This window comes from Ipomoea triloba, chromosome 2, assembly GCF_003576645.1.
Source record: "Ipomoea triloba cultivar NCNSP0323 chromosome 2, ASM357664v1".
Classification (NCBI taxonomy): Eukaryota; Viridiplantae; Streptophyta; class Magnoliopsida; order Solanales; family Convolvulaceae; genus Ipomoea; species Ipomoea triloba.
In genome coordinates this window covers 18025758-18097846 of record NC_044917.1, presented here as the reverse complement: position 1 = coordinate 18097846, position 72089 = coordinate 18025758, and the positions used below count along the sequence as shown (strand labels likewise).

At 35.0% G+C, this 72089-nt stretch overlaps 1 protein-coding gene across 1 annotated transcript; it reads left to right on the top strand.

Moving 5' to 3' along the window:
- The first annotated feature begins 24671 nt into the window (after positions 1-24671).
- Positions 24672-28204, top strand: LOC116010855 (protein FAR1-RELATED SEQUENCE 5-like). The gene is made up of 6 exons (XM_031250354.1): positions 24672-24792; positions 24893-24926; positions 25254-26372; positions 26779-27347; positions 27444-27811; positions 28004-28204. The coding sequence occupies exons 1-6, from the start codon at positions 24672-24674 to the stop codon at positions 28202-28204; spliced, it is 2412 nt and encodes an 803-aa protein (XP_031106214.1).
- Positions 28205-72089: the final 43885 nt, after the last annotated feature.

Below are 72089 nucleotides of genomic sequence, written 5' to 3'. Positions count from 1 at the left end.
AAAATAATTTACGTGACATAAACGTGAATGCCATAAAGATGATGAACGCACTGTGTAAATACAACCATCAACTTTACTAATATTATGTTTGAACATATTACAACACAGAAATCCTTGGCCTACAAACGTACCGGCCTTGGACAAAATGAAACGATCTGCTTCAAATACAAGTTTAAAACCACACTTGTTCAATACAATGCCAGAAATTAAATTTTTTCTAACATCTGGGGCATGATACACATCCGTGAGAGTCAGCTTCTTTCCAGACGTGAGAAGCAACTCCACTTGTCCAATCCCTTTCACCTTCACCATGGAATCATTTCCCATGTATAGGCTTGGACCATCTTCCAGATTTTTATAAATCTTGTAAAGATTTATATCCTTACAGACATGCCTGGTAACCCAGTGTCAACCCACCACGAGTCATCAGTCTGCATGACATAAACTTCAGATATCATAGCAATGAAATTTTCAGTGCTATCAGAAACGAGATTAACGATTTTACCTTGTTTCCATTGGCCAGTTCCTTGGCCATGATTACCAGAAGATATGCCTTCCATCTTTTCCTTCCAAACTTCACAGTCCTTTTTGAAGTGTGGACTGTTGCACACCCAGCATTTAACCCATGCCTTTCCTTTCCCTTTTCCATTCTTCTTAAACTTAGAAGATTTTGAGGTTTTTCCCGGTTTCCCTTTCCCTTTGTGGTTCCCATATGGTTTGCCTTCATCAACAATGTTGATGGTAGAACCTGAGGCCCCGATTAACCTCCCACCGCCTTTTTCTTACTCTCTTTCTGTCTGATCCCTTCCTCCACATACAGGTGGGAACCTAGTTGCTCCATGGTAAGTTCTTCCTTCCTTTGCATCAAGGCACGATGTACCTTATTCCATGAAGGTGGCAACTTGTCTATGATACTGGCAATGGCAACAGAGTCATCCATATTCATGCCATGGTGCCTTATCTGTCCAAGGATTCTGACAATCTCATGGAATTGTTCCATGACTGAGCGATTGTCCACCATTCTGAATTCACTGAATTCACTTACCAGGAATTTCTTGCTAGAGGCATCCTCAGATATATATTTTGCCTCATGCACATCCCACAGATCCTTAGAGGATTCCTCATATTGATAAATATCAAAGAGGGTGTCAGACATACCGTTTAGAATATGGCCACGGCAGGCGATATCATCATTCTCCCATTTGAGCCGGCGACGGGTGGCTTCAAGCGTCTCATTCTCTTGCTCCACTGGCTTCGGGGTGCTCAACACATATGCCACATTCAGGGCCGCAAGGAGGAACTTCATCTTCTTTTGCCATCTGCGAAAACCCACGCCTTCAAAGTGTTCCAGCTTCGGGATGTTGACAGCAAAGTCAAGGAACCCAGAGTTCGTCATTTCTCAGAAACTGGAAATTAAAAGCTTATAGATTGTTGGTTTTTGAGAGGAATATGAGGAATAACAGAAACGAGGAAATGAGATCTTCAGGCGTGATATCACTTTCCTATAAGCTTTTAATCTTCCCTCTCACAAAGCAACGAGGTTTCAAGACTAAATCTTATGGGATACAAGAAGATGAAACAAAGTTCTTTGTTGCTTGAAAAGAAACTTTAGGAGAGATTTGAACCGTGAAATAACTTGATAGAATGCAAAACTTGCTATATTTCATCACATGACACTCCCTAGAATATATAGAGAAAATTCTAACCGTTGGGAGCAGTTACTGGAAGTTTATGGCTGTTGGTAAACCACCTTCAACCATATATTTGAAATTCCAACCGATTTTGGATAGGATAATCCGGTTTACGTAAGTTACGTACCCATGCATGATAAACGTGTTAAAACACATTCTAGTCTGAATATCCCTAATGCAATATACTTGTTGTAAAACAAGAGATACTAAAACATGTGTACAATACTTACCCTTACATATATCAGATCAGCATTCGACTCATAGAACGCTTTACAGATTCGCATCTCTCGAGAGTTGGAAGTTTACAAAAAGACTATCGAGACATCTGTCGATCGAACTGATATCTCGATGTATCTCTCGAACATTCCTATCTCTCGAGACACCGATGTTCCGCGAACTGATCTTTCGAATAAACTGACCTCTCGAGGTAACTCTCGATTATCCAAAATCAACTCCACCAAACTAAATAATACTTATAACTCCACAACCCCAAATATTATTTAAGCTTGCATGGTAGACATCCGAACCATTAATTTCCATTACTATATAAATATCCAACATGAAGTCGTTTAAAACCAAGTCCGCCACATTGCTTCAGCATGCACATACGAGTCCACAAAAGCCAGTGAACACCTCTCCCACCCCTCTCTAATAGATTTCGACTCCCACCAAAATTTGTTCATAATGCTTTCCAAAGTCAAACAAAATGTCGCAGGCAGGTAATATATAGTCATAGTATATGTAGGTAATGTTTGGGCCACACTCCTTAGCGAAATTTCCTTCCCGGCACGAGAGAGGATTCACTGTTTGAGTTTTGTCTCAATAAATCCAAGAACTTCCTTCTTATTCTTCCCCACACCAAGTGGTAAACCCAGATATTTGCCATTAGAAACACATACTATTCCAAGTTCAGCTGCAACCAAATTAGCATCTTGAGGCCCAACATTTCTACTGAAGACCATACATCACTTATTAAAATTCATCACCTGCCCAGACATCTCTTCATAAGTAACAAGACACCTCCAAATTACCTGCGCCTCCATACAAGTAGCTCTGAAAAAAATCAGGCTGTCATTAGCAAAGAATAGATGTGACACACTGGGTGCCGAAAGGGACTTATTTTGGACACACCTAGCAAGCAGATATGAGAGTCTCTCCGCACAAAGTATAAAATTTTAAAAGATATGATGATAGGGGATCACCTTGCCTAAGACCTCTTGTGGGAATGATAACATCAGACAGTTCACTATTATCAACTTCCCGGTATCTAACCGTAGAGACACACATCATAATCAATTTAATCCATTCATCCGCAAAACCCATGTATCTCATAATTTCCTTAAGACAGATAGTCTCATTCCATTCGGTCATAAGCATTCGCCATGTCAAATTTCAACGCACCCCAACCACACTTGCCTCTCTGTTTTCACTTAAGAAAGTGAAGAACCTCAGATGCAACCAACACTTTGAGTTTCGGAAACAATGTCCCCCATAACATTCTTGAGCTGATTAGCAAGCATCTTGGCAAGAATTTTGTAGGCCACGTTGGTAACTATTATTTTCCATAGTAACTCTATGCTGCAAATCAGCCAACTCACCCCCCAAACAAACTCCATTCGTCGTAACAATATCTGTAAAATAATTCCTCGCCAAACCAGGTAATCCTTCCTGTTCAACCCATGAACCTGTAGCAACCCTCAATATTTTGAGATAATTTCTTTTCTTACGACCAGAGGCATATGCATGAAAGAATTTGGTTTCGATCACCTACACTTAACCAAAACTACTTGGCCCGCTGACGCCAAAACACTACATTCTGCTGCTCCAAGAGAGTATTAAGCTCGATATCAATCTACCTAACTTCTTTGATAAGACTCCGAGATACCCTTATTTCAGGCACATTTTAGGGTGTTTTATCGCGTCTATAGCATCCTTATTTGGTAAATTATGTGCGTAAATGCTTGAAAATCACTAACTGATGCACGGGAGCTACTTTTAGCTTAAAAGAAGTAAAACAGGAGCCCCAGGAGCGAATAAGACCAAAAGATGAGCTTTAAGAGCAAACCAGGCAAGAGCGGAGTCCCGGAGGACCAATCTGGAAGGCCACACGCGTGTGAGCAAGCGTGGAAACTTTCCAGAAGCTCCCCACGCAAGCTCACACGCGTGTGAGAGGCGTGGAGACTGCAATGCGCGAATTTCAGCTAGGGTTGTCATTTCGGAGACTATTTAAACCCCTTTGATGAATTTTCAGAGGAGGATTCCAGAATTTTAGTTTTTCCTTTTCTTAGTTTTTCCTTTAGAGAACTTTCTCCATTTTTCTTAGTTTTTAGATTAGATCAATCTCCATTGTAGAAGACAACAAGCTTGGATTAAAGATCTTCTTCTCTCTAGGTGATCTCTATTTCATTTCTATAATTTTAGCTATCTTGTTCTTGGATTAAATTAGCTTTTGCTTGCATTTCATATCATGAGTAGCTAATTTAGTCTAGGGATTTGGATTGTGTGATTGAATATTGCTTTTGTGATGATCTTATTTCTATATCTTGGATCTATGAGTTTGTGTTGATGGATTATCTATTCTTGTCTTTTGATTGTTGTTTTGATGAGATCTTATTTGGATTTGGCCAATCTAGATGAGAGATTGAGCTCTTGACTCTTTCATGTCTTTGATTAGAGTTAGGATTTGAAGCTTTACACAATCAAAGTTCCTATGGACTTCTTAAGAATAGTAGGATAGTGTGTAGCTTAAGTGTTTGATAAAATTCCTCTTAGAACTTTGGATGCTTGAAGGCACTCCTAAGTCAAAGAAACCTTAGTACACAAGGTGGAAAAGGACTAAGACAACACACTCTTGAATAGACAATATCCTAGCAATCCTAATTCATGACCTTAGACTCTCACTATGCAATATTCATGAACACTATCCAATCCCTAACCCTTTTACATATTCACAAAATCACTTTTACTTTACTACTCTCTTGGACTCAAACCAACCAATGAACTACTCTCACTCACAAATCACTCTTCACCACACTCGAGTCCTATGCATGATCCAATCAAGTAAACTCCCGAATGTTTGACACACCTCCACGTCCCTCGTTCGAGACCGACACTCGGGAAGTCACAGACTTTCCGTTTTAACATAAATATCTTTTGACATTTCACCCTATGCACGCAAGTTGTTGTCAGAATGGCACCGTTGCCGGGGAGAGCAATAGGTTGTCATATGTTTTTGTTTACTTTGATTGAATGAATGCTAGATTTGAGAAATGTTAATCCATTCCATTTAATTTTATTTCTTTTTTACTTGTTTTCGCTACTAACCCAATTGACTACTTCTAGTCAATTGTGGAAATTTTTGTTTCATTGATAATTTTACTAGGTGAATGCACACGAGAGCAAAAGGAAACCAAGGTTTACTACCCTACATTCCTGAAATTAATAGAGCAACTAGAAGGAAAAATACCCAAGGATCACTAATGGCTTCATCAAGCGCAACAAGAAATCCACAAGGAAGAGGCACAACAGTACCAAATCCACCCCCAGTTCCAATTAATCCACAAGTACCGATTAACCATGAAGAACCGATCATTGAAGAACCACAAGCTAACAGAGCAAATAATCAAGAAGACATTCGTGAAGAGGAATATTATGGAAATCCTCAAGAACAACAAAGATCAATTGTAGATTACATGACTCCGGATTTTAACATGCACAACTCAATCTATGTACCTCCAATGGAGAACGTCAACTTTCACGTGCATCCAACTATTCTCACACTGGTTCAAAATAGTCAATACTCGGGATTACCATCTGAAGATCCCACAGCACACATCACAAGGTTTATACGAGAATGTGGGTTTAGGAAGAACCAAACTCAAGGTTTGAACATATTTCTTACTTTTTACCTTCAAGGAAAATCAAAACATCGACATCAAGGTAATTTTTCATCTTTTTAACTCTTTATCCTTGAATATTCATGAGTTTGGAAGAGATTGAATATGAAATTTATTCTACATTGCCTAGCATGATTTTGAATGATTTTGAATGATTAAATTGGTTATAATGCTTCATAGAACTATCCTTTGATGTTTTCTTTCATTATTGATGGTTACATTGATGGATTGTTATATATTCTTGAACTTCAAGTGTGAACACCATTGATGAACAAATGGGTTTGTTAGATTTCTTGTTGAAATTATGAAATTGATGTTTGAATTGATGAGTAAACTTGTTATAGAACTATTATACACCATCAATTTGATTTTTCACATGCTACATTGCCCAAATTAAATTTTCAATTTCAAACCCTAATTTTGAATTTGGGGAAGAAGATGAAGTTGACTTTTTGAAATTCTTGACTTTTGTAGTTGACTTCTTATTTGACTATCAAATTGATATATCTTATGATGATTTTATGCATGTGTGTGATAATGGAATGATATTGTTGATATTCTTATGATATAATTGTCCAAAATATATGGGAAACTATGGCAAAATTTCAAAAATTCTTAGCCCTATATGTTTGAAATCCATTATTTTGACAAGGAATTTTGCACTATTATGATGGTGACTTGTTTAAAGCCAATTACCATGAATAATAAATTATATAATTTGTAGGATGGGACGCTCGAAAGAAATTGCAAAGAAATCAAAACATGATGTAGGAGAATCGAGTCGATCTAGGACACGGCAACAAGCTACTGCTCAACAGGCTATACAAGAGCCAGGGTCAAGGTCATTGCGACACTTGACACCTATTCAACTTGCAACGGTAGATAACTATAAAGGGAAGCAGCTTTCTGTTGGTCGTCACTTTGAGGACAATGTTTTAAGAGAATTTGGTTGTTTGGAAGAAGTGAATATGCTCCTTAGGCACCCACAGCTTCGCTATCTGTTTCAGTGGAGAGGACCCACCTATGCGCCTGTCACCTATGAGTTCTTAGCGACCCTAGAGATTAGAAGAGAAGTCAACGATGCAAGGGAATCTATTTGATTCACTCTTTTCGACAACCACTACAGCATGTCTGTCAACACTTTAGGTGTTACACTCGGTTTTCATGATGCAGTAAGCGTATCCATGCCATATTTCAGAGATTTCAAGGAAGATTTTGATACTGACGAAGTTGCTAGACAGTATTGGAGCAGAATCACCAACAATGCCCCATATAACTCTTCAAATTTGAAAGCAAAGCTCATCACCCGGAATGCTCTGAAAGCTATCAAACTAGCCTTCGCCATAAATCTCTCAGGCAGAACCACAAACCGCAACAAGGTATACAAGCAGGATCTATTCTACATGTGGTGCATGGAGAATGATGTTCGCATCAACATGGGCGTTCAAGCTAGGAAGTGGCTCCAGACCCAGCTAAAGCCTAAGGTTCAGACTGTGTTTATTGGACCTTTTGTTACTAAACTGTGCATTGGGTTGGGCCTACTGAACCGGTTGATGGGAGAGAGATCCGATGGTTGTACAATTTCTTTCTTCGTGGGTGAGTTCTTTGCTGTAGAATTAAGGCTTGGAGGTGATGATGCACCTGATCTAGAGGCTTCTGATGATGACAACGAGGACGAGGAAGAGAATGAGGAGGAGGATGCTGCACAAGAGCAAGGCCCTACTCCAATGGAGTGGACCGCGTCACAGAATTTTCATAGACAGCTCCATGAGGAACAAATGAACTATTGGCGTGAGGAGCATACTTGGCAGCAAGGCCACTTCACATCCATCTTCGCAAGACAGGATGTTCACACCGAGGACCTCAACCGCATGAGACAGGCGGTGGAGGATAATGATTGAAGAATTGCCGCTCTTGAAGCTAGATTCGACAGGCAATTTCGTCCCTTCGGTGATGAGTGATGCCTTCCTTCAATTTTTCTCGGTCCTGACTGATTGACACTTGATTCTGAGTTCTGTGACTTTGGTTACTATGGTTGATGGCCCCACCTGAACATTAGGATCCCTATGCGCGGGGTTCCGACTTTTATTTCTTTTATCTCTTTACTTTGCTTTATTTATCTTTATCGCTTTATGTTATTTAATTTCCAACTGCTTTACTTTTCTGCATTTCTATTCGAATATTTCTACTTATTTTATGCTTTATTATCTAAGTTTTTGTTATTTTTATCGCTTTTATATTTCTATCAGCTTATAATAATTGAATAGTACTCCGAAAACCCTTTTTGTATGTTATGTCTCCATTTCTTATAAAGCATCTATAACGGGAGCGAGCCTATGCTGGAAGCTAAAGTGTGGAAAGAGGGATGCATACTTGGTTTATCCTCTTATCCCTTTTCTAATTTTAAGCCTCGTTTTGATCTTTAAAGTGTGGAAATATTTTCTTTATAGCTTTGTGTATGAGTATATTTAAGTTTACCATGATTAATAGGATAGTTTGATGCAGACCCTTTATCCCAGAGCAATTTCCAAAGTGTGGAAAGGGATTTTTATTTGTCTATCCTTAGAATCCCTATTTCGTTCTTTTACCTTGTACGTATAGAAACATCGAGGACGATGTTTACTTTAAAGTGTGGAAAGGACGCACTTCATGCTTTACATGTTTACATGCTTACATGCTTAGTTTTAGAAGTTGAAGCTCTTGGGAATGATAAGCGGGTGCATTTGTAGTTTTGAAAAGAGAGTTATTATTTGTGTTATCTAGGGAGAATTTTGACTAGATGCCCAAAATTTTTTTACTCTCGAAATATCTTTGAGGAAGTTACTTGTCGCACCCATGAGAGTGTTTAGAGCCAAATAAGTTTATATTCTTGCCTGCTTGCATGATGTTCACCTCTTATTTACGTAGGACCTTAGTCAAGGATCTCTCGAAGTGGGAGTGTGAACTCTTTAATTTTAAAAAGATAAAACTAGCGAGGCCCGGAGTTGAACCAACCTTGGTAGGGCATGGGGCAAAAGGTGAGCCTAATGGTGAGCTTAATGAGAAAACAAAACCCTTGAACATTAAATAGAAAAAGGCATGAGGGGTTGCCACGGGGAGAAGTTGAAAAGGCAAAAGGCCAATCACCAAAGAGTTTAAAACTGAGGGAAGCCAATTCGTTGGGTTGTGTCCAAACCATAGTCTTCGGTAAGCAAAAAGCTTTATCTGGAGTCGGTTGTTGACATAAAAAGATCCCAAGAATTGAGAAAATAGAGCTGAGGTGAGCCGCTTTGCTAGGATTCGAGTACCCATTGCACTAACCTTCGAAAAAGCATGGATCTCCATGTGAAGTCGGGTGGCTCGATGACGTTATCCTAGGAAGTGAGAAGAAAGAGGGACCGCGCTAAGCCAAAAGCGGTGAGTGGTCCATGCCCCTACCCTCATTTACATTTACGTTGGGCTTTGGCGTATAAGGATGGAAAGTTGATTAGCTAGTGCACATCGTTCCCACTAGTAGGATCGACTAGAGGCCCTATTTAAATAGAAGGTGAACCAAAACTTTGGAAATGCATGCTTGCGTATGGTGCGAGAAGTGTGATCCCTTGTTTTATTTGTTTTATCTACGAAAGGTTTTTATTTCCCGAAAATATTTCTTGAGTTGCTGACATCTTACCAAAATCCTTTATAGATAACACAAATGATTTCCCCCGTTTCAACAGTCTTAGACACCCATTATTTTGACTTGCCAAAAGCTTTATTTTGCATGGGAGAGTATCTCGGAAACTTATATGCTTAGAGAGTAAAATGTCTTGCTTAAGGACAAGCAAGAAGCAAACTGTGGAAAATTTGATAAGACTCCGAGATACCCTTATTTCAGGCATATTTTAGGGTGTTTTATCGCGTCTATAACATCCTTATTTGGTAAATTATGTGCGTAAATGCTTGAAAATCATTAACTGATGCACGGAAGCTACTTTTAGCTTAAAAGAAGTAAAAATAGGAGCCCCGGGAGTGAATAGGACCAAAAGATGAGCTTTAAGAGCAAACCAGGCAAGAGCGGAGCCCCGGAGGACCAATCTGGAAGGCCACACGCGTGTGAGCAAGCGTGGAAACTTTCCAGAAGCTCCCCACGCACGCTCACAGGCGTGTGAGAGGCGTGGAGACTGCAATGCGCGAATTTGAGCTAGGGTTGTCATTTCGGAGACTATTTAAACCCGTTTGATGAATTTTCAAAAGAGGATTCCAGAATTTTAGTTTTCCCTTTTCTCGAGGAGGGTGTCGACCTCCTTCTTCACAAAATCGCGCCTCTCCGCCGAGAGGTACCTCTTCTTTTGTTGCACCAGCTTGACGGTGGGGTCTACCGCCAATTTTTGAGTGATCACTTCGCGGTCGAGCCCCGACATGTCCTCGGGGCCCCATGCGAACACGTCCTTGAAGCGCCGGATGACCTCGATGATCCGACCCCGGAGGTCGGCCGGCAACCCCGTCCCGACCTTGATGACCCTCTCGGGGCGGCCGAGGTCCTGCACGACCTCCTCGGTCTCTACTATGGGCTCGGCTCGGGGCCGACCCTCCTCGCCTTGTAACGCCTTCTCGCCGATAGTATGGACCTGGAAGTCCCTTATGCCGATTTGGCGACATGCTTTCAAATAGTAGCTTCGGCTAACCTTCTGATCTCCTCTCGCCACCCCGACCCCGGTCGAGGTGGGAAACTTCAAACATAGGTGTTCTATAGATATTATGCTCCGGAGGTCTTCCAAGGCGGGTTGGCCAAGAATGATGTTGTGCGCGCATTCGATCTTGACGACCACGAACTCGACCTCCCACCTCTTGACTTGTGGCTGGGTGCCTATCTCCACCTCGAGGCTGATAGAACCTTCTGTCTCGATGGAGTCTCCCGTGAACCCGGACAGCGGGGTTCTCACCTGTGTTAATTGTTTCCTTGATAGGCCGAGCTTGGTGAACGTGTCATAGTACATGACGTTCACCGAGCTCCCCGTGTCCACCAGTACCCGGTGCACGATGACGTTGTTGATGTCCAAGGTGATCACCAAGGCATCGCGATGCGGTAAAGGGCCGTCTGGGAGGTCTTCGTCTGTGAAGGTAATAGATTCTCTCCTCGGCTTTTTCTCATGCGGTTGGCGGACGACCTCCCCCACATAAAGGTTCCGGGCCCATTTCTTCCTTTCTGATTGTGTGTCTCCCCCTTCGGGGCCTCCGAAGATGACGTGGATGACCTGCTTCTTTTGAGGGTGGGGCTCGTCCGACTCCTTCTCCTCCTCCTCAGTGAGCTGGCCGAGCTCCCTCTTACACGACCTAGAGGCGGGTGGCTTGGAGCCACCCTTCTTCTTCCACACGTTGCCCGAGCCTTGAGGTCGGCCTTGCCCCGACCTCTTAACGTACTGACCAAGGTAGCCCCTTTGGATTAGCTCCTCGATCTGTCTCTTGAGAACCATGCACTCGTCGGTGTCATATCCTTGCTGTCTGTGGAAACGACAATACTTATTCGGATCCGCGTTTGGCGACACCTTCAAACACTCATCAGAGTATGATACGATGCCCATGACCTCGGCATGCTCCAGAATAGCGCTCACCGGATGTGTTAGGGGGGTCAGGCAACGAAGGGGAGCTAACCGGGGCCCTTGGCGCGGGGGCCTTGGAGCCCGGCGTTCCTCTTAGGGTGCCTTGTCTCGACCTCGGCCTCGTTCCTCCTCTTTCTTCTTCCTCTCATCCTACTCCGCCTCGGCGAACCTCGCCGCTCGGTCCAGCAACGCCGCATACGTTTTCGGGCGATTTTGGAACAGTGAAGATCGGTGTGGCCGCCTTCTCATCGAAATTCTGCACTAACCTCGCCTCCTTCTTCCACCTGATGAGGTAGTCAGTCAATGTTTCCGTGCTCCACTGTTCCAGCTTACACATATTGGCAAATTGCTTCTTCTTTGGGATGCTGCCGGCGTAGTATGTCAAGAATTTTTCCGAGAGATCCACGAAGGTTGAGATGGATTTCTCGGGCAAAGAAGTGAACCAGTCTTGCGCTTGGCCGTCGAGGGTCGAGAAAAAACCTCGGCACATGCGGGCGTCACTTGCACCCTCCATCATGATGGCGGCTCGATACCTGTGGAGGTGGGCTCGGGGGTCGGCCGACCCCATATAAGCCTTGATGGTTGGGAATCGGAAGTCCCTCGGTAGCGGTTCCGCCATGACATCGTCGGTGAATGGGGAGGTCAACACCTCCTGAGGCTCCGGGGACCCTTCTCGCGCTTCCAACTTACGCTGGAGCTAGTCCATCCGCCTACGTAACTGCTCCATCTCACTGTTGTGGGAGCCCGAGGGTCGTCCACGAGTCTCCCCGTATTGCTCTATACGCGAGGCTTGCTCCTGCCGAGGTTGAGCGCAAAAATAATTAAATTTTGAATATTACGGAAATAATTAAATTTTGAATATTACGGAAATAATTAAATTTTGAATTTTATAATAACTATAATCTAATTATATTGTTGAAATATTTAAAAAAGAAACCATAATCTAATTATATTATTGAAATATTTAAAAAAGAAACCATAAACGCTTGTAATTAGATTCTGATTATATAATATATCTAAATTTGATTTTTATAATTCGTCGAGTATTATATATATACGTTTAATGTATTCTGTGATTATTTCAAAAAAAAAAAGTATTTTGTGATAATTATACCTAATTACATTGTCTAAATATTTTTGTTAAGGGTAAGTCACCTATTTGGTCCCTCAATTATTCGCGGATTGTCAATGTTGTACCTTAACTCCGTAATCATCGATTTGACCCCTGAAATAAAATAAGATTGGTCAATTAAACCCTTCCGACCGTATTCCGGTGAGAACTCCGATTAAGCAGGGGTAATTTAGTCTTTTACTTGCTTCTGTTTCGTCATCACACCACCGGAAGAAATAGCACCACCTGAGCCAGAGTCATAACCAATGCTCTTCTAACCCCACCACTTCGCCTCTAGTCCCCCGAGAAATCCTCATTGGAACTCCATTGTTGTACACAACAGGAAGCTCTCTTCTCCCACAGGAAAACTGCCCCACAGCGAACCCGCTGCCGGGTAACATCTATATTGTTAGTGCCACGGTCTCGTCATCGGAAGGTGGTTGTTATTCGTTTGAAGAAGGGCGGTTGGTGGTGTTCAAGTCGCCGATGTTTGGGGCGTCGGTGGAGAGTTGGTAGCGGCAAACGGGGGCCGGATTTGCGCAAAGACAGCCATGGGAGAATGCAATAGGAGTGGTATAAATGGTCGCCGGAGTTTCCTGTTCGTCTCTCATATGCCTGTTGCTTATTCTTCTGAATTCAGTTTGAGGTCGCAACAAATACCATTGTCTTATAGCACAAGGAGATCAAATACAATCAAAACACGGAATTGATTTTCGATTTTAGTGTTTTTTTTTCTCTTTCTCCAGCTTATTTTCATTTAGTATGAACAATCTTACACTTTTTACACTATGCCGACACTCTATTTTCGACATTCAGGAGCGGACTCTTTTGCCTCATGATTTACAGATTGCTGTGCATTTCCTCCAGTTGTAAAGATGGTTTTGCTTTCTTGAACTGCCCACAATATAATGAATCCACCTCGATAAATAATGAGAACCCTGCATCAACATAAAGTTTCACACATATAAAAGGGTTTGACTATCAAAATGATGTTTGAGGTGCATTGAACCTACCCAGAAATCAGTACTCAAGACGCAAAGGAGAAAAGGTTAATTCAAGCAATGTCACTTTTAAAAAATCTCTATTTTTCACCTCTCATATGGTGAAAAAGAAAACTCAAGCGCACTCTGTTTTCGACGTTCGACGGCGGCAGCGATTTGTGATTCTCATTCCCACCTCAAGTCTTTTGCTTCAAGCTAGGGTTTTTTAGCCTTCGATTTTCACCTCGATTTCCACGCTTCTTCCTCTGCACCATCGCCTACCTCCCTCTCACCACTCTAGCAATCTCCCTTCCTAATTAGGGTTTACATACACAATCCAGCTATACATATAGTGAGAGAAACACAATTGTTCGTCCCTCTCAGCACTCTCGGACTCTCGCAATTTCTCTCTAGATTTTAGAGCAGATGAGATGAGATTTCTGGGACTGTTCGTCCATCGTTCGTTCCCATGAAATGACCAAAATTACCTCTGCTTAATCGGAGTTCTCACCGGAATACGGCCGGAAGGGTTTAATTGACCAATCTTATTTTATTTCAGGGGTCAAATTGATGATTACGGAGTTAAGGGACAACATTGACAATCCGCGAATAATTGAGGGACCAAATAGGTGATATACCCTTTTTTTAAAAGAGCATAAAAACTTGTTATTAGATTGTGATTAGAACATCTTAATCTAATTTTATATCTGTAATATTTTGTTCGTGGGTTTAATTTGAAATTTTTAGTAGCACAAAATAATTTTTTAAAAATATTATATTATTATAAAACAAAAAAGAAATTGGAATTCATTATTATTCAAATAAAAGAGATCTTTAAATTATCACACGTTGGAAAAGAATTGTGATGTAATTATTAGAATGTATAATGATTTGACTTTTTTTTTATTATTATACATTTGTCATATATGGTATGACTTTTAAAGAATTTGCAAAACAAGTAATAATAATATCATAAATTTTCTTTTTAAGTTCGATAATATAATTAGAACTAATTTTCATAATACACAAAATTACATATTAAATTCTCAATTTTAAATTTTTTTAAAATAAAATTGGTAAGAGCTGTACTCCACTTACTCTATTTTGTATTCCATTTTTTCTTTTCATTTTCTTTCTCTAATAAAATAGAGCATGTACCAAGAATAATATTTGACACTTAGCATTGGTTAAAAGTATAGGCATAAACGACAGTCTGAGATGTTAAACAGCAAACACAATATTCTAAGATTAAATTTAAAATTCTTAACAAAGACAAAAGACTTCCAGTAGAATTAACTCTATATAAAAACTCAAAAAAGAATGTTAATTGTCTAGCAACATGGGGAATAACATAAGTAAATTCGAGTAGATATTTTTATCAATTAAGTAGAACAAATTAATTCTATTATAAAATATGCTCTAATATCAATTTTCAAGATAAAATGCCTACCACCAAAAACTATAACTAATACGGTGTAGTTCTACGTCGTATTTCAATGATAGGATGTGTCAAGCCTCAACCCCATCAATTTTTGTCAATAAATTTTATATATACACACACACTAGTTGTTACGCGCATTACGCAAATACGATAATGTCCAATATTTATTTTTAAATAAGTACTTCAAAGTATATCAATGCAAGATTATATAGGAGATGTTCATACATATCGGGATCAATGTTTGAATTTTTCTGGCTCTGTTCTTATAAATAAATAAGGTCATACCAAAAGTATAAGCGCAATCTTTAAAACCAATACGTAAAATATATTATTTATACTTCAAGTTATCTCTGCATATTAAAGGCTTGAGACATCATCTATGCCATTGGATAAACAGAATGATTTTGCCATGTTCAATTAATTAGGTCCAAATTATTATGAGAGGGAAGTGATTTGGGATAAAACTTATGTGTTTTAGGATTAATTGTAGTTTTTTTTTAATTTCTTAAGTAGCTTGGTCGTCAAAAATAAATATTAGGCCCTTTAAAAATTGAGGCCCTATGCTGTTTCCCATCTTGCACGCCTTAAAATCCAGTCATGATGCATATGTAATTAAATGTTGAATTTGTTTATTTAAATCGGTAATTCAAAGTACATGAATGCAAGATAATATATGAGAGATTGATTATAATTGTCACTAAAATAAATGTGTGCAATTTTGTAAAAAAGAAAAGAAAAAGAAAACTAGTCTAAATACTTGTCTAAAAATGATATTCTAAATAAATACTACTTTTGGTTTGAATTTCTCCAAGTGTTTTTAATTCTCTTTTGGGTAGCATTGTCATTGTTTTCATCTTCTGTACATGTTTTCTTTTTTCTTTTCTCTTTTTAATTATTTATTGGTAATGTGTCGTGTTCAATTGAGTTATTTGTAGAAGGTTAATAAGTAGTACCTGTTGGTCCCAAGGGGATGGGGTACAAGTCTAGAGGGGGGGGGGTGAATAGACTTGTATAAGATTTTGCAAATCTTTTCGACCTCTCGTGTGTATTGAACTTAGGATGTTTAGGTTCGATACCTCACGAGGTGAAGACAAAGTTTTATGCGCAGCGGAAATGTTATCCCCTTTTAGTTAGCACGAGTAGTTAGTTCGAGAGGTGCGTTTATATGCAGTGCAATCGAGAGGTTAGCGAGAGATAAAAACAGAAAGTAAATGCAAGAGAGATTTTTAAGTGGTTCGGCCAACCCGCCTACGTCCACTCTTCTTCCAGAAACTCCCTGGAAGGATTGCACTAAAAACTTCCCTTATTTAGTACAATATCGAGCGCTTGAGCTTTGATCACGAAGCCCGCCTCAAGCCTCAGGTTTTTCGCCCCGCTTCCAGTTACTCCACCTCTCGAGCACTTGACCTTTGATCACCAAGCCCGCGTCAAGCCTCAGGTTTCTTTCGCTCGGACAGCAGCCAGGATACTCCACCTCCCTTGCTTAATCCAAAGCAAGACGTTGTTGATAGTCACAGTTGAATGTAATAATCTCCAATCTGACCACAAGCTATCGTTGAATCAACTTTGATGTAGAACAGCTTTGGTCACCTTCTGGATGTATGACAGTTTAGCTTTGTAACTCTCTTCGAACACTAAGATGTGTTCTCTCGCTGTATTGAATATCAGGATGATATTCCAAGTTAAGTACTTTGCACTGGAACGTTTTTATCAGACACCTCTTTCACAACCCTTTCCTTTTTAACCCCTTTTTTCTTCTGTGTCTTTACGTCCTTATATATGAGAGTAGAAGAATAGTTCCGTTGGAGGGAAAACTATTCCGTTTGAAATTGGTCTCCCATGCCGAACATGGGTCTTTGCACAATTTCAGCATTTTTCATGGAGTAGTGGTCTTGTAACTTGAGCCTTTTGTTTTGTAGTGAATATTCCATATTCCACTTTCTTGAGTCCATGCTTCACTTGCTTCTTTTGGATAAAGTTTCTCTTTTTATGTTCCCATCATTCCTTGTTTGGGGAATCTGACCACTTCAGGATTGGTGCACTTCTTGACCGTTTGTGGTGGAGGTCTGACGTGTCATCCACTTCCGTCCATTTGAAACCTCCCGCTCAGCACCTCTTCAATATTTTATCTCCATGATATTCTTCTTCTCCAAACTTAGAGTATTTTATCTGCATATGTTGGCTAACATTCAGCCTCTTGGAGAAGTGCCGGTTTATCGAGACCATAAAAGATGTCTCGACCACTTGATGTTTCAATCCCATGAATCGAGAGGTCTATCTCTCGAATATTCTTTACGTCTCGAACTCGATAGGTATATTGAGAGGTCCTTACCTCTCGAACTTGGCTTGTGTCTCGAGACTTAGTTGATGTCTCGTAGACCCTTATTCCTCCAGAGTTGTCTCGTGCCTGCTTCTGATCTATCTGTTTGCTTACAACACGAAAACTTCTAAGTTGTTCAAACAAGTTTACCTTAAGCTTAAATATTTCCCGAGTTGAGCTCAAATTACCCGGTTGTATTTTCGCTCTTAGTTTACTTATCGAACTTACATTGTTTTGCCTATGTATCGAGACTTGGGGATTCTTACTTAACAGTTGGTATCATCAAAACCTATTACATGATGTTCCTAACAGTACCTTTTGTTCTTGTTTCATAACTTGTTTACTTGATAGTAACAACAATGTCTTTATAGGTAATCCAAATTAATATTAATGCTGCAATATGTCTAGTTTCATGAACAGTTTTCGCAATCATTTTCCACCGGTTCATTTTAAAGTTCATATTTTTGAAATTAGTATGAATGAGTGTAGTACTTGATTTGTGTGTGTATGTGTGTGCATGTGTGTGTTTGTTTTTGTTGAATTGATACTAATCTTGGAGTATCCACTGCTGCCTTTTCACCACAATGCATGCATGCAGCTAAATAGTTGGTCACTTTGTACATAAACGTTTTTAAACAATGGCTACATCCTATACATACCAATTATTTTTGTTGTCAAGATTAATGTTGATATTCCCTTTAATCCAGGCAGGTTGAGTGTAGAAAAAGAAATTAATTGTAAATTTGTATTAGTTCTAATATATTTAAAGGTTGTACAATAAATATTTTACATACATGATAAATATTAGTTCTAGTAGTAATGCATTTATGGTTTCCCTCGTATCGATTCTCCTCTGTTTAAATTGGTTTAGGACTAGGGTTTGGGAAGAAGAATAAAACGACAATGCTATCCTTGCCGCAGGTAGCACGCATAATTTGTTTTTTTTTATTTAATTATTTATTTCATTCTTAATTCATAAGTAATATATGTTTTAAATAATTAATTTTTGTATTTTGTAATAACTATATCTAATTATATTGTCCAAATATATATATATATATATATATATATATACACACACACACACACATGTTGGTCCCAAGGGGATGGGTACAAGTCTAGAGGGGAGGGGGGGTGAATAGACTTGTATAAGATTTTGCAAATCTTTTTCGACCTCTCGTGGATATTGGACTTAGGATGTTTAGGTCCGATACCTCACAAGATGAAGACAAAGTTTTATGCGCAGCGGAAAAGTTATCCCCTTTTAATTTGCACGAGTTTGAGTTAGTTCGAGAGGTGTGATTATATGCAGTGCAGTACGAGAGTTAGTTAGCGAGAGATAAAGCAGAAAGTAAATGCGAGAGAGATTTTTAAGTGGTTCGGCCAACCCGTCTACGTCCACTCTTCTTCTAGAAACTCCCTAGAAGGATTGCACTAAAACTTCCCTTTTTAGTACAATATCGAGCGCTTGAGCTTTGATCACGAAGCCCGCCTCAAGCCTCAGGTTTTTCGCCCCGCTTCTTGTTACTCCACCTCTCGAGCACTTGAGCTTTGATCACCAAGCCCGCCTCAAGCCTCAGGATCTTCACAAGACAGCTCCCAGGTTACTCCGTCTCTTCTTGCCTTCTACAAAGCAAGGTTGTTCCGGTTGTCACAGGTTGAGTGTAACGATCTCCAAACTGACCCAAAAGCTTTCGTTGAATAATCTTCCTTCTAGAGCAGCTTCGGTCACCTTCTAGATGTATAGTGGTTTAAGCTTTGTAACTCTCTCAAACACTAAGATGTGTTTTTCTCGCTGTTGTAAATATCAGGATGATATTTCTGATTAAGCACTTGCACTTGAACGTTTTAAACAGACACCTCTTGTGATAGCTTTGAATTCTCTTGATGTCTATTTTTTTTTTAAGCTTTGATGTCTTCACGTCCTTATATATGAGAGTTGAGGAATAATTCCGTTGGAGGGAAAATTATTCCGTTTGAAATCTGTCTCCCATGCCAGTCATGGGACTTGCATATATTTAGCATGTTTCATGGAGTAGAGGTCTTATAACTTGAGCCTTTTGTTTTGTAGTGAATATCCCATAATCCACATTCTTGAGTCCATGCTCCACTTACTTCTTTTGGCAGAAGTTACTCTTTTTATATTCCCATTGATCCTTGTTTTAGGGAATAAGACCGTCCTTGGATTAGTGCATCTTCTATCCGTTTGTTGTGGAGTTCTGACGTGGCATCCACTTCCGTTTGTTTCATAATATTCCTTTCGGCACCTCCTTAATATTTTATCTCCATGATATTCTTCTTCTCCAAACTTAGATTATTTTATTATGCTTCTCAACCGCCATTCAGTCTTTTTGGAGAAGTGTCAGATTGTCAAGACCAATGTTGATGTCTCGACTACACGATGTCTTGATCCCATGTCTCGAACTGGATTGATGTATCGAGAGATCCCATCTCTCGATCTCTGCTTATGTCTCGAGACTTAGTTGATGTCTCGCAGACCCTATTCCTCCAGTGATGTCTCGTGCCTTCTTCTGGTCTAACGATAAGCTTACACCACGAAACTTCTAAGACGTTCAAACAAGTTTACCTTAAGCTTAAATATTTTCCGAGTTGAGCTCAAAAACCCGGTTGTATTTTTCGCTCTTAGTATACTTGTCGAACTTACAAGTATTTCCTATCTTTTGAGACTTAGGGGATTATGAATTACACTTGGTATCATCAAAACCTATTACATTATGTTCCTAACAATTTCCCCCCTTTTTGATGATGCCAACACTATACTTACTTATATGGCTGATTTGTAAGAGAATAAACTTTGATTTTATTTTCAGCGCATATGATAAGTTTGACATGGGAACTAATCTACTTAAAACATGAATAACAAACTCACGCAACACCCCCAACAAAAGATATATACATTAAGATAAAGGGAATGTTTTACAATTACATAAATTAGCAGAAAAGTTAAAGGAAGGTAAAGAAAAACATGAATTTAGAATGCATATAGAGATCGAGAGCTTACTGCTTGTCTGCTTTCCTCTTCTCGTTTATAGCTGCTCGCGTCTTGATGGGATCTTTGGAATTTACCAGATCGAGGTATCCATCTGATACGTCAAGGTGAAGGTAGTTGATGAAGGCTTCACCTATGAAACTCCCTTCGATTACCCCATCTCTCCACCATTCGATGCATTCTAGAGGGGTGAGGCCACTGTGAGAAGAGAGGTCAGTTTTGGCAAGAAGACTTACTATGATTCCATTTAGAAATTCTCTATACTAATAAGAGCCAAAGAAAGTTAGGCCTATAATAAGTAGAAAAAATGACCGTCAAATTATTAAATCAAATGAATGGTTCAAATTGTTTAGATTTATATTTTTCCTTGAGATTTCCTAATTTATCTTTAATTATATGATTATTCGTTAAATTTTCCGTTAAATATTATTTTTTCCATTAACTTTTAACTTACCCATTAATTTCTATAAGGTCTTAGGTTTGAACCTCATCCCAATCAAAGTTGGCAAATTATTAAACATATACTACGAATAGCTTAGAGTATTTCAAAAGTAAGCACCACACTCTATTACTCTTATTAAACTAAATAAATTAGTAGTTACAAAAATAATAATAATAATACATATGCATTTGTTTAATTTATAATTCAATGTCTACAATGCCTTTATTCAAAAAACAATATTCATTATCAAAAAATTTAAAAAGCGATATATTTTCATCAGTTATATTGTCTATATTTTCTACAATACAAGGCAAAAATTTGTGTGAGACCGTCTCACCATGAGACGGATCGGGTCGGGTCGGGTCAAGATGCAAATGTAACACTTATATGCACAAATGCCATACTTATATGCTCAAATGTAATACTAATCAGGAATAAAATTTTTGTTACTTGTTAGGGTAAATGTAATGCTTTTAAGGGAAAATACAATACTTTTACATTTCGATTTAAAAGTATTACATTTTTCCTCAAAAGTATTATATTTGCCCTTATAAGTGAGAGGTACTTGTCAACATTACTTATTATGAAAAATGTATTACTTTTTCTCTTATAAGTAACAAAAATTGTATTTTTTATTAGTGTTATATTTGAGCATATAAGTGTGAGATTTACACATATAAGTATGACATTTGCGTGGTGCTTTGACCCGATCCGACCCGTCTCACGAATAAGGATCCGTGAGATGGTCTCACACAAGTGTGACCCACAATACAAAGGTTCCTTATTACCTTCAAATTTATTAATTAATTATATGCACTACATTTCTCATTGTTTGTTTTTACACTATCTTGTAATTAAATATCAAAGTTATACTAAAAAATAATGTTATATATTTATTTACCAAGTATTATGTTAATAACATGAAAAAAATTTAAAAAAAAAAACAGTTTGAAGCTAATCATATTAACTACATAGGGAGGAATTTGTTGACAAAGAAGACATCCAAATAACCTAACGATCCAAAAAGAAACTAACTTACATATAAGGCAAGAAATGGATGGTGAACCCTAACTTCCCATGCATCTATAGAAAAATAAATATAAACTAACAAAGCTTCCCAATTAAGAAGTCATAGCTAGCTAACACAGCCTCACAGGCACAACATTCATTCACTGCCTATCAACAATCTCATGCTCTAGCTTCATAACATCTACCAACTTCATTTCCAACGCAAGTTTGTCCTTCTTCAGGTTATCCACTATCAGCCTGCACCTGATAGAATAAAGAGGGAAAACAAGAAACGATAAGATAATAAACATTCACAAATAATGAGAAAGATATATTAAGCCGCACGTGACCTGCACGGACCGGAGTAATTAATTAACTTTATTACAAAAAGAGATGGATTATAATATTATTGAGATGGAGAGTTTTTGAGCGATGAGAATGCATGAAGTGTAATAGACAAACCGGAGGCGGCGTGAGGAAAGCTGCTTGAAGCGTCCATAACGTCGAGCTGTATGCAAAGAGGAGATCAGTTAGAGAAAGAGAACTCTAGTAGTATTGCACTTCTAGTTTCCCCTTTATCGATTCTCCTCTATTTATATTTGTTTAGGACTGGGTTTGAGGGAAAAGAATATGATGACACTGGTAGTAGCACGCATAATTTGTGTTTTTTGTTTTTATTATTATTATTATTATTATTTATTACATTCTTAATTCATAAGAATGTAATATATATATATATATAATTTCCTTTGTTTTGCGCAATTTCCTCAAATTCCCTAAACATTCTCTGCTTTGGGCGATTGCGCCTCTGCCTTGCCATTGCCTGGTTAAATGCAAGAATATTGATAAATGGGGTCATTTTTCTTTATCATACACATGAAGTGCACGCACAATGCACACACGATGCACGCACACATGACGACAAAATACATTTTCTCGTAGTTCATCATAAACCTTAGCTTGTAAGTAATTTTTATTGTATTTTGTATTTGACATTTTGTATTCGAACTTTGTATTTGAACATTTTTTAATTCATTTTAATTACTTTCACTTCTTGGCCCCCACTAAAAAGGAAATTGTGAATCTGTCCCTAATTGTGATTATATAATATATATAAATCTGATTTTATAATTCTTCGAGTATTAACATATTATATATATATATATATATATATATATATATATATATATTAAAAAGAACCATAAATAAAAAAAGCTTGTTATTAGATTGTGATTATATATATATATATATATATTATCTAAACTTTATTTTATATGTGTAATATTTTGTTCGTGAGTTTAATTTGAAATTTTTAGTAGCACAAAATAATATTTTTTAATATTTTATTATTATAAAACATAAAAGAAATTGGAATTCATTACTCAATTAAAAGAATACAAATTTATCTTTAAATTATCACATGTTGTAAAAGAATTGTGATGTAATTAATACAATGTATAATGATTTGACCTTTTTTTTTTCTTTATTATACATTTGTCATATATGGTATGATTTTTAAAGAATTTGTATATATGTATTTTTTTAAAGGGTCACACTTTTGTGAGACCGTCTCACGGATCTCAATTCGTGAGACAGGTCGGGTCACACAAGTATACGGGTTAACATGTGCATATCATGTGTCTTTTTATGTTTCTCTCTCTGCATCAACGCTATTCACTCTTCTCACCCTCTGCATCTGGCTTCCCTGTCTCTATCTCCTCCCATCTCCGCCGCAGCCTCAAATTCATAATCCAAAAAACATATTCAATTAGATTGCAGGCAATTTTATTGAAATTCAATTAAATTGCAGCAACAAGGCAACACCCACTGCCACCCCATTTTATTCTCATAATTTCCTTTACTCAACCCAATCAAACTCAACAATTCTCAAACACTTTCGTCATCCAATTTATATTCATAATCCAAAAAACAAATTCAATTAGATTGCAGGCAATTTTATGGAAATTCAATTAAATTGCAACTGTGAACAAAGAAATTTGAATATATATATCGAATTCAAAATTCCGTTACATGTATATATATCAATATGGGGTGTGGGTACAAGCTCTGGATATATAGTCCTCTGATTCTTCACTTGGTTAACTTGACTTGAAACTTTGACTGAAGGGCCTCCGGAACGCGACTTGTGCTTCAAAGAAGGGCTTCGTTGCTTGATCTTCGTTGAAGGGCCTCTGGACTCAAATTGGCTTGATCTTCAGTCTACTTTAGCTTGATTTCTTGGATGGTTGATCTTCTTAGCTTGATTTGATTTCTTCAATCTAGAGCTTCGTTCTCTAAGTTCTTGTATTCTTCAAGTGTGTGTCTTGGGATATGAAATGAGGGCTCTATTTATAGTGGAAGATGTAACCACTATCCCTCAACAAACTCCCTAAATAATTAATTAATTTAATTAATTAATTATCTAAGGAAATGAACCTTGCCAAAATCATGTCTAGGTTCAAGATTCTATCATTTAATTTAAATCCAAATTAAATTATAATTATAAAATTCAAATATAATAAGATTATATTTAAATTATAATAATTATTATAATTAAATTCAAATATGAACTGGGTTTGGATCAATTAATTAATTTAATAATCCAAGATCAAATTTAATTGGACTAATCAAATTAATTTAATTATCATGACCCAATTAATTAAATTGGTCCAATAATCCATCTCAAATTGTGCCCAATAATAATTTAATCGGTCCATTTTTCGCGCTCAAATTTTCTGTGTCTACAAATTGCCTCCTCGAGACTTGTCGAGATATGCTTCTTGATATGCTTGGAACGAAGAAGTCTCGAAATTCAAAATTTGATACGAACTTGGTCAATAGATCAACATAATACATCAAACTTTCATCAGCCCATTTCTCTTAGCGTAAAAGATATGTCCATGCTCAAAACATAATTCATGTTCAGGCCCATTTGCAATCTCAACATATTTTGTCACATAAGTCATTAGGAGGCAAATTATACCATGCACCGTGGTGGACGTAGCATTGTGCACCAGGAATCAAAACGGTGTCGTTTTGTCGATTAGGCAGTAAGTGGGCGTTATTTTGGGATTCACGTCCGTTTCCTCCGTTAACTTCCTAATATATATAAAAAAATAGTGAATTTGAATTGTTTGTGTTTTGGCGGTTATGGCAATCTTCTTCTCCGATTTGTGAACTCATGATCTATTGCATTCTCAAGCAGTAGGATATGGAAGGCGTCAATTCACAGCAGGAGGTGGTTGCGACTGAAGAACTCGATGATGCGGTTGGATTGGCTATTTCAGGCGATGATCCGGTTGGATTGGCTATTTCAGGCAATCGTAATCCAGGTTTTTTATGTTTGATTTTGTGATTTTGTTTGTGTTTATGAAAATCATTGAATTCGCATGCTTTGATTCGTGTGTTTTGATTATTTGATACTGGTTTTAGGATTGTTTTATGATATAACTATGCGATTGGAAAGGTAGAAGATGAGTTTTCTGTATTTGTGTGGATATTATGTGTATTCTTTTAATGAACTGTGAGTATTTCAGGCAATGTTTCTGTGTATTCATTGTAGTTGTATGTAAAAACAGAGGGTGTATTGTGTTTTGTTTATCGAATGTCAGTCTGGTTGATTTTTGTGTGTTTTTGTGAATATTCTGTGTATTCTTTGAATTCAATATGTGTATTGTGGTCAGAGAGTTTGTGTATTCATGTTAGTTGTAATGTAAACACAAGGTGATGTGTGTTTTGTATTTTGGGTTTTCAATATTCTGTGTATTCTAGTTATACACTATGTGTATTGTAGGCATGTATTCCGTGTATTGATTGTAGGGGTACTTAACCACTGTGTTTTTGCAGCTGATCAGGGCTTGTTAGGGGTGTCAGTGAGTTCTATTGATGAAGCATATGAGGTTTATAATGATTATGTTTTCAGGCTAGGTTTTAGCGTGAGGAGGGGTAAGCAAAGATATAGTGCTGGTACAAAACAATTGAAGATGAAGGAGTTTAATTGTTCAAAGTCTGGGTTTAAAAGGGTTTTAAGAAATGGAAGTTATTTAAAAGTTGATGTACGGACAGGTTGTCGTGCATCTGTTCAATTTGATTCAGATGGGAATGGGATGTGGACTGTGACAAAGCACCAGAAGCTTCATAATCATGAGTTTGTTCCAACGACCAAGAGTTATCTTCTACGGTCACACAGATCAGTGTCTAGAAATCATCTTTCCTACCTAAAGGATTTGAAGAAGAGCGGTGTTTGTGTGGCTGATGGTTTACGGTTTCTTAAAACACAATCAGGGGGGTCACCACTCGTTGGCTTTACAAGCAGGGATGCATATAACTCGCTGTGCACTGATGTATTGAACAATTTGGATGGAACCGACTCAAACACATTAATTGAAATATTTAGACAAAGGCAGTCAAGTGAAAAGGATTTTTACTTTGATTTCGAAGTGGATGATGAGTCAAGGTTGTGCAACTTTTTTTGGAGAGATGGGAAAATGATGCGAGACTATGAATTGTTTGGAGATTTGTTAGTTCACGATACGACGTATCGTACTAACAAATATGATATGATTTGTGGTCCATTCGTTGGTATGAACCATCACTGTATGAACGTCATGTTTGGATGTGGTTTTTTGTTGAACGAGAGGATTGAGTCGTTCGTATGGTTGTTTAGGTCATTTTTAAGATCAATCAATAGGAAAAGTCCCCAAAGTATAATGACCGATCAATGCGCTGCCATGGCTGCTGCTATTTCCCAAGTTTTTCCAACCTCAAGACATCGCCTATGTATATGGCATATCGGTGAGAATTCAAAGAAGCACATCAAGGGACTAAGAAATCAAAAAGATTTTCTAGACATATTCAATTGTCTATTGAAACATACAGATACGGAGGCAGAGTTTGAGCTTTATTGGACAAGGTATGCTATTCATTAAAAATTTTGTGTATTGGTGATGGTATTTATGTTTATTTAGTTATAGTATTCTGTGTATTATATTTTCCCCAATTGCTTGCATTAGTATACAGAGTTGGCAATTCTCACCCAGATTATGTGTATTCTATTGATATATTCTGAGTATTGTAGTGTTAGAGTATGTTTATTCTATTGATTCTGTGCTTTCATTCCCATGCCTTCATATCTGATAATACTTCCCTTATATTCTATGTATTCAATTGAATGATCCTGTATATTTGTATATGAGAGTCTGTGTATGAATTATAGTACATGAATAGGTGTAGTTAATATATATGTTATGGTATTCCAGGATGGTCACAACATACAAATGCCATAATAATTCTTGGATTGAAAAGCTGTATCAATGTAGAGAAAAATGGTGCCCTGCATTTAACAAAGATTATTTTTCTGGTGGTATTTTATCTTCACAAAGGAGTGAAACCACAAATCACTCTATTTCTAGAAGGTTATCCAAGACTGCTGGGCTATGTGATTTCTATAGCTCCTTTGTTGGTGTTGTTTCGGAGTGGAGGAGTAGAGAGAATGGGGAATATGTCCGGTGTTCCCAAGGTGTACCTACAATGGCTATGGATCATATTAAGATTCTTTCACACGCTAGGGATATTTATACGATTGAGATATATTACTTGTTCGAAGAGCAGTTTTTGAAAGGGGCATCATGCTATCAAGAGTGTGTTCAATTTGAAGGTGGTGTGTATAAGTGTCACGTCTGGAGGCCGGAGGTTGATATTATTAGGCATGAAGTGATTTTTAACGTTAGAGAGTTAGATATTTGGTGCAGTTGCAAGCTGTTCACTGAAACCGGGATCTTATGCTGTCACTGTTTACGCATTTTAAACGTGCATTGTGTGTCTGAAGTTCCAAATAAATATATTCTGAAGAGATGGACTAAAAGAGTTTTGGAAGACGAGAATGCTAGTATTATCCCCCCATCTCAGTGCTTTAATGTTCCCTCTTCTGTTTGGACTTTAGACATCACTAGGAAATTTTAGAAGTTGGTTGTTTATTGCCAAGAAAACAGCGAAGCACGCAAGAAGTTGGTTGTTTATTGCCAAGAAAACAGCGAAGCACGCAAAATTTTTGTTGTTTATTGCCAAGAAAACAGCGAAGCACGCAAAATTTTTGAGCAAGCAGTGTTAGAAAACAGCGAAGCACGCAAAATTTTTGAGCAAGCAGTGTTAGATGCCAACGAAGCACGCAAAATTTTTGAGCAAGCAGTGTTAGATGCCAAGAGAGCACGCAAAATTTTTGAGCAAGCAGTGTTAGATGCCAAGAGAAAAGTTGAACATGAGTATGGCCCTATTTTCTTCGAAGGTGAAGATTGTGATGTGGGATCGTCGAGTAGTGTTATAAAGGATCCATCAAACAGTCGATTGAAAGGGGTACGCAATAGGAGGGTGACTAGTGTGATTGAAAAGAAATACAAGAAAGCAAGGGGTCGAAAGCAGCTTGCTCATATAGTTGCATCTAAAACAAAATCGGTGGGGCAGTCTCAAGTTGAAGATGCATCTAAAACAAAATCGGTGGGGCAGTCTCAAGTTGAAGATGCATCTAAAACAAAATCGGTGGGGCAGTCTCAAGTTGAAGATGCTATTTCTAATAAATCGGTGGGGCAGTCTCAAGTTGAAGATGCTATTTCTAATATATCGGTGGGGCAGTCTCAAGTTGAAGATGCTATTTCTAATATTGCTGGTAATGGATACCTGGTGCATCCAATGTCTGGAGGTTCAACTTTTTGTCATGTTAGTTCAAATTCAAATCAAGAGGACAATTAGAGCGTGTCTTAATGTTTGTTAGTTTTGTTTTTTCAAGTCATGCAGTTGTACTTTTTATACACAAAACTACTACAAGTAATACACAGACTGTTTCCGCAAGATACACAGAAGTATTTACCAAAACAACAGAAACCATTTGGTGTTATTTCTTTACATTGCACTCTGTAATACACAGAGTGATACTATGTAATACACAGAACACTACTGCCGAATACACAGAATATGAAGTGCACTCTGTAATATGTTTTTAGAGTTAGAAGACAGAGGTGGAAGCCAGGGTTTAGCATTAGGGTTTAGGGTTTAGCACCTAGTACTATGTATACAGATATATTGTTGAATACACAGAGTTGAAGTCAATAATACACAGAATATTACTATGTAATACACAGAATATTAATATGTGTTATGGTTTTAGGGGTTAAGGTTTAGTCTTAGAGGTATGGGTTACCATTAACTGGATACACAGAACGACAGCATGTAATACACATAATGTTACCGCGTAATACACAGAATATATAATTGAAGTCATTCTTGGAATAAATTTATGGCACCCTATAATATAAGATGTGACAAAAAGCTTTTTTTTTTCATTTCAGAGTTAGAGTAGTTTCCGAAATAGAGAACACATTTCAGATACTTGTTTCAATTTCAGTTTTCAGGAATCAACATGTTTACAAACACGGTCACTTTGATTGTTTGTAGATTTCTTTGGCTGCATTTGTCACCTCTGGTAGAAGGGTATTCCATTCTGACATGAGTATGGTTGCGGCATATTTAGCTTTCAGTGATGTGAGGAATGTATTCTGCAAAAATAGAATGCAAAATTAATTAGAAATGAATTGTTAAATATTTTAATATGGAAGAAAGTTGAAAGAATAGTTTTGTACTCACATCTTCAGGGCCTCCAGTGAGTCCTACATTCCAGTCTTCTATTGATGTGCCTGTGTAAGTCTGCATATGCCTCATCGAGTTTATGGCACAGTCTACAACATTTTCTTCGTTTTGCCAAGGCATCTGCACGTATTGCACTCTCATTTGTTTCATCTTCTTTGCAAGTGCAATCTTCTTTGTTGCGAGATACTTGGTGAAGGCAATCAACTGTAGAATACCGATATAGTTGTGTGTAATTAGTATGACAGAATACACAGAATCACAGCATGTAATACACAGAATATGTAGTCTAAGTCCTATATAGAATATACTTTGTAATATACAGAATACACAGAATGAAATGTTAGAATACACAGACTCACTCAGTAGGATACACAGAATTTAATAGAGATCAGATTTCTTACTAGTTTCTCTAGGCAACCTTCATACTTGTCTACTGCTTTAATTCCTTCAGGAACAGGCCTATTGTCAATTATTTGAAGTCTGGATGTCAAGAAATTAAAGCACAACAAGTAGAAATGTTGGTGCCTGAGGATACTGAAGAATATCTGTTAAGAGTAGTCAGAAAAAACAAATCAGTTTGTGTTATATGGACAATTCAAATGAATAATATACAGAATTTAAATAATTAAGGTATAGTTATTTTGTACTTACAAGACTGGCATCACTGAGATCAAGAGAAATCGACTCGAGTTGGTGATCAATTGCTCCGCAGAATTCTTTCAAAATCGCTTTTGAGGCAGCACTTTTGCTATGCAAATTTGTTGTACTTTCCAACGTCATCTGCAAAAAAATTTTTTCTTGTTATACAATGCATTGGTATGAATAAATGTTTACTTACAAAAACAATTTCGGAGAAGAAAACCCTTTTTGGCTTGTCAATTGATCTTCTCATGTCCATTAAACTCATCAGTTGGCACCAAATTTGCACGATGTTGGTAGATACATAACCGGATGCCAATGACATGAAATCCTCCCGGTTAGCAACCAAATTGTTCCCTATGTAGAGCATATCACTACACGAAGTAAAATATAGATTAATCATAAGGAAATAACATGTTAAGTAATATGATGTATGTCTAGTAAAAGTTATCAAAATGGAACTTACTTCATTGAATATTGACCACCACAAGACAAGAATGCGTAGTCTGAAAAGATTTTTTGTTTAGCTGAAATGTTTGTCAGCTTTGTTCTGTTTTGTGCCCAATATGGTGAGCGTAAGGCCAGAGGAAGTTGTTTCAACTTTCTTTGTGGTATTTTCTTTCCGTGGACATCTCAATTTCCTCTTCAGACTCTACAAGGATGCTGTGTATACATAGAAATATAATAGTCAATACACAGAATGATAGCATGTAATACACAAAATACTACCATGTAATACACAGAATATATAGTCTAAGTGAATTACAGAATAAAGATTTTAATATACAGAATACACAGAATGAAATGTTAGAATACACAGACTCACTCAACAAGATACACAGAATATAAGCACAAGTATTAGTTAATTATAAAGTGTTATAAGCATAGGTGTACCTTTCAAATTCAAGTTCTGCTGGTGTTTTTGGTGTTGAAGCAAATGGTATTGAAGTAGATGGGGCTACTTGTTGCTCTGTAGGCACTCTAGAAATATTTTCAACCAATGTTTCCAACATGGTTGCTATCTCGGGAGATCTTGGAGACGCCGTTGCTTCTCTTTGTGTTGTTGGTGGTGGGGTCTTCTCCAGGGTAGGCTGGGCTGATTTTCCTCTTTGTGATCGCTTTCTTGGGGATGGGGTTGCTGTTGGTGGTGCTGTTGTTGCTGGTGCTGCTGCTGCTGCTGGTGATTTTGTTGTTGTTGCTGCTGCTGCTGGTGTTGTTGTTGCTGGTGCTGCTGCTGCTGGTGGTGCTGTTGTTTGTGGTGCTGCTGCTGCTGGTGCTGCTGGTGATGTTCTTGCTGGTTGTTGATCCTCAGAATGTGGTGGTTAGAATGCAGCTTCAGGAGAGAAGGTGCATGGATTTCAGGAGAGATGTTCCTCATTGTTGCATAGAATGCAGCTTCAAGTTCAGCGACTGCCTCTAAGAAGCTTGGCTCATTGAAGACATCATCATCCTTTAGCAGGCTCTCGGCTGGGACCGGTGGGCTTGGATTTGGACTTGGTGTTGGATTGACAGTGTGGGACAAGTTGACAAAAGTGTTCTTTATGATTTCAGCCGCTGAATTGTTGGTTCCAATTCCAGCCATGACTTCTCCAAATTCTGCAATGCTAGAACTCATTTTCTTCAGGGAGTCAGTAACTCGCTGCACAGTTTCAGACTCAATTGGTTTATGAGTCACTTCCTCCTCAAGCATTGGCCTTCTGTCAATCACTTTTCCTCTTCCATACTTCCCTGTCTTCCTATGCATTTTAAGCGTTGCTTTAAGGTCTTTTGTTGTCCATTCTCTAATGGTTGGAGGGTTTTGTGTGAGAACAAGACCTCTGATCTGGACTCGATCAAGGTAAGAAAGCTTCAAAGAATAAAAAAAAAGAAAAAAAAAACAAAGATTAGAACAAACATTTAGTGGTTATGATATATGACTTATGGTTTAGTATTTAGGACCATGCATAGAGATATATAAGTGAATACACATAATGAATAACTACAATACACAGAATATTACACAGTAATACACAGAATGTGAACATGAGTACACATAGAATACACAGACTCAAGTAAGGCATTTTATTCAATAATTTATAGAATTATAAGAATAAGTTAGTATTGCATACCATCAGGAAAGTTGCAGGGTCACTGTATGAGGAGTCATGGTTTGATTTCCAAGCCTCTGCAGTGTCTAGCAGGCTCTTTATGGTGTAAGCACACCAATTCAGTTCTTTGATTTTACTCACATCTTGCAGTGAGTATAGAATCCTATAATTGCAGAAGGTGTTCTTGTAGCCCCTTATCAGTGTTGTAACCACGAAGATGACAAAGTCACGCTTGAACATGTCACCACTGTCTTGTATCTCGACAATCTTGTTTAGCATTTCAGTGGTTGTTGGGGTTCCCTTCTCTACCCCCCATCTCAGTCTCCAATCCCTGACCAAAGCATTGAATCCTTCAGTCTCATTACTGGAAGTGCCCTCGAAGACAGGGATTTTGCCACGCGGGAGTCCAAGTGTAGACTCTACATCATCCTCCGACAAACACAGCTCATCTTCACCATCTCCAATTTCAATGGAGCATCTTTCTATGTCCATCGTTTTTAATATGTGCTTGACTAGCACACCATCACAGTGAGTCACCTTGATGTCCAATAGTGGTCCAAATCCTATATCCTTTACAGCTTGATGCTGATCCACAGTTAAACTACTGACAAGGGTGAACAACTGCTTTGGAGTTGTCCGAACAGTAAAGTATTTCTTTGGTTGTGGGTTGTCTTCTACTACTTCCTTCCCCTTCTTTGTTCCTTTTATTGCAGGCTTCTTTCTCTGTTTTTTTTGTCTGTCTTCTGGTTGTGCTTTTGACGTAGCTGCACTCTCTCTCTTTCTCTTTCTTCTTTCTAAGGCAGTTGCCAGGACTTGATCGCTTTTATCAGAGCTTGACACGGCTGTCACATAATAGAAAAGACAGAATTAACATGCTAGAATACACAGAATGACATGCTACAATACACAAAGTCTTTAACACATACACAGAATCTAAGCGCTAGTATCAATAACCTCAACACAACAATGTGGATAAAATGCTAGAATAAATAGAGTCAGTAAGAAGAATACCCAAACACATTAACAAGAATACACAAACTCATTAACAACAATACACAGAATATACTTCTCATTATTATTAATCACCAAGAATGTTGGAAACTTTGGAATCAACAATGTGGGATGGTAACATTATTGTATACACAGAATGATATGCTAAAATACACAAAGTCTTTAACACTAATACACAGAATTTAAGCCATAGTATCAATAACCTCAACACAACAATGTGGATAAAATGCTAGAATAAACAGAGTCAGTAAGAAGAATACACAAACACATTAACACAAATACACACACTCATTAACAAAAATACACAGAATATACTTCTCATTATTATCAATCACCAAGAATGTTGGAAAATTGGAATCAACAATGTGGGATGGTAACATTCTTGTATACACAGAATGATATGCTAAAATACACAAAGTTGTTAACAATAATACACAGAATATAAACCCTAGCTTCAATAACCCAAATTCAACAATGTGGATAAAATGATAGAACACACAGAGTCAGTAAGAGGTATACACAAACACATTAACGCGAATACACAAACTCAATAACAATAATACACAGAATATACTTCTCATTATTATCAATCACCAAGAATGTTGGAAACTTGGAATCAACAATGTCGGAATGGTAACATCCTAAAATGCAGACAATGACATGATATAATACACAGCGAATGCAAATGCATATGTGATATATGTACAAACATTATGTTTTTTTTTTTACACAATGTCGTTGATCAATAATGTTTGTTAAATATTTACCTTTTAATTTCGTGTGTTCTTTGATAGTTGATGAAGATGTGTATTTGTTGTTGATCAATGCGTATCTGTCCTGATGTTCTTGAGTTCTGCTGTGAATCGTTTGTGTTTTGCTTTTGCTTGAGAGTGTTGCTTGCTTGGTCGGAGTGCAGCGGGAATGCAGTGAGTGGAGCGAGAGAGTCGGAAGCTCGTTAAGGAATACTCTCCATCGCTTATATACTTTAATTAAAAAAAATAACGGTGATTGGATGGACTAAACGGCGTCCGTCCCATCACTTAGTGGAACGGCGCCGTTTAGTCTCACGGTGCACATTGCTATGTGCACCGTGGTGTAGGGTATAACAATTGTCATTAGGATTCCAAACTTATAATATTAACCAGGAAAGCATTAAACTGTCAACGGTTGATTAATTATATCTAAAACTCAAAGACCCAGTTTATCTCCCTGTATCGCCTGTATCGCGCAACGTTATCATCCAATATCCACAAACCCAGTCAATCTCAAACACTCCATGTTGGACTCAATCACTCCCAAATCACCTATAAATAGAGTCAGAACCCATCAGCTTCATCACCAAATCGAAGCAGCAGATTAAAGAGAATTGGTTCGCATTCAATCAGGTAAACTCTGTTCTTGCGTTTTTATCTTCATTTTCCCCTATTTCATCTGTATATAGGAACAAGAAGAAGAGAATTCAAGAACAACACAAAAGGATAGCTGCCCGTCTCGTAGGACAACCACTGGAGCGGGGTACCATCGATACCGCCGGCAGGTGGGTTCCTACTTGCAGTGCACGAATCCTTGTGTTGTGTGAGAACAAGATAGCTGGTGAACTGCCTTCGTTGAACGAGAATACTTTGCTGGAGTTCATTCTTAGTCGTATTGCTTCAAAGAAGAACAACCGAAAATCTGCCCGGGTAGAACAATCACCGGAGCGTGGTATCGTTGATACTGCCGGAGCGTGAGTTTCTACTTGGGGTACACAGATTTCAGTTGTGGCTGGAGTTTCTCCCTGGACCACTCAATCCGTCGACGCCTCCGGATTCGCCGTAATTTCTTCGCAGAAGTGAACCTGTTACGTTGCTGCTTTCGGAGTCAAGAGGTCACCGGAGCTTTGTTCACCATTCGCCGCCGAACTTGTAGAGTAAAGAAGAAAGCCATTGCGTCTACTGGAGGTACAATTTCCGAATTACTGCCCTTAAACTGCGGATTCTAGGATTTCTTGCGAACCACCGTGATTCACTTGTAGTGCTCGAATCCTTGTGATGCTAGAGCTCTTCGCCGGAGACTGCCAAAAATCGCTGCTCAACCGCTAACACTGGCGCCTTGTCAATTGCAGACTGCCGCCGATCCCAAATCCCTAATGCTGGAGTCCACTTTTTTGTTGCCGTTGAATCGTATCGCAAAGGTTCTGCTCCTCCTGTTGACATTTCTGGAGATAAATTGAAGTTTGCCACTCAACCGTAGACGCCGCGTTAGTTGAATGAAGACAGAGGCGAAAGAAGCTGCTGCAGAATGGAAACTATGGTGTGCTTATGGTGGAGAACATTCCTTGGGAGTTGGGAAGAGTGTTAATTTGATATTGGGCTGGTTTGACGGCGACAACACAGCCTGCAGCCATATGTACTTTCCTTTTCCCTTTTGTTTTTTTTTTTTCCTTTTGCTTTCAAACTTTCTTTGTTTTTTTTTCCCCTTACGTAATTCCCATCCAACCTTACTTTTAATTTTCATTTCCCCTTTCATTCTGCTTCGTTTCTTTTTCTTTCATTTCTTTTTTTCCCTTTTACTTTATTTTCAAACTTTCAATAATAATAATAATATGACACTAATAATAGTAATAGTAACATTATTATTATCATTATTACTTAATGCAGCGACTTTCTCAATTTTGACACGGCTCAAAATGATGTACTTTCAAGATTAATGATCGATATTTTCAAGATCAATGATCAATACTTTCAAGATCAATGACCGATGGGTAAAAGATCATAGTGATGTTAAGCAACAAGAGTAACCATAAATTCACGACCAATAACCACTTAATGCCGCACAAGCACTATCAAAGCAAATTAGTCTTGTAATTTAATACAGTAAAATTTCTTTCATTCCAAACACACCATGCCAACTACAAATTAATCGTATCCTTGGAGTCAAATCAAATTTGAATATTATGGACACTTCGCCTCAATGTTTAACCCACTAAAACTCAAACTCAAACTCAAACTTTGATGTCTTCAAGAAAGCTTTAGCCTTGTATATCACTTAAATCAATAAATCACTTTAATCGAATCACACCGTAGATACAATTGAAATGCTAAGCGTTGGCCAATCGTAGAGGGAATACATGCCTTGATAGTTTTCTTTGACTTCAAATCTTGTCATAATTTCTACACATCTTCCTCCTTGTTTCCATGCCAATAATTAACAGACCTTTTTTTGTTACGACTGAACTTAGAAAATAAAATTTCTAAGCTGCCTACGTACTCCATGAAGGAGATCAAGTCAAACATAGTTCAAATAACTTTTTGAATTGTTAAATGCCGTACGCAGTTTAAACTCTTGCGGGGCAGGAGTGTCTATGACTTGGGCCCACCCCTAGACAAGTGGGATGTTTAACAGTTTAACCACGTGCAACATTTCTGGTGGATTTTGCCATTCATCAAAGTATGGCCATGTAATCACCCTCCAACTCTTGTGGTGCCTCCATGCCTTGACCATTTTTATATGTAGCGTAACTTGATTCCATACTTTCTTCATCTTCTTCTTGCACAGAAGTGTGCACGATAATCTTTGGCCGAATATTTAAAACTTCGCCACACAGAACATTGACATCGTCTTCTCGTCTCATACGAGAAGGGATTGCACTCTTGATTTCCTTTGATGGTTCTGTGCCAAGAGGGGACTTGGTATGCTTATTAATGATAGCGACAGGTCCAAGTCTCTCATGCACAGACTTCCTCTTGACTTCCTTAGGACTTGCCCCCAACCTGTTAAAGACGGATTGTCGTGACTCCACCTCACCAATCTTGTCAAAAACAGAATGTTTCTTATCTTGACCTTGCTTATCTTGACTTTGCTCTTTAATAGTAATGCAGTTACTTGCAGCTCGATTTATGAATATCTTCACGGGTTTTGGTGGAACATACCCCAACCCCCTATGTGTATGAACTTCCTGCTGTTTTGAAATTCCTTTGCCACCCGCTTCCGGGATAAGCCTTCCCAACCTTTGTGGCTCCTTAGGATCATAGCCAGACTTGGCTAGGAGTTTATAAGCATTTGGATCAAAGCCCTCAGTGCGCCGCGTGAGCAGTACTTCATTTGTCTTATCGTTGCTTCTATCTTCAAGCGACTCTTCTGCGTTAGTTTTAAGCGTGTCAATCCTTTAAAGACTTGGCTACAACAATTTGCTTCTTCATATAGAACTTTGCATCAGCAAAATAAGACTCAGCTTCAGTGAATGGGCTCTCATCACCAACCACCTTTTCCACTACTCCATTTTTCTCATACATCAAACATTGATGCCACGAAGATGGAATCACCCCATTCTCGTGTATCCATGGCCGTCCCAGTAGCAGGTTATAAGATGGTCTCGCATCTATAACATGACACAATGTGCTTGAACTTAGCTTTCCAACTGTCAAATCAAGTCTAATGACACCCAACGCTCTTTGCCCCCCTTGATTAAATCCTTGAATCATCAGACGACTTTGGGCAAGATCATCTACAGAGAACCCAAGATCTTTCAAAGCTCGAAGCGACAAGATGTTGACAGCTGACCCTTGATCAATTAAAATTCTTTTAAGTTTCTTCTCACTTGCATAGCCCTCAACAAACAATGGGCGATTATGAGGTATACCACCAAGAAACAAATCTTCATCGCTGAATGTAATCTCAGCTGAATAGGAAGTAACCTTATAGATTTGAACTTCCTCCCCTTCGTCTTCTACATGTGACGACGAGCATTCTCCTACTTCAATTGGCGCATCATTGGTGTTCAAACAAGAACTAGATATGCATACTTTTTTCAAATCAAGCCCCTTCGACATGTATTGAGCTAGTGTTATAGGGGTTTGAGGCTTGCTAACATCCTTCTTCATCTTAAACTTGTAGATAGGGCCTTTTGATGGGCCCTTCTCAATCCATTTCCTTGTTACTTGCCTTGGCGATCTCACAGGGTTCACCACCTTCTTATGCTTCTTATGGGTAATAGTTATCCAATCACCCCTCGAGGTATCATCAACTTGTTGCAACTTTGCTTGAGCAACATGCTTAACGACGAATGGAAGTGGACGTTTTCTTTCTCCTCCTCTCCCCTTTCCAGAATCCTCTTCGAGAAGTGGAGCAAACCTTCCAAGTGATATCGTAATTTGATTTGTACTTGCAGTAGCATCAGCAAGTTCTATTTTTCCATTTCGAGCTAACGCCATGACTCTATCCTTGAAAACAAAACACTTTTCAATGGGATGACTAATGAGGCGGTGATACTTGCAATAATTAGGGTCTTCAACTCTAGAAGCTTCCTCGGGACGCTTCATTTCCGGTAGCTCAATCAACTTTAGCTTAAGAAGTTCATCAAACATAGGGGAGACATCGGACTCTAGAAACGGGTACTGCTTCTCTTGTCTCTCTTCTATAGTCATCATCCTATTTCCACTTGGCGGACCATAAAATGGTCTTGGCTTGAGAGGTTCAGCTGCCTTAGTAAAAACTTTGATAGCGCCAGCCTTTGCATTCATTGCTTCTCCTTTTTCTTGCTTTGTAAAGGGTTTGCCCTCTTTCTTATAATCTTGCTTTCCACTATCTTTCGAAGAGCCTGGTATGTTGAACGCGCTCAACCCACCTCCGGCCGCGATATTCAATTCCATATCATGAGCTCGGCTAGACAGTTCCACGAATGTCTTTGGCTTAATCCCCTGCAAGATGTAAGAGAGCTCAAAGCGCATTCCTTGAATGCACATGTCAATAGCAGCACGTTGTGATATCCTTTCTTGACAATTTAAGTATAAGCTTCTCCACCTTTCAATGTATTCAACGGAAGGCTCGCCTTTCCACTGGTGGGTAGTGGTGAGTTCCACGAAGCTGACAGTTCTCGTTGTGCTGTAGAAACGATCCAGGAATTCACGCTCCATGTCATGCCAACTGTCAATGCATCCTGGCCCAAGGTCAGTATACCAGTCAAAAGCTATTCCCTTCAACGAGCGAACAAATTGCTTAACTAGGTAATCACCATAGGTCCCAGCCTCGTTGCAAGTCTCCACGAAATGGGCAATGTGTTGCCTAGGATTTCCCTTCCCATCAAACTGTTGGAATTTAGGTGGCTGATACCCAAGCGGCATCCTTAGCTCCTTGATCCTTTGAGTGTAAGGCTTGACATATGTGTAAGAACGTTGTCCCACCTCAAGCTTTCCTTTGATGGCATCCATGATGTAGTGATTCAGTTGCTCAACGGGTATCATGCCCCAGAGATCAGAACACTCTTTTCAACAGGTGTTGGGCGAGATACAGTTTCTTCTATCCCTGCAGCATGCCTATCATCATGCATTGGTGACTCTTTATCAACTTCTTCTTCTTGAGTTTGGGGCTGTTTCCCAGAAGCTCGACTTGTTTCACCATTTCTCCCACTTTCAACCTTCTCACTGAGATCATTGAGCTTCCTTTCTTGACTGTGAAGAAGCACACTCATTGCCTCAAGAGTTTTGGTGATATTTGCTATTTGCTCCTCCATCGAAGCTGCGTTCGTTGTCATAGCAGGCATGACTGTGTAGGCATGAGTCCCTTCCGATGATGGTTTCCGTAAAGGAGATGAACTTCCACTGCTAGTAGTTTCTTTTGAGGGAATAGGGGAAAGTAGCTACATTTGAGGGAATAGGACTCTTGCTACCAACGGTCTCTGTTGTTGAGGATGAACCTCTATCATATGTAGCTTTCTTTGAGCCGATGGAGGCGCCTCCAAGCCTTCGGACGACATTGCGAGCAATGTTCTGGGTCTCGATCAACTCCACCCCTAAGTCCCTCACTCGACTTCGAGTCAGTGCACCTTGCACCTCGCGCCTGTCGGAGCCGGCCACAAAAGATGCCTTAGAGCCGGTAGCTTGAGCGTAAGTCTTTCTTGATGCCATTTGGATACTTGTGAAGAGATGAGAGGTAGAGATGTCCCACTGGGCGTGCCAAAATCTGTGAACAAAGAAATTTGAATATATATATATCGAATTCAAAATTCCGTTACATGTATATATATCAATATGGGGTGTGGGTACAAACTCTGGATATATAGTCCTTTTATTCTTCACTTGGTTAACTTGACTTGAAACTTTGACTGAAGGGCCTCCGGAACGCGACTTGTGCTTCAAAGAAGGGCTTTGTTGCTTGATCTTCGTTGAAGGGCCTCCGGACTCAAATAGGCTTGATCTTCAGTCTACTTTAGCTTGATTTCATAGATGGTTGATCTTCTTAGCTTGATTTGATTTCTTCAATCCAGAGCTTCGTTCTCTAGGTTCTTGTATTCTTCAAGTGTGTGTCTTGGGATATGAAATGAGGGCTCTATTTATAGTGGAAGATGTAACCACTATCCCTCAACAAACTCCCTAAATAATTAATTAATTTAATTAATTAATTATCTAAACTCCCTAAATAATTAATTAATTTAATTAATTAATTATCTAAGGAAATGAACCTTGCCAAAATCATGTCTAGGTTCAAGATTCTATCATTTAATTCAAATTCAAATTAAATTATAATTATCAAATTCAAATATAATTCAAATTCAAATTAAATTATAATTATCAAATTCAAATATAATAAGATTATATTTAAATTATAATAATAATTATAATTAAATTCAAATATGAACTAGGTTTGGATCAATTAATTAATTTAATAATCCAATATCAAATTTAATTGGACTAATCAAATTAATTTAATTATCATGACCCAATTAATTAAATTGGTCCAATAATCCATCTCAAATTGTGCGCAATAATAATTTAATCGGTCCATTTTTGGCGCTCAAATTTTCTGTGTCTACAGCAGCAACAAGGCAACACCCACTGCCACCCCATTTTATTCTCATAATTTCCTTACTCAACCCAATCAAACTCAACCCAATCAAACTCAACCATTCTCAAACACTTTCGTCATCCAATTTATTCCATTCGAGCAGACTATACTGCCATAGTACTCACAATTAAAACAACCCGATCTCAAACAATAATTCAATATTGAATTTTCAAACTAAACTGCACACACTTCTATCAGCAAATTACTGCCCTTTATTTTCCAGTAGCAGCACACTGTATTGCCTCTCAAACAGCAACAAAACATACATTCAACTTCAAGCACATTCAAGCCATATAAACCATTGAACCCATCTAATCAAATGACCTCCAATTCTAGAAATTATTTAAAGCAACCATTCCAGATTTACAATTTCAGCCACAAAGAGATCCACTATCTTAAAGCATTATTAAACCAGCAGCAAGCACAGTATTTAGATGAAACTCACCTACTATTAGCATATCTCCACTATCATTCAAGAAGAGTCATAGCATTTCAAAATTTCATATTAAGGTTAAATCAACATTGCAGCAGCAACATTAATGCAACAATACTTCCATTCTTAATTTATTCCATTCCATTACCTAGCAGCACCTGCAAATATTCTACTTCATAACACAAATGAATATTTATAACTTTAATCATCAAACACAATACTTAATAGTACAAATTTACTACTTAATAGCACAAATGAATACTCAACACTTTAATCATTAAATTGAATACTTTATAGCCTAAAACTAGTACTTTTAAACACAAATAAATAGTCCATACATTAACCATTAAACCTAATACTTTATAGCCTAAAACTAGTACTTCATAGCACAAATGAATACTCAACACTTTAACCATTACATCTAATACTTTAACCATCAAACACAATACTTAATAGCACAAATGTACTACTTCATAACACAAATAAATACTCAACACTTAAAACATTAAATTTAATACTTTATGGTGCAAACATACTACTTTATTATATCACAAATGAATGATCATGACTTTAACCATCAAACACAATACTTAATAGCACAAATATACTACCTAATAGCACAAATGAATACTCAACACTTTAACCATAAAATTGAATACTTTATAGCCTAAAACTAGTACTTTATAACACAAATGAATACTCAACACTTTAACCATTAAATCAAATACTTTATAGTGCAAATATGCAACTTCATATCACAAATGAATACTCAACACTTTAATTATTAAGTTTAATACTTTATAGCCTAAAACTAGTACTTTTAAACACAAATAAATAGTCAATACATTAACCATTAAACCTAATACTTTATAGCCTAAAAGTAGTACTTCATAGCACAAATGAATACTCAACACTTTAACTATTACATCTAATACTTTAACCATCAAACACAAGACTTAATAACACAAATGTACTACTTCATGGCAGAAATAAATACTCAACACTTAAAGCATTAAATCTAATACTTTATGGTGCAAATATACTACTTTATGGTGCAAATGAATAATCATAACTTTAAGAATAAAACATAATAGTTTAAGCATTAAATCTAACACTTTTTACCCTAAATTAGTACTTCATAGCACAAATGAATAATCAATACTCTAATCATCAAGCACAATACCTTTTTAGCACAAATCTAATACTGTGAACATCTAGTGACATTATTCTTGCTTTGCTGACTATATCTGTTATTTCCACATCTGTCTGATGATGTTGTTGTTTTCGTTTTCTTTGTTTAAAGTATTGTTTTTCTCTGTAAGACTAAAACTTGGAGTCATATTAAGAATACATAAGATTATGTGTAATCATTGAGCATATATGTGGATTAAATTCAATATGAAGTTTTTGGCAAGGGAGAAGTGAACATAGTGGTTCTGTTTCAGAGCATTCCTCAATCTAAATGTAATTAAAGTTGGAATAAGAATTACTCAAATTATCACAATAATTATTCACAAGGTTCCAAACATGTACTCTGGAACAAATTGTAGTTTATGCTCAAGCATAGCTGAGATGACAGAAATTCTCATTTGCCGAGTTGTAATACTTACCGAAGTTGGAGGCTACGACAGAAATGGAGATGGAGGAAATGAGAGGTAGAGAGCTTGAGTGGAGGATTGGAGATGGAAGGATACGGAGACGCGGATGAGATGGGAGCGGAGGATCGGAGATGTGAGATTGATGAGTAAAATTCTCATTTGCCGAGTTGCAATACTTACCGGAGTTGGAGGAGATCGATTAGAGGAGGCGGAGAGCTTGAGCAGAGGATTGGAGATGGACGGAGACGGAAAGCTTGAGCGAAGGAGATATGAGTGGATGATCCTGTAGCAGAAATAGAGAGAGAAACATTGACTGTAGAGAAATGATGAAGGGAGGGCATGAGACATTGAGATGCACATGTTGACCTATTTAATAAATAACCCGACCCATCCGTCTCACACAAGTTTTTGCCTTTTAGAAAACCAAAGAACCAAATATATTAATCACTCGAAAGTAAGTGCCGAATACAATAAGGATAAATAGAAACCCAAGTATCGGGACCAGCCTGAGAAGCCTTAGCTCTAGCTAACAAATGAGCTAACATATTTACTGATCTAGCTAACATATTATCTCTCAGCCATGCATTCTCAAACATGAACCTTTTCCGGCGAGCTTTAACACGGGGTTTTTCAACATCAATAAGTAAGACAGAATGATCTGATAAGGTGACATCCACATTATAGACAGAATAAGTAAGGCTCTACCGAGACGCTCTTCAACCCAGTCTGCAATACCCAAAGAATTCGTATATATAACAACTAATAATAACCAATATCAATTTTTTTCTAAGTTGGATAATATAATTAGAACTAATTTTCATAATACACAAAATTTCATGTTAAATTCTTAATTTATAAAATTTTAAATATAATTCGTATGAGTTTTACTCCACTTACTCTATTTTGTATTTCATTTTCTCTTTTCATTTTTTCTCTAACAAAATAGAGCATGTGCCAAGAGTACTATTTGACACAATATTTTATAAAAGTTTGGGCGAAGCTGATACAGTAGTAATGCACTTTTTGTTTTCCTCGTATTCGTTTCTCCGTCCTCTATTTATACTGGTTTAGGACGCATAATTTGTGTCTTTTTTTAAAATTTTATTATTTATTATTATTCGCATAATTCATAAGTATTACGGAAATATTCTAAAAAAAAAAGTATTACGGAAATAATTAGATTTTGAATTTTATAATAACTATAATCTAATTATATTATTGAAATATTTAAAAAAGAAACCATAAACGCTTGTAATTAGATTCTGATTATATAATATATCTAAATTTGATTTTTATAATTCGTCGAGTATTATATATATACGTTTAATGTATTCTGTGATTATTTCAAAAAAAAAAGTATTTTGTGATAATTATACCTAATTACATTGTCTAAATATTTTTTTAAAAGAGCATAAAAGCTTGTTATTAGATTGTGATTAGAACATCTTAATCTGATTTTATATCTGTAATATTTTGTTCGTGGGTTTAATTTGATATTTTTAGTAGCACAAAATTATTTGTTAAAAATAATATATTATGATAAAACATAAAAGAAATTGGAATTCATTATTATTCAAATAAACGAGATCTTTAAAATATCACACGTTGTAAAAGAATTGTGATGTAATTATTAGAATGTATAATGATTTGACTTTTTTTTGTTATTATTATACATTTGTCATATATGGTATGACTTTTAAAGAATTTGCATAACAAGTAATAATAATATCATAAATTTTCATTTTAAGTTCGATAATATAATTAGAACTAATTTTCATAATACACAAAATTACATATTAAATTCTCAATTTTAAATTTTTTAAAAATAAAATTGGTAAGAACTGTACTCCACTTACTCTATTTTGTATTCCATTTTTTCTTTTCATTTTCTTTCTCTAATAAAATAGAGCATGTGCCAAGAATAATATTTGACACTTAGCATTTGTTAAAAGTTTAGGCAAAAACGACAGTCTGAGATGTTAAACAGCAAACACAATATTCTATGATTAAATTTAAAATTGTCAACAAAGACAAAAGACTTCCGGTAGAATTAACTCTATATAAAAACTCAAAAAAGAATGTTAATTGTCTAGCAACATAGGGAATAGCATAAGTAAATCCGAGTAGATATTTTTATCAATATAATTAAGTAGAACAAATTAATTCTGTTATAAAATCTGCTCTAATATCAATTTTCAAGATAAAATGCCTACCACCAAAAACTATAACTAATACGGTGTAGTTCTACGTCGTATTTCAATGATAGGATGTGTCAAGCCTCAACCCCATCAATTTTTGTCAATAAATTTTGTATACACACACACTAATTTTTACACGCATTACGCGAATAAGATAATGTCCCATGTCACCACCCCATTCTCTCAAGCCATCACTACAACAAGACAATCTATACGTAAGACTATCTCCAGCAGTTTGATTCCACACACGACAAACAACCTCTTTACAACCATTATCTCTCAGCCAGGCATTCTCAAACATGAACCTTTTTCGGCGAGCTTTAACACCAGGTTTCTCAACATCAATAATTAAGGCAGAATGATCCGACGAGGTGACATCCACATTATAGACAGTGGCATGCGAAAACAACATAGACCATTCTGCCTTGGCTACAGCCCTATCAAGGCGCTCTTCAACCCAGTCTGCAATACCCAAAGAATTCGTATATATAACAACTAATAATAACCAACATAAATTTTTTTTTCTAAGTTGGATAATATAATTAGAACTAATTTTCATAATACACAAAATTTCATGTTAAATTCTTAATTTATAAAATTTTAAATATAATTCGTTTGAGTTATACTCCCCTTACTCTATTTTGTATTTCATATTCTCTTTTCATTTTTTCTCTAACAAAATAGGGCATGTGCCAAGAGTACTATTTGACGCAATATTTTATAAAAGTTTGGGCGAAAACGATAGTCTGGGATGTTAAAGGACAAAAACGATAGTTTGACACTAAATTTAGAATTATATAGTACCTGAAAAAGTTTTCAGTGGGGGCAGAGGTAATGCTACATAAGAGGATGAATGCTTCAAGATTCAAACACCCACCCTTTACTATGAACAAACATGCATCAACCAACTCAGCCAACTAATCAATTGTTTACTTTTATATGTTTTCATATACTTATATCTAAACATATACTATACATACATATATCCGCCACTATATATATATATATATGTATATATATATTATTTTTACTAAATCAATAATCAATCATTATCTTAAATGATGTCACTTCTAATACTTCCTATGTTCCATTTTATATGTCCTACTTACTATTCAGGGGGCAAACCAACTCTTCTTCTTTGCTTATTTTTATTAGTATTTTTTTTTTAATTTTCAAACTTTTTTTTACGCAATAGTACTATTAATGTAGTTTCTAAACATATAAATTTTACATACTAATTTTGAACTTAATATTATGTAAAATTGAATTGTAAATAACTATAGTCAAGCCTCGTTAACGGAACCCGATATATAAAATGGACAGAGAGAGTAATTATCATCGTATTTTGTATTTTTGAGATATAAGTGAATCAATTGAGTCTCGACTAATTAATCACTACATTAAGTCATTTATAGAAATTTTAACAATCCCACAAAATTTATTCGAAATTGATTATGGTGGTCAAGACTTATTTGGTTAAAAATTAGTAAATGAGGCTCTATCCAAATGGAGTATTGTCGTACAAAGTAATTATATGCATATATGCAAATAAGAAAATAATGTAAATGTCATGCCGGATATCTCACTTTTGTACATAATGTGTTTGAGAAAGAGTTAAATTTTATGGATACAACTCAGATTAGATTTAATTTATAAAAATTTCTATATTTGTCTTGGGATAAAATTTGTAATTTAGGATCCACTAGAAATCTGTAAAATAACTTTTGGAAATCATTTTTTAGATTATCATGTATTTGGGTACGTATTTAAATAAAATAAAGACAATGAAAATATTTATAGAAAAATAAATATAAACTAACAAAGTTTCCCAATTAAGAAGCCACAGGCACAACATTCATTCATTGCCTATCAACAATCTCATGCTCCAGCTTCATAACATCTACCAACTTCATTTCCAACGCAACTTTGTCCTTCTTCAGCTTCTCCACTATCCGCATGCACCTGATACAATAAAGAGGGAAAACAAGAAACGATAAGATAATAAACATTCACAAATAATGAGAAAGATATATTAAGATATATTAAGCCGCACGTGACGTGCACGGACCGGAGTAATTAATTAACTTTACAAAAAGATATGGATTATAATATTATTGAGGTGGATAGTTTTTGAGTGATGAGAATGCATGAAGTGTAATAGACAAACCGGAGGCGGCGTGAGGAAAGCTGCTTGAAGCGTCCATAACGTCGAGCTGTATGCAAAGAGGAGATCAGTTAGAGAGAGAGAACTCTAGTAGTATTGCGCTTCTAGTTTCCCCTTTATCAATTCTCCTCTATTTATATTGGTTTAGGACTGGGTTTGAGGGAGAAGAATAAGATGACAATATTATCCACACTGGAGTAGCACGCATAATTTGGGTTTTTTGTTTTAATTATTATTATTATTATTTAATACATTCTTAATTCATAAGAATGTAATATATATATATATATATATATATATATATATAATTTCATTTGTTTTGCGCAATTTCCTCAAATTCCCTAAACATTCTCTGCTTTGGGCGATTGCGCCTCTGCCTTGCCATCGCCTGGTCTGCCTCTACTACGCCACCCCCTGGTTAAATGAAAGAATATTGATAAATGGGGTCATTTTTCTTTATCATACACGTAAAGTGCACGCACAATGCACACACGATGCACACACACATGACGACAAAATACATTTTCTCGTAGTTCATCATAAACCTTAGCTTGTAAGTAATTTTTAATGTATTTTGTATTTGACATTTTGTATTCGAACTTTGTATTTGAACATTTTTTAATTCATTTTAATTACTTCCACTTCTTGGCCCGCACTGAAAGGAAATTGTGAATCAGTCCCTGATTGTGATTATATAATATATATATATATCTGATTTTATAATTCGTCGAGTATTAACATATTATATATATATATATATATATATATATATATATATATATATATATATATAATATCTAAAATTTATTTTATATGTGTAATATTTTGTTCATGAGTTTAATTTGAAATTTTTAGTAGCACAAAATAATATTTTTTAATATTTTATTATTATAAAACATAAAAGAAATTGGAATTCATTACTCAATTAAAAGAATACAAATTTATCTTTAAATTATCACATGTTGTAAAACAATTGTGATGTAATTAATACAATGTATAATAATTTGACCTTTTTTTTTCATTATTATACATTTGCCATATATGGTATGATTTTTAATGAATTTGTATATATGTATTTTTTTAAAACCACAGAACCAAATATATTAATCACTTGAACGTAAGTGCCGAATACAATCAGGATAAATAGAAACCCAAGTATGGAGACCAGCCTGAGCAGCCTTAGCTCTAGCTAACACATGAGCTAACATATTTACTAATCTAGCTAACATATTATCTCTCAGCCATGCATTCTCAAACATGAACCTTTTCCGGCGAGCTTTAACACGGGGTTTTTCAACATCAATAAGTAAGACAGAATGATCCGACAAGGTGACATCCACATTATAGACAGAATAAGTAAGGCTCTACCGAGACGCTCTTCAACCCAGTCTGCAATACCCAAAGAATTTGTATATATAACAACTAATAATAACCAATATCAATTTTTTTCTAAGTTGGATAATACAATTAGAACTAATTTTCATAGTACACAAAATTTCATGTTAAATTCTTAATTTATAAAATTTTAAATATAAATCGTATGAGTTATACTCCACTTACTCTATTTTGTATTTCATTTTGTCTTTTCATTTTTTCTCTAACAAAATAGAGCATGTGCCAAGAGTACTTTTTGACACAATATTTAATAAAAGTTTGGGTGAAAATGATAGTCTAGGATGATGGACTTCCGGTGGAATTAATTAACTCACTTTAAATAAAAACCCAAAAAAGAATGTTAATTGTCTAATATATATAACTGTGGAATTAATTAACTCACTCTAAATAAAAATCCAAAAAAGAATGTTAACTGTCTAATATATATAAAAGCCACAGAAAGGGATGAGGCAACGCTACATAAGAGGATGAATGCTTTAAGACTTGAACACCCACCCTTTACTAAGCACAAAAATGCATCAACCAACTCAGCCAACTAATCAATTACTTATTTTTATATGTTTTAATGTCCTTATATCTAAACATATACTATATATACATATATACATACAAGGGCTATATATGGGGTAGGAGTGGGGGTGGGGGTGAGGGTGGGGGCAGCTGCCCCCATACTGGATTCGCCACTATATATATATAATTTTTTAAATCACTAATTGATCATTATCTTAAATGAAGTCACTTCTAATACTTCCTATGTCCCATTTTATATGTCCTACTTACTATTCAGGGGTCAAATTAAACCAACTCTTCATCTTTGCTTATTTTTATTAGTATTTTTTTTTAATTTTCAAACTTATTTTTTTTGTACGCAATAGTACGTTTAATGTAGTTTTTAAACATATAAATTTTACATACTAATTTTGAACTTAATATTATGTAAAATCGAATTGTAAATAACTTTAGGCAAGCCTTGGTAACGGAACCCGACATATAAAATGGACAGAGGGAGTAATTATCATTGTATTTTGTATTTTTGAGATATAAGTGAATCAATTGAGTATCTACTAATTAATCACTACATTAAGTCATTTATAGAAATTTTAACAATCCCACAAAATTTATTCGAAATTGATTATGGTGGTCAAGACTTATTTGGTTAAAAATTAGTAAATGAGACTCTATCCAAATGAAGTATTGTCGTCGTACAAAGTAATTATATGCATATATGCAAATAAGAAAATAATGTAAATGTCATGCCGGATATCTCACTTTTGTAAATAATGTGTTTGAGAAAGAGTTAAATTTTATGGATACAACTCAGATTAGATTTAATTTATAAAAATTTCTATATTTGTCTAGGGATAAAAATGGTAATTTAGGATCCATTAGAAATCTGGAAAATAACTTTGGGAAATCGTTTTTTAGATTATCATGTATTTGGGTATTCAAATAAAATAAAGACAATGAAAATATTCCTAGAAAAATAAATATAAACTAACAAATTAAAGTTTCCCATTTAAGAAGCCATAGGCACAACATTCATTCACTGTCTGCAACAATCTCATGCTCCAGCTTCATAACCTCCACCAACTTCATTTCCAAGGCAACTTTGTCCTTATTGAGCTTTTCCACTATCCGCCTGCACCTGATAGAATGAAGAGGGAAAACAAGAAACGATAAGATAATAAACATTCACGAATAATGAGAAAGATATACGTACTAGTTTTGTGTGGTATATATATATAATTAATTTTGAGGTAAAAAAGCTTTCTTACTCATTCATATATTTGTTGACAATGGCATGAATCAAGTTGATGCAACCAGTTGAAAGCTGGCAAGCCCCAACTTATAGACAGTGGCATGCAAAAACAACATAGACCATTCCGCCTTGGCTACAGCCCTATCAAGGCGCTCTTCAACCCAGTCTGCAATACCCAAAGAATTCGTATATATAACAACTAATAATAACCAACATAAATTTTTTTCTAAGTTGGATAATATAATTAGAACTAATTTTCATAATACACAAAATTTCATGTTAAATTCTTAATTTATAAAATTTTAAATATAATTCGTTTGAGTTATACTCCACTTACTCTATTTTGTATTTCATATTCCCTTTTCAGTTTTTTCTCTAACAAAATAGAGCGTGTGCCAAGAGTACTATTTGACACAATATTTTATAAAAGTTTGGGCGAAAACGATAGTCTGGGATGTTAAAGGACAAAAACGATAGTTTGACACTAAATTTAGAATTATACAGTACATGAAAAAGATTTCAGTGGGGGCAGAGGTAATGCTACATAAGAGAATGAATGCTTCAGGATTCAAACACCCACCCTTTACTATGAACAAACATGCATCAACCAACTCAGCCAACTAATCAATTGTTGATTTTTATATGTTTTCATATACTTATATCTAAACATATACTATACATACATATATCCGCCACTATATATATATATATATATATTATTTTTACTAAATCACTAATCAATCATTATCTTAAATGATGTCACTTCTAATGCTTCCTATGTCCCATTTTATATGTCCTACTTACTATTAAGGGGTGTTAGATATATTAAATATAATATATCTATAATATATCTATATAATAATATATAAATATATAATTGGGAGAGAAAGAAATAGATAAGAAAGATGATTTTCAATTGATAATTTATGAAATGAAGTAATGCACCTATTTATAGTGCAAAATGCACAACAAACAAAGCTAGACTTTAGCTCATGAAGTGGTCCATGTAAAGCTACAATTATGGCCACACATTGATTACCCACATACTGCCATGCATGATGCATTAACTAATTGACTAATTCTAATTAACAAATTAATTAGTAACTACTTGGTTTAACATTATAATAATAATATTATTATAACATTGCCTCCTTTAAACCAAGTTGAATATATTGGTCATCCCAATATCCTTCTTTAATTTGAAAAATATCTCCGTCTTCAGCAGCTTCGTAAAGATATCAGCAACTTGACATGCACTCGAACAATACTCAATGTTGATTTGCTTTTCAGCAACCAACTCTCTGATTTTGTGATACTTGATATCAATATGTTTGCTGCGACCATGAAAGACAGGATTCTTGGACAACGAAATTGCAGACTTGTTGTCACAAAAAATAGTTGTAGGTGCTTCCTGCTTGTGTTGTAAGAACTCCAAAATTCTTCTTAGCCAAATTGCCTGAGTAGCACAATTTGCTGCTGCAATATATTCTGCTTCTGCGGTTGAAAGTGCTACAATCTGCTGCTTCTTTGAAGACCAAGAAAATATGGCTGAACCAAGATAGAAGGCATATCCTGATGTGCTTTTTCTGGTCTCAACATCTCCAGCCCAATCACTGTCTGTGTATCCAGCAAGCTCCACACCTTCATTAGTAGAGTAAAAAATTCCATCATTACCCGTACCTTTGACATATCTCAGAATTCGCTTTGCTGCAGCCCAATGTGATTCTTTTGGTTCCTCCATGAATCTGCTAAGTATTCCAACTCCAAAAGAAATATCCGGCCTTGTTGCCACCAGATACCTCAAACTCCCAATTAAGGTTTTATGGGCTGTAACATTCACAATCTGTTCAGGCTCATCTTTCTACGTCTTTAACTTTTCAGCTACTGGAGTTGAAACTGGTTTGGAGTTCTCCATTTTGAACTTTTTCAAAATATCAGCAGCATATTTCTTTTGTGAAATAAAGATTCCACCATCCATCTGAACAACCTCAAGGCCAAGAAAGTAACACATAAGGCCTATATCAGTCATTTCAAATCTCTTAATGAGTGCCTCCTTGAATTTTGAGATTAGCTTCAAGTTATTTCCAGTAAAAACCAAATCATCAACATACAGACAGATTATAACAACATCACCAGAATCAGTGCATTTGACATACAAAGTGTGTTCATGAGGACATCTCATAAAACCACTTTCAACAAAATAAGAGTCAATGCAACCATACCACGCCCTAGGCTCTTGCTTTAAGCCATATAAAGCTTTTCTCAACCTGTAAACTTTAGATTCCTCCCCTTTCTTCACAAATCCTGCAGGTTGCTCAACATATATCTCTTCTTCAAGAAAACCATTCAAAAAAGCAGACTTGACATCCATTTGATGCAATTTCCAATCATTTTGAGCAGCAAGAGAAATAACCATTCGAACTGTATCAAGTCTACTTACTGGAGCAAAAACCTCAAAATAATCAATACCTGGTTTCTGCTTGTAGCCCTTTGCTACCAACCGTGCTTTAAAACGGTCAATTTCTCCATTTGACTTGTATTTGGTTCTGTAGACCCACTTTACTCCAATTGGCTTCTTTTCAGGAGGTAATTCTGTTAACTCCCAGGTACCATTCTTTTCAATGGCACGTATCTCCTCATCCATCGCCTTAAGCCAATGAGTTTCTATAGCAGCCTCCTCAAAGGATAGAGGGTCTTAATCTGCAAAAAGAGCAAATTGAACAATCTCTTCATCAGACAGGTCAGGAGGGTCATTATCATGACCCACAACATAATCCTGCAAGCGAGCTGGTAATTGGCGCTCGCGTTGAGATCGTCGAACAGACGACTCTGGTTGCGAAGGAGGCCGGACATTATCTGGAATCGGTTGCTCATCAACAACATTGTCAACAACAGGAACAACAACTGACCTTTCATCTTTAGCTGACCAATCCCAGGCACTATATTCATCAAAAGTGACATCACGACTTATAACAACCTTTTTAGTTTCAGGGTTGTATAGTTTATAAGCCTTTGAACCGTCACTATAACCAATGAATATACACTTCTCTCCTTTATCATCCAACTTCTTTCTCAACTGATCTGGCACATGTGCATATGCCAAACATCCAAAAACCTTGAGATTTCTGATAGAGGGTTTTCTTCCACTCCAAGCTTCTTCAAGTGTCTTATCACGAACACTTTTAGTTGGACACCTGTTCAATACATAGACAGCACAAGCAACAGCCTCTGCCCAAAAAGGCTTAGGCAGATTTTTAGATTTCAGCATGCACCTCACCATATCCATGATTGATCTATTCTTCCTCTCAGCCACTCCATTTTGTTGTGGAGTGTATCTAGCTATCATCTGGTGCTGAATACCTTTCTCCTTCAGAAAATCATCACAAGCAATATATTCTGTACCTCTATCAGTTCCCAAGATTTTGATATCATAACCACTTTGCTTTTCAACAAAAGTCTTAAATTGTTTGAAAACATCACATGCATCAGACTTTTGCTTCAGAAAGTAAACCCATGTTTTCCTACTAAAATCATCAATGAAAGTAACAAAGTACTTACAACCTCCATGTGAGGGAACCTCCAACGAACACAGGTCTGAGTGGATAATCTCCAACTGTTTTGTGGCTCTCCTTGACTTGCCCACGGGGAAGGGATCTCTATGCTTCTTCCCAATCAAACAAATCTCACAAATACGATCAGGGACATTTACAACAGGTAAATCAGAAACAAGCTCCTTTTTCGCTAGATAATTTAATCCAGAGAAATGGAAATGTCCAAATCGCATATGCCATAACCAATTATCATCACATATTTCAGAATTGAAGCAAGCAAGAAGTGCATGATTGATTTTCAAAGGAAATAGTCGATTTTGGGACATATTTACCTTTGCAATCAAAACTCCCTTAGCATCTACAATGGTACAACACCCCTGAGTAATATTTATCTTATATCCTTTTTCTGACAACTGCCCCATACTCAACAAATTTTGGTGCAGTTCAGGAACATAGAAAACATCGGATATAAAATTATGAGTACCATCTTTCAACTGAATAGAGATTTTACCTTTTCCCAAAATTGGCACTTTTGACTTGTTGCCAAATGTCACTTCAGACCGGACTGATTCATCTAGTTCGGAAAACAATTCTTTCTTCCCACACATATGGTTACTACACCCAGTATCCAAGAACCATATGTTTTCATCAGCAGAAAAACTATTACTGGCCAAAAGTAAGGTTTCAGAACTCTCACCGGACTTTTCAGCAATATTTGCTTGATTTCCACGATTGTCCTCATTGTACCAGCAATCTGCATTCTTGTGCCCATACTTGCCACAATTATAGCAATGAAATGGAAATTTGCCTTGTTTGGCATTACCTCCACCTCTTCCTTGGTTGGAGTTACCACGTCCTCCTCCTGTGTTGGAGTTACCACGTCCTCTTCCTCTGAATCCTCCTCTTCCTCTTCCACGACCTCTACCAGATCCTCCACCTCTTTGATTAGGGCCAGTCATATTCAGAGTGACTTGGCTCTTCAAAGCTTCTTCTGCAAGTGGTTCCGATTTTGACTCAATCCTGTCAATATGACTTTCTGTCATACCTTTAAGCTCTGCAATTGATAAGAGCTCGGTTTTGTGTGACTCTGTAATTGAAACCACCACATGGTCATACTTCATCGGCATAGTTCGAAGAACTTTTTCAACCACTGCACCATCTTCAATCTTATCTCCATATAACCTCATCTTATTCACCTGATCAATAAGACGAGTGAAATATGCATCTACTGTTTCTGTAGAGGTCATCTCACATTGATCGTACAACCTTCTCAACGACTGCAACTTCGACTTTTGTGCCCGATCAACTCCTTTGTTTGACACCATTAGGATGTCCCAAGCTTGCTTTGCTGTTTGAGCCCCAGCTAATTGCCCAAAAATTGAGTAATCAACGCCTTGGTGAATCTGCCCCAAGGCCAATTGATCGCGCCGTATAGCGGCTGCATCAGCTCCTTCTTGTAGACCAGGATCAATAAAGCTCCAAAGATTTTGGGCTTTCAAATGTGTGGTCATCATAATTTGCCAATAATTGTAATCGAGTTTCCCGTCTAATTTGGGACCCGACCATACAATATTGAAATTTGTGGCCATATTTCACTACGGACAATATCTCGGGGTTGGAAGGTTGACTGGCTCTGATACCAAATGTTAGATATATTAAATATAATATATCTATAATATATCTATATAATAATATATAAATATATAATTGGGAGAGAAAGAAATAGATAAGAAAGATGATTTTCAATTGATAATTTATGAAATGAAGTAATGCACCTATTTATAGTGCAAAATGCACAACAAACAAAGCTAGACTTTACTCATGAAGTGGTCCATGTAAAGCTACAATTATGGCCACACATTGATTACCCACATACTGCCATGCATGATGCATTAACTAATTGACTAATTCTAATTAACAAATTAATTAGTAACTACTTGGTTTAACATTATAATAATAATATTATTATAACAAGGGGGCAAACCAACTCTTCTTCTTTGCTTATTTTTATTAGTATTTTTGTTTAATTTTCAAACTTTTTTTTTTAGGCAATAGTACTTTTAATGTAGTTTCTAAACATATAAATTTTACATACTAATTCTGAACTTAATATTATGTAAAATTGAATTGTAAATAACTATAGTCAAGCCTCGTTAACGGAACCCGACATATAAAATGGACAGAGAGAGTAATTATCATCGTATTTTGTATTTTTGAGATATAAGTGAATCAATTGAGTCTCGACTAATTAATCACTACATTAAGTCATTTATAGAAATTTTGACAATCCCACAAAATTTATTCGAAATTGATTATGGTGGTCAAGACTTATTTGGTTAAAAATTAGTAAATGAGACTCTATCCAAATGGAGCATTGTCGTCGTACAAAGTAATTATATGCATATATGCAAATAAGAAAATAATGTAAATGTCATGCCGGATATCTCACTTTTGTACATAATGTGTTTGAGAAAGAGTTAAATTTTATGGATACAACTCAGATTAGATTTAATTTATAAAAATTTCTATATTTGTCTTGGGATAAAATTTGTAATTTACGATCCATTAGAAATCTGTAAAATAACTTTTGGAAATCATTTTTTAGATTATCATGTATTTGGGTACGTATTCAAATAAAATAAAGACAATGAAAATATTTATAGAAAAATAAATATAAACTAACAAAGTTTCCCAATTAAGAAGCCACAGGCACAACATTCATTCATTGCCTATCAACAATCTCATGCTCCAGCTTCATAACATCTACCAACTTCATTTCCAACGCAACTTTGTCCTTCTTCAGCTTCTCCACTATCCGCCTGCACCTGATACAATAAAGAGGGAAAACAAGAAACGATAAGATAATAAACATTCACAAATAATGAGAAAGATATATTAAGATATATTAAGCCGCACGTGACCTGCACGGACCGGAGTAATTAATTAACTTTACAAAAAGATATGGATTATAATATTATTGAGATTTAGACTTTTTGAGCGATGAGAATGCATGAAGTGTAATAGACAAACCGGAGGCGGCGTGAGGAAAGCTACTTGAAGCGTCCATAACGTCGAGTTGTATGCAAAGAGGAGATCAGTTAGAGAGAGAGAACTCTAGTAGTATTGCGCTTCTAGTTTCCCCTTTATCAATTCTCCTCTATTTATATTGTTTAGGACTGGGTTTGAGGGAGAAGAATAAGATGACAATATTATCCACACTGGAGTAGCACGCATAATTTGGGTTTTTTGTTTTAATTATTATTATTATTATTTATTACATTCTTAATTCATAAGAGTGTAATATATATATATATATATATATATATATATATAGATAATTTCATTTGTTTTGCGCAATTTCCTCAAATTCCCTAAACATTCTCGGTTTTGGGCGATTGCGCCTCTGCCTTGCCATCGTCTGGTCTGCCTCTACTACGCCACCCCTGGTTAAATGAAAGAATATTGATAAATGGGGTCATTTTTCTTTATCATACACGTAAAGTGCACGCACAATGCACACACGATGCACGCACACACGACGACAAAATACATTTTCTCGTAGTTCATCATAAACCTTAGCTTGTAATTGACATTTTGTACTCGAACTTTGTATTTGAACATTTTTTAATTCATTTTAATTACTTCCACTTCTTGACCCCCACTGAATGGAAATTGTGAATCTGTCCCTGATTGTGATTATATAATATATATATATCTGATTTTATAATTTGTCGAGTATTAACGTATTATATATATATATATATATATATATATATATATATATATATATATATATATATATACACGCACACGTTTATAATATTTGTGATAATTATACCTAATATAATTAGGTATAATTATCACAAAATATTATAAACGTGTGCGTGTATATATATATATATATATATATATATATATATATATATATATATATATATATATATATATGTATGTATATATATATATATATATAATATCTAAAATTTATTTTATATGTGTAATATTTTGTTCGTGAGTTTAATTTAAAATTTTTAGTAGCACAAAATAATATTTTTAATATTTTATTATTATAAAACATAAAAGAAATTGGAATTCGTTACTCAATTAAAAGAATACCAATTTATCTTTAAATTATCACATGTTGTAAAACAATTGTGATGTAATTAATACAATGTATAATGATTTGACCTTTTTTTTTCGTTATTATACATTTGTCATATATGGTATGATTTTTATTGAATTTGTATATATGTATTTTTTTAAAACCAAAGAACCAAATATATTAATCACTCGAACGTAAGTGCCGAATACAATAAAGATAAATAGAAACCCAAGTATCGGGACCAACCTGAGCAGCCTTAGCTCTAGCTAACACATGAGCTAACATATTTACTGATCTAGCTAACATATTATCTCTCAGCCATGCATTCTCAAACATGAACCTTTTCCGGCGAGCTTTAACACGGGGTTTTTCAACATCAATAAGTAAGACAGAATGATCCAACAAGGTGACATTCACATTATAGACAGAATAAGTAAGGCTCTACCGAGACGCTCTTCAACCCAGTCTGCAATACCCAAAGAATTTGTGTATATAACAACTAATAATAACCAATATCAATTTTTTCCTAAGTTGGATAATACAATTAGAACTAATTTTCATAATACACAAAATTTCATGTTAAATTCTTAATTTATAAAATTTTAAATATAATTCGTATGAGTTATACTCCACTTACTCTATTTTGTATTTCATTTTCTCTTTTAATTTTTTTCTCTAACAAACTAAAGCATGTGCCAAGAGTACTATTTGACACAATATTTAATAAAAGTTTAGGCGAAAATGATAGTCTGGGATGATGGACTTCTGGTGGAATTAATTAACTCACTCTAAATAAAAACCCAAAAAAGAATGTTAATTGTCTAATATATATAACTGTGGAATTAATTAACTCACTCTAAATAAAAATCCACCCACCCTTTACGAAGCACAAACATGCATCAACCAACTCAGCCAACTAATCAATTACTTATTTTTATATGTTTTAATATCCTTATATCTAAACATATACTATACATACATATATACATCTAAGGGTTATATATGGGGTGGGAGTGGGGGTGGGGGTGAGGGTGGGGGCAGCTGCCCCCATGCTGGATTCGCCACTATATATATATAATTTTTACTAAATCACTAATTGATCATTATCTTAAATGAAGTCACTTCTAATACTTCCTATGTCCCATTTTATATGTCCTGCTTACTATTCAGGGGTCAAATTAAACCAACTCTTCATCTTTGCTTATTTTTATTAGTATTTTTTTTTAATTTTCAAACTTATTTTTTTTGTACGCAATAGTACTTTTAATGTAGTTTTTAAACATATAAATTTTACATACTAATTTTGAACTTAATATTATGTAACATTGAATTGTAAATAACTTTAGTCAAGCCTTGGTAACGGAACCCGACATATAAAATGAACAGAGGGAGTAATTATCATTGTATTTTGTATTTTTGAGATATAAGTGAATCAATTGAGTATCTACTAATTAATCACTACATAAAGTCATTTATAGAAATTTTAACAATCCCACAAAATTTATTCGAAATTGATTATGGTGGTCAAGACTTATTTGGTTAAAAATTAGTAAATGAGACTCTATCCAAATGAAGTATTGTCGTACAAAGTAATTATATGCATATATGCAAATAAGAAAATAATGTAAATGTCATGCCGGATATCTCACTTTTGTAAATAATGTGTTTGAGAAAGAGTTAAATTTTATGGATACAACTCAGATTAGATTTAATTTATAAAAATTTCTATATTTGTCTAGGGATAAAAATTGTAATTTAGGATCCATTAGAAATCTGGAAAATAACTTTGGGAAATCGTTTTTTAGATTATCATGTATTTGAGTATTCAAATAAAATAAAGACAATGAAAATATTCATAGAAAAATAAATATAAACTAACAAATTAAAGTTTCCCATTTAAGAAGCCATAGGCACAACATTCATTCGCTGTCTGCAACAATCTCATGCTCCAGCTTCATAACCTCCACCAACTTCATTTCCAAGGCAACTTTGTCCTTATTGAGCTTTTCCACTATCCGCCTGCACCTGATAGAATGAAGAGGGAAAACAAGAAACGATAAGATAATAAACATTCACGAATAATGAGAAAGATATACATACTAGTTTTGTGTGGTATATATATATAATTAATTTTGAGGTAAAAAAGCTTTCTTACTCATTCATATATTTGTTGACAATGGCATGAATCAAGTTGATGCAACCAGTTGAAAGCTGGCAAGCCCCAATGCTGCATATACAATTAAGCAAGTGAGTCGTACAAAAATAAATGGATTATATTGTTGTATAGGAACAAATATTATTGAGAAATGGATTACACTTACAATGATGAACTCCCTTTCAACTTCATGGAAAGCTGATACAGTTTGTCATAGTCAATGATTGGATACTCCCTAAAAACATGCATGCACTCCATCAAAATGTTATGTATATATATATAAAAAAAAAACTTGCTTCTATATATTGAAATTAATTAATTTTAGGTAGGGGAACAAATTAAACTGGATTCATATAGCAGAAAAACTTACAGAGTATCAATCATATCATCTATGGTGGCGGCAGTCTCCATCACAAACGTAGAAACCAAATCTATGAAGAATGTTTTCTCAGAAGTATCGTCCTTCAGCCCGTAGCTCATCCTGAAATATTCATCAACAAAGCCCTGCACTCCATTTTGCAACACAAATCAGAATCGAACCGCAAATTCATAATATGAACCAAAATTGAAGAGCAACAAAAAAAAAATGAAGAAAAACTGATATCTGATCATCATAAAATGAATCGATCGATACTTCTCGCTGTAGCTGTTCAATGTGAGAAATCACTTGTTGTTTGAGAACATCCACTCTGGTCTTTCCATTCGCACTAGCGGACCCTAGAGATCAGAGAATGAAGCAATTAACCGGCAAAAAAAAAAAAAAAGTTAAACAGAGAATGGAGAGAGTTTGAGCATTGAGTATGCATAGTGTAAAAAACAAACCCGAGGCGGCCTGAGGAAAGGTGCTTGAAGCATCCATAGCGAGCTGTATGCAACAAGGCGATCAATTAGAGAGAAAGAGGGCTGTAGTAGTAATGCACTTTTTGTTTTCCTCGTATTCGTTTCTCCGTCCTCTATTTATACTGGTTTAGGACGCATAATTTGTGTCTTTTTTTAAAAATTTTAATATTTATTATTATTCGCATAATTCATAAGTATTACGGAAATATTCTATAAAAAAAAGTATTACGGAAATAATTAAATTTTGAATTTTATAATAACTATAATCTAATTATATTATTGAAATATTTAAAAAAGAAACCATAATCTAATTATATTATTGAAATATTTAAAAAAGAAACCATAAACGCTTGTAATTAGATTCTGATTATATAATATATCTAAATTTGATTTTTATAATTCGTCGAGTATTATATATATACTATTCTGTGATTATTTCAAAAAAAAAAAGTATTTTGTGATAATTATACCTAATTACATTGTCTAAATATTTTTTTAAAAGACCATAAAAGCTTGTTATTAGATTGTGATTAGAACATCTTAATCTAATTTTATATCTGTAATATTTTGTTCGTGGATTTAATTTGAAATTTTTAGTAGCACAAAATAATTTTTTAAAAATATTATATTATGATAAAACATAAAAGAAATTGGAATTCATTATTATTCAAATAAAAGAGATCTTTAAAATATCACACGTTGTAAAAGAATTGTGATGTAATTATTAGAATGTATAATGATTTTTTTTTGTTATTATTATACATTTGTCATATATGGTATGACTTTTAAAGAATTTGCATAACAAGTAATAATAATATCATAAATTTTCATTTTAAGTTCGATAATATAATTAGAACTAATTTCCATAATACACAAAATTACATATTAAATACTCAATTTTAAATTTTTTAAAAATAAAATTGGTAAGAACTGTACTCCACTTTATTTTGTATTCCATTTTTTCTTTTCATTTTCTTTCTCTAATAAAATAGAGCATGTGCCAAGAATAATATTTGACACTTAGCATTTGTTAAAAGTTTAGGCAAAAACGACAGTCTGAGATGTTAAACAGCAAACACAATATTCTAAGTTTAAATTTAAAATTGTCACCACCCCATTGTCTCAAGCCATCACTACAACAAAACAATCTATACGGAAGACTATCTCCAGCAGTTTGATTCCACACACGACAAACAACCTCTTTACAACCATTATCTCTCAGCCAGGCATTCTCAAACATGAACCTTTTTCGACGAGCTTTAACACCAGGTTTCTCAACATCAATAAGTAAGGCAGAATAATCCGACGAGGTGACATCCACATTATAGACAGTGGCATGCGAAAACAACATAGACCATTCCGCCTTGGCTACAACCCTATCAAGGCGCTCTTCAACCCAGTCTGCAATACCCAAAGAATTCGTATATATAACAACTAAGAATAACCAACATAAATTTTTATTCTAAGTTGGATAATATAATTAGAACTAATTTTCATAATACACAAAATTTCATGTTAAATTCTTAATTTATAAAATTTTAAATATAATTCGTTTGAGTTATACTCCACTTACTCTATTTTGTATTTCATATTCTCTTTTCATTTTTTCTCTAACAAAATAGAGCATGTGCCAAGAGTATATTTGACACAATATTTTATAAAAGTTTGGGCGAAAACGATAGTCTGGGATGTTAAAGGACAAAAACGATAGTTTGACACTAAATTTAGAATTATACAGTACCTGAAAAAGTTTTCAGTGGGGGAGAGGTAATGCTACATAAGAGGATGAATGCTTCAGGATTCAAACACCCACCCTTTACTATGAACAAACATGCATCAACCAACTCAGCCAACTAATCAATTGTTTATTTTTATATGTTTTCATATACTTATATCTAAACATATTGATAAGTGCAAAAGATGCCATCTTTATAAGGTTATTATCGGATCTTCTAGTGCACAATTCGTTGCTTTTGTGTTTGATTTGAGCCTTAAATTGCGTTGGAATTCTTGTTAGTGCCATCGGACCCGTTCCACGCTTTGCTAATCGTTTTTGTAGGAAAAAGATGTGCAAAAAGGCAGAAGATGACAATATTTCAGAGAAATGAAGAACGAACCGAAGTGGGAGCAAGAAGAGGCCTTAGACGCACCTTGGACGCGACGTGGACGCGCGTCCAGGCCGCGTCCACCCCTGCGTCCAATTTTTCACTCTCTGAAGTTTGAAGTCTGTGCAGCAGAGGGCCGTGGACGCGCAGTGGACGCGCGCGTCTACCCGGGCGTCCATCAAAACACTTGCAGAAGTTGAAGTCTGGACGCAAATAACGCCGTGGACGCGCCCGTGGACGCGCGTCCACCAGGGCGTCCATCGCGAAAATGGGCAGTTTCTGCAATGTTTAAAAGGGGAATTGAGCTAATTTTTCAGGGGATCTTTCAATTCATCCACCATTCCACACCCTAGACTTTCTCTCTCTAGGATTAGCCTAGAGAGAACTCTCCCAATTCACTCCACATTGCAATTCTTAGTTTAGATTAGAATTAGAGAAGAATTCCATTGTTGCAAGATTGTGATCTACATTCAAGTTCAAGATTAAAGTTCAATTTCAAGTTCAAGTTCAAATTCAAAGTTCAATTCCTAACTAAGTCTTCCTTTTAATTTCTTGTCATTACTTTTATCTTTTGCTTTTTCAATTCCAAGTATGATTAGATAGATCTTTGTGGATTTGGATTGAGCAATGTTGTATGGATATTCTTGAGCTTTGAATTGATCAATTAGGTTTTGCAATTGCTTTGATTATGAGTTTGATTGTGTGAATGGTGATCTTCTTTGACTCTTGTGTGGGAATGATCAACCTATATGAGAGATGTTTGGAGAAGGAGTCTCACTTACGAGAGTAAGGTTACTCCTTAGCCTAGCCTAGCACGTTTCCCTCTCACCTTTGAGAAAAGAGAGAAGTGGAAGATAAGAGGCACATAACGTGTTTGACAAAATGCCTCTCCTAGCCTAGTGATCACAAGGATGACATTACGGTCTAAGGAGTGAGTCCATTGACCACGAGAGTGGCGGTGGTGTTGGTGACCTTATCTCATTTTCATTATCTAAGTGTTGATAGCCTAATATCTTAGGAAATCAAGGATACCTATATGAGTTGCAATATCCAAATCCTCCTTTCCAATTGATTGTCTCTTTTGTTGTTCCTTGTTTTCATTATGTTTCATGCACCTTTCTTACTATGTTTGGGTTAGCTTTCAAACACTAAACACTCTTGTGCTTAATCCCCTTACCGCTCAAATTCCCTCCTTGCCATCCTTTGAGAACGATACTCGGAAATCTTCCCGTTTTAACATCTATTTCTTTCTATCCACCGCGAAAACTACACTCATCACATATACTATACATACATATACCCGCCACTATATATATATATATATATATATATATATTATTTTTACTAAATCACTAATCAATCATTATCTTAAATGATGTCACTTCTAATACTTCCTATGTCCCATTTTATATGTCCTACTTACTATTCAGGGGGCAAACCAACTCTTCTTCTTTGCTTATTTTTATTAGTATTTTCTTTTTAATTTTCAAACTTTTTTTTTACGCAATAGTACTTTTAATGTAGTTTCTAAACATATAAATTTTACATACTAATTCTGAACTTAATATTATGTAAAATTGACTTGTAAATAACTATAGTCAAGCCTCGTTAACGGAACCCGACATATAAAATGGACAGAGTATCAATCATATCATCTATGGTGGCGGTAGTCTCCATCACAAACGTAGAAACCAAATCTATGAAGAATGTTTTCTCAGAAGTATCGTCCTTCAGCCCGTAGCTCATCCTGAAATACTCATCAACAAAGCCCTGCACTCTATTTCGCAACACAAATCAGAATCGAACCGCAAATTCATAATATAAACCAAAATTGAAGAGCAACAAAAAAAAACGAAGAAAAACTGATATCTGATCATCATAAAATGAATCGATCGATACTTCTCGCTACAGCTGTTCAATGTGAACAATCACTTGTTGTTTGAGAACATCCACTCTGGTCTTTCCATTCGCACTAGCGGACCCTAGAGATCAGAGAATGAAGCAATTAACCGGCAAAAAAAAAAAAAAAAAAGTTAAACAGAGAATGGAGAGAGTTTGAGCGTTGAGTATACATAAAGTGTAAAAAACAAACCCGAGGCGGCCTGAGGAAAGGTGCTTGAAGCATCCATAGCTAGCTGTATGCAACAAGGCGATCAATTAGAGAGAAAGAGGGCTGTAGTAGTAATGCACTTTTTGTTTTCCTCGTATTCGTTTCTCCGTCCTCTATTTATACTGGTTTAGGACGCATAATTTGTGTCTTTTTTTTAAAATTTTATTATTTATTATTATTCGCATAATTCATAAGTATTACGGAAATATTCTAAAAAAAAAGTATTACGGAAATAATTAAATTTTGAATTTTATAATAACTATAATCTAATTATATTATTGAAATATTTAAAAAAGAAACCATAATCTAATTACATTATTGAAATATTTAAAAAAGAAACAATAAACGCTTGTAATTAGATACTGATTATATAATATATCTAAATTTGATTTTTATAATTCGTCGAGTATTATATATAGACGTTTAATGTATTCTGTGATTATTTCAAAAAAAAAAAGTATTTTGTGATAATTATACCTAATTACATTGTCTAAATATTTTTTAAAAGAGCATAAAAGCTTGTTATTAGATTGTGATTAGAACATCTTAATCTAATTTTATATCTGTAATATTTTGTTCGTGGGTTTAATTTGAAATTTTTAGTAGCACAAAATAATTTTTTAAAAATATTATATTATGATAAAACATAAAAGAAATTGGAATTCATTATTAGTCAAATAAAAGAGATCTTTAAATTATCACACGTTGTAAAAGAATTGTGATGTAATTATTAGAATGTATAATGATTTGACTTTTTTTTTTATTATTATACATTTGTCATATATGGTATGACTTTTAAAGAATTTGCAACAAGTAATAATAATATCATAAATTTTCATTTTAAGTTCGATAATATAATTAGAACTAATTTTCATAATACACAAAATTACATATTAAATTCTCAATTTTAAATTTTTTTAAAATAAAATTGGTAAGAGCTGTACTCTACTTACTCTATTTTGTATTCCATTTTTTCTTTTCATTTTCCTTCTCTAATAAAATAGAGCATGTACCAAGAATAATATTTGACACTTAGCATTTGTTAAAAGTTTAGGCAAAAACGACAGTCTGAGATGTTAAACACCAAACACAATATTCTAAGATTAAATTTAAAATTCTCAACAAAGACAAAAGACTTCCGGTAGAATTAACTCTATATAAAAACTCAAAAAAGAATGTTAATTGTCTAGCAACATGGGGAATAACATAACTAAATTCGAGTAGATATTTTTATCAATTAAGTAGAACAAATTAATTCTATTATAAAATCTGCTCTAATATCAATTTTCAAGATAAAATGCCTACCACCAAAAACTATAACTAATACGGTGTAGTTCTACGTCGTATTTCAATGATAGGATGTGTCAAGCCTCAACCCCATCAATTTTTGTCAATAAATTTTATATATACACACATACTAGTTTTTACGCACATTACGCGAATACGATAATGTCCAATATTTATTTTTAAATAAGTACTTCAAAGTATATCAATGCAAGATTATATAGGAGATGTTCATACATATCGGGATCAATGTTTGAATTTTTGTGGCTCTGTTCTTATAAATAAATAAGGTCATACCAAAAGTATAAGCGCAATCTTTAAAACCAATACGTAAAATATATTATTTTTACTTCAAGTTATCTCTGCATATTAAAGGCTTGAGACATCATCTATGCCATTGGATAAACAGAATGATTTTGCCATGTTCAATTAATTAGGTCCAAATTATTATGAGAGGGAAGTGATTTGGGATAAAACTTATGTGTTTTAGGATTAATTGTAGATTTTTTTTTTAATTTCTTAAGTAGCTTGGTCGTCAAAAATAAATATTAGGCCCTCTAAAAATTGAGGCCCTATGCTGTTTCCCATCTTGCACGCCCTAAAATCCAGTCATGATGCATATGTAATTAAATGTTGAATTTGTTTATTTAAATCGATAACTCAAAGTACATGAATGCAAGATAATATATGAGAGATTGATTATAATTGTCACTAAAATAAATGTTTGCAATTTTGTAAAAAAAATAAAAATAAAAAAAAAAATAAACTAGTCTAAATACTTGTCTAAAAATGATATTCTAAATAAATACTACTTTTGGTTTGAATTTCTCCAAGTGTTTTTAATTATCTTTTGGGTAGCATTGTCATTGTTTTCATCTTCTGTACATGTTTTCTTTTTTCTTTTCTCTTTTTAATTATTTATTGGTAATGTGTCGTGTTCAATTGAGTTATTTGTAGAAGGTTAATAAGTAGTACCTTTTGTTCATGTTTCATAACTTGTTTACTTGATAGTAACAACAATGTCTTTATAGGTAGTCCAAATTAATATTAATGCTGCAATATGTCTAGTTTCATCAACAGTTTTCACATTCATTTTCCACCGGTTCATTTTAAAGTTCATATTTTTGAAATTAGTATGAATGAGTGTAGTACTTGATTTGTGTGTGTATGTGTGTGCGTGTGTGTGTTTGTTTTTGTTGAATTGATACTAATCTTGGACTATCCACTGCTGCCTTTTCACCACAATGCATGCATGCAGCTAAATAGTTTGTCACTTTGTACATAAACGTTTTTAAACAATGGCTACATCCTATACATACCAATTCTTTTTGTTATCAAGATTAATGTTGATATTCCCTTTAATCCAAGCAGGTTGAGTGTAGAAAAAGAAATTAATTGTAAATTTGTATTAGTTCTAATATATTTAAAGGATGTACAATAAATATTTTACATACATGATTAATGAATGTTGCAACACTACCTATTTTTTGAAATTTCTTCATTTTCTAGATTTGAAAGATTGATTCTAGCAATGTTGTAGTCTTAACATCTTTTCAGTGCGTCAAGTGTATCACAATGTTCTATTGCTCTGCCTTGAAATTTTTAATAATGAATTTTAAATATAGCTACGTAAGATAATGATCTAATTGTCATTTACATATTATTATCAACATAAAAGCATACTAGTACTTTAGGTGTCTTGGTCGAGGTATTTTTGGTTCAACCATTATGGTTGAATGAATTCTCGTGAATAGAGAAATTTCTAGTTTATAGAGAGAGAGGGCTCTAGTAGTAATGCATTTATGGTTTCCCTCGTATCAATTCTCCTCTGTTTAAATTGGTTTAGGACTAGGGTTTTGGAAGAAGAATAAAACGACAATGTTATCCTTGCCGCAGGTAGCACGCATAATTTGTTTTTTTTTTTATTTAATTATTTATTTCATTCTTAATTCATAAGTAATATATGTTTTAAATAATTAATTTTTGTATTTTGTAATAACCATATCTAATTATATTGTCCATATATATATATATATATATATATATATATATATATATATANCTTGAGATTTCCTAATTTATCTTTAATTATATGATTATTCGTTAAATTTTCCGTTAAATATTATTTTTTCCATTAACTTTTAACTTACCCATTAATTTCTACAAGGTCTTAGGTTTGAACCTCATCCCAATCAAAGTTGGCAAATTATTAAACATATACTACGAATAGCTTAGAGTATTTCAAAAGTATGCACCACACTCTATTACTCTTATTAAACTAAATAAATTAGTAGTTACAAAAAATAATAATAATAATACATATGCATTTGTTTAATTTATAATTCAATGTCTACAATGCCTTTATTCAAAAAACAATATTCATTATCAAAAAATTTAAAAAGCGATATATTTTCATCAGTTATATTGTCTATATTTTCTACAATACAAAGGTTCCTTATTACCTTCAAATTTATTAATTAATTATATGCACTACATTGCTCATTGTTTGTTTTTACACTATCTTGTAATTAAATATCAAAGTTATACTAAAAATTAATGTTATATATTTATTTACCAAGTATTATGTTAATAACATGAAAAAATTAAAAAAAAAACAGTTTCAAGCTATCATATTAACTACATAGGGAGGAATTTGTTGACAAAGAAGACATTCAAATAACCTAACGATCCAAAAAGAAACTAACTTACATATAAGGCAAGAAATGGTGAACCCTAACTTCCTATGCATCTATAGAAAAATAAATATAAACTAACAAAGCTTCCCAATTAAGAAGTCATAGCTAGCTAGCACAGCCTCACAGGCACAACATTCATTCACTGCCTATCAACAATCTCATGCTCCACCTTCATAACATCTACCAACTTCATTTCCAACGCAAGTTTGTCCTTCTTCAGGTTCTCCACTATCAGCCTGCACCTGATAGAATAAAGAGGGTAAACAAGAAACGATAAGATAATAAACATTCACAAATAATGAGAAAGATATATTAAGCCGCACGTGACCCGCACGGACCGGAGTAATGAATTAACTTTACAAAAAGAAATGGATTATAATATTATTGAGATGGAGAGAGTTTGAGGGATGAGAATGCATGGAGTGTAATAGACAAATCGGAGGCGGCGTGAGGAAAGCTGCTTGAAGCGTCCATAACGTCGAGCTGTAGGCAAATAGGAGATAAGTTAGAAAGAGAGAGCACTCTAGTAGTGTTGCACTTTTTCCCTTGTATCGATTCTCCTCTATTTATATTGGTTTAGGACTAGGTTCGGGGAAGAAGCTAGAATAAGATGACAATATTATCCACACGGGTAGTAGCACGCATAATTTGTGTTTTTTGTTTTAATTATTATTATTTATTACATTCTTAATTCATAAGAATGTAATGTGTGTGTATATATATATATATATATAAAATTTCATTCGTTCTTCCCAATTTCCTCAAATTCCCTAAACGATCACTGCTCTGCGCGATTGCGCCTTGCCTTGTCATCACTTGGTTAAATGCAAGAATATTGATAAATGAAGTCATTCTTTTTTATCATACACGTAAAGTGCACGCACGACGCACGCACAATGCACGTAAAATACAGGCACTATCAAATTTATTGTATTTAGACAACTAGTTTTCTTTGCATACGACAAAATACATTTGCCCGTAGTTCATCATAAACATTAACTTGTATTGTAATTTTTAATGTATTTTGTATTTGATATTTTGTATTTGAACATTTTTGAATTCATTTTACTTTCACTTCTTTGCCCCCACTGAAAGGAGATTCTGAATTCGCACCTGATCGTGATATATATATATATATATATATATATATATATATATAATATCTAAAGTAGCACTAGTACAAAAATAGAACATAGGACTCACTTTTAGCCACTGTTGATAAAAGAATGTAGTGTATTTTTCAAAAAAAATTCACGGTGTCAATTTTTGTAAATAATTATTACAACCAAAATATTTTGTAAAAAAATATTTTGTGCTACTAAAAATTTCAAATTAAACTCATGAACAAAATATTACACATATATGTGTAATATTTTGTCCTGAGTTTAATTTGAAATTTTTAGTAGCACAATTTTTTTTTAATATTTTATTATTATTATAAAACATAAAAGATTATCACATGTTGTAAAAGAATTGTGATGTAATTATTACAATGTATAATGACTTGACCTTTTTTTTCGTTATTATATATTTGTCATATATGGAATGATTTTAAAGAATTTGTATATATATATATTTTTGAAAACCAAAGAACCAAATATATTAATCACTCAAAAGTAAGTGCCGAATAACATTAGGATAAATAGAAACCCCCTTTCAAAAAAAATGATAAATAGAAACCCAAGTATGGGGACCAGCCTAAGAAGTCGTAGCTGTAGCTAACACATGAGGTAACGTATTCGCTGATCTAGGAACATAACGGAACGACAGATCAACAAAGTATCGTTTCAGCATAAGACACTCACGAAGAATGCAGCCAACATACACTACAAGAATGAAGACATTTAGTGACAAATCTTTTGTGACACTTTGTAATTTAGTCACAAATAATACACTTTTTGTGACCAAAAAAATAATTCGACACTGTTGTGTGGGATAATTGTGATAATCTTTTTTTGGTCACTGATAGTATGGTAATTGTGACAAGTAAGTATTTGTTACGAGTACGTTGTCACTATTACTAAAATAATAGTGTTGCAACATACGTTGTCACTATTTGTTGTCACTAAATGTATGTCCATTTTGTTGGCATTATAATTATGGCGGGAACGAATGTAGTTGTGACAAAATATAATGTGGACACAAATTTTAATACTTTTTGTGACAAATAGTTGTTGGTCACTCTTGTTTATAATATTTGTGACAACTTATTTTGTCAATAAAAATACATTGGTTAGTACCATTGAAAATTAGAAACAATTGTGACAAAAAAAATACTATTGTCACTAATATTGTCATTTTTTGTGATGAAATTGTTACAAATATTTGTGATGCTCTATAATTCCGTAACAAAAATTACTAAATTGTAACAATAATAGTGTTGTTTTCAAGTTTTGTCACTAATTTATGATAATTGTGACGAGTAATTAGTGTTTACTAAGAATTTCATTCCTAGAGATGGGTTGTTCTTCTATCATTTCCAATATGGTGTCTTTATCTCTAAACTTGATTCAAAATTAATTAAATGAATTGGATGACTACCATAACACCAATAGCCCATTATTTGTATAGTAAGAGTCGTCAAATTTAGCATAATTTTTACAATAGGGTTGTATCAAATATATAATATAAAATAAATTTATATATAATAAAAATTTAGTTATGGACCAATTAATCGAATTAGTTAAAGTATAATTTAGTTTGGTTGATTAAGTAACAATTTCTCAAAATAAAAATTCAATTAATTTGATTCAAAATTAATCAAATTAATTGAATTATTACTCCTAGCCACATTAACCTATTATTTGTACATTAATAGTTATCATCTTAGTATAATTTTTGTACAAGATTGTTGCATCAAATATATAATATAAAAATATTATAGGTAATAAATAAAAATTTAGTCTACAAAGTTTCATCTTCTACATAATTATAAAGGTATAGTACTGTAATAATAATAGTAGTAGTAGTAATAATAATAACAACAACGTAACAACAACACTATTATATTATATTAATAATTAATAATATTAATAATAATAAT

What these genes read in the sequence shown, in the direction of transcription:
- LOC116010855 (XM_031250354.1), top strand. Translation starts at nt 24,672, where the DNA reads ATGGAAGGCGTCAATTCACAGCAGGAGGTGGTTGCGACTGAAGAACTC. An exon ending in ATAACTATGCGATTGGAAAG is followed by an intron (nt 24,927 to 25,253) that starts GTAGAAGATGAG and finishes TGTGTATTGTAG; the next exon opens with GCATGTATTCCGTGTATTGA. An exon ending in TTTGAGCTTTATTGGACAAG is followed by an intron (nt 26,373 to 26,778) that starts GTATGCTATTCA and finishes GTATCAATGTAG; the next exon opens with AGAAAAATGGTGCCCTGCAT.